The following is a 60,281-nucleotide window of genomic DNA, read 5'->3' on the forward strand; positions in this document are numbered from 1 at the left end:
CTGGCCGGTCGGGGAGAGCGGGGCCCCGGCCGGGCTCGCCGCCCTCCCCCCGGTGCTCCGGCCGGCTGGGGAGAGCTGGGCCGCGGCCGGGCTCGCCGCCCTCCCCTGCCGTGCTCCCCGCCGGAGCCGGCCCTGGATTTGTTCTGTCTGTAGTGTAGATATGCCCATAAACTTAAGTCAACCTATGTTAGATTTTAGCCACCACAGTAATTTAGTGCAATTTTTCATGGCCACCCTACGCTCCTTTGTCAGTGGTGTGCATCCTCACTGAGAATGCTTCCACTGACTCAAGAGGGGCAGTGTGGGAACTGAGAGCCCCCCTCTGGGAGCCCAGCTGCTGCCTGAGTGCCCACACTTACTCCTGCACCCCAACCCCCTGCCCCGGCCCTCCATACAATTTCCCCACACAGATGTGGCCCTCGGCCCAAAAAGTTTGCCCACCCCTGATCTGCACAGACACTGCCTCACCCTAACTACACTGACGTAAGTCCTATGCCTCTCGTGGAGGTGGAGTTACTATGTTGGTGTAGTAGGGCACTTACATTGATGGGCACAAGGCTATAGTGTAGACACAAGGTCAGCGTAAGCTGCCTTATATCGACCTAACTCTGTAGTGTAAACCAGGCCTATGACTTCAACCTTTGTAACACTGAAGTGAGTTAACATCTGGCTTTCAGGTTGGTTTAAAATAGGGGTTTGCTTAGGCTTACTAGTAGTCTGTCTTTTTTATTTGAGAGAATATAAAGTACAATATAGGAGTGATAATATAAACCAAAGTTCTCCATAAGAATTGCAGTCTAATATACTGTACTATGGTACTACCATTTGATCCTTGCTCAAAGCTCAGTGTCCTGCCAACTCCACTAGACACAAGTCCTGTGACAAGGATTCCAGAATTTGTCAGGGCCTCCTTGAGCCTTTTTACTGCTTCCCAAGTCCAGTCCATGAGTAAATCATGTCAGTAGATGCTCACTGATGTTGTTAGTAAAGGTTGCACGTTCTTCCTGTTACATTATAAGGTCTCTGGAGTAGGGATTTTCTCATCTTGTGTATGTCTGTGCAGCAGTCAACAAAACTGTATACACATAGTGCCATATATAGATATTCATACTATTTCCAAACCTACAGTAGACTTAGAGGGGCTATCTTCTCTGTCCTGGGAGAAAATTGCATTAGAGTGGCACATAGCTGTTTTGGGGAACATTAGTCCTCTAGATCTACAAAACGCCATTATTATTTGTCGTCTTTCTATCTAGGAGACCAATCATTCAGGTGTCAATATGTTCATCTCTATTGGGAAGATAGGCAGAGCTGAGTTTGGGGTATTGTGCTGGAAGATAGTAATAGGTTCCATCAACTGTTTTTTGAATCTATAGACAATTTCAGAGATGCTTGAAGCTGTGGCTCTGCTAAACAAAAGAAAGGGGCACTGTGTCCCTCATTTTTCCCCCTTTTGGTTTTCTGATATTCCTGAAAATCAATAGGGTTCTGCTCATTGATGCCTAGAACATTCCCTGACATTTTGGAAATGATTTGGTGTGGCATACAAAAGTTATCACATTACATACTGATTGAGAAATACCATCAAATATTGTGTGTGTGGCCGAGCTTACCAGAGGAGCTTTACTTAAATATTTGAACGCAGTTAATGCTTAAACAATGAAGTGGGGAATATGACTGTTAATTTACACTTTCACATGTATTTAGAAGATTGTATGAAGAACTGGATTATTTATTTACTTTTCTTATCTGTCTTACAAAATTTTACTTGACCGTTTGCCCAGGGCAAGAGTTTTTTTGTTGCTTTGGCTTTTTACAAGAGAATAAAAAAATCTTGTTTTTATCATCCATCATAATTAGGGCCCAGTTTAATTCATGATTTTATTTATTTATTTGAAAATTTGCAACAATAGAAATGTTAAAGTATTGAATTTAATGGAATTTGCATGGAATGAATTTAGCCAGTAAAGTTAATCAATTTCAAGGAGGATGCACAGAATAAATTTTACAACTAAATGTAATCAGTTTCAAGGACAGAATGAATTTAACCAGTAAAGTTAATCGATTTTATAATTAAAATAAGCAGCAAGTACAAACATATGCAGTCCATTAAATGTTCACTTATTTCTGTTTTGTATTTTTGAATTATAGTTAAGTATCACTAGTCAATTCACTTGTTCCTCTTTCATGAATTGTGTCTGCACAAGAACCCTCCAATATGCTGCTTCACTTAGCATCCATAGTATTAGGAATAACAGAAAAATATAACTTGGCCAGTTTTGCAATGTTGGGAAAGTATGGTTCTGCAGACCTCCACAAAGCAGTCAGTGAAAGGGTACTGCTCCATTTCTTTGCATAAAACCAGTAGCCTTGTAATTCATTTTTGCAAGCTCCTATTAAAGCTAGGTATGAAATCCAGTGGAAGAGCATCCAACCTTAATGTACATACTTGCATTGGATCAAACACCCTTACACCTTTAAGGAACTGGTATGCCCGCTGGGTTAAACACGGTTTTCTTTCATTGATATTGTAGTAATTTGAAAGTTTATCTAAAATTTCAATAGAAGTTTCAATATATGGGTTTTGAATCCCTGTGTCACTGCTGTGTTGCTCACATTTAAGTGCCCAATATGTGTTAATTAAGTCAACTTTTATTGTACGTTTGATGAACACGAATTTCACAGGATTACAGCCAATCTAACCCCTGATGTAGACATCACTGGGTTGATGGAAGAATTCTTTTGTTGACTTAGCTACCTCCTCTTGGGGAGGTGGATTAACTACAGTGACTGGAGAACCTCTTCCATCGCTGTATTGAGTGTCTATACTGACGTGCTACAGCAGTGCAACTGCAGCATTTCAGGTGTAGGCAAGCGCTCAGTTCATCTTACCTGCAATGCTCACATAATAGACCTTGCTAATAACATTGGGATGACCAATTTCCCACACCCTGATACACTAGCAGCAATAGTCAAAAAGATTTTTAAACATTGAGGGAAAAAATGCATTTTAAATCAACAAGCTCTTTGCCATGTCTTGTGATGAAGTCAAGTTTTATCTGTAAAATTTCTGATTTTTCCAGCAGATGTTTCAGCTCTTCAACGCTTCCATGTCTGGTGTAATTTTCTTTCCTCCTCCACAAAACTGGAGTAAAAAGTAGTAGACTGCATGATATTCAATAGCAACATACCAGCTTCCCCATCTCATCTTAACTGGTTCAGGGGGCAGTTTTACAGGAAAACTGGAACCCACAGCTTGGACTACACTTTAAAATGCAATTTTCTGCTCAGACAATGTTGAGAAGCCTTTTGACTATTACTGTTAGCTTGTCAGCATGTGGGAAATTGGTCATTCCAATGTCTTGAGAAAGGTCTGTTGTGTGAGCATTGCAGGTAAGATGAACTGTGCACTTGTCTACACTTGAAATGCTGCAGCTGCATTGCTGTAGCGCTTCAGTGTATATATTCAATACAGTGATGGAAGAAGTTCTCCCATCAGTTAATCCACCTCCCCAAGGTAGGTAGCTAATTCGACAGAAGAATTCTTCCATCAACCCTGTGCTGTCTACTCCAGGAGTTAGGTCGGCTTAACTATGTCGCTCAGGTGTGTCTTACATTTTGAGTGTAGACCTGGCCTGAGTTAGGCTGTAAGCCCTGAAGCACTTGCTTGTAAGCTTTTGACATGTAGGATGCGTTTTCAGATATAAATGCACTGATATAATCAAAATCCATTCCAAAGGTATTCAAATACTTAACTACAGTACCATTGCACAAGCTATTGCAAACAGCCTGTAGATAAATTACATCAGCAAGGACAGCTTACAGGTCCGAGTCAGGTGTGTCTTCACCATTTAGGCCTTGCAAAACAAATATTATGCGACACATACTCATCTTGGCCACCAGTTGATTCATCTGTGACCACAGACAACCAGATTTCTTCATGAGTTCCATAATCCTGCTTGTGACACTCATCAGCTTCAAGTAAATATTTATCAATCCAGCTAAGATGTGAAGAAATCTCTCCACCTTTTGCTATATTCCATCCAAAGAATTCCCTTACCTCGGGTTGTCCAGGTTTTCAAGAGGGATATTTGCGTAAACATTGATCTGGTGGATCAATATTTATAGTTAGATTCATGTTTTTTGGTGCAATTTTGAAACAAGGAAGTCACAGGTTTTGTTTCTTAGCAAGTAAAGCAGCTACCCATACTGCTTTGTATTCCTGACTTTCTCTTTTGGTGACTACGTGATTCAAGATGCGTATTAGACTCTCTTTTTCTTTAATGACAACAATAATATTGCAGAAGGTACATCACTATGTAAGACACTCTGATAAATACTGCTTTTGTGTGATCATCTGCAGATGCTGTTTTAGCTTTTGTAGATGCATCATTTGCTGTTGTCAGTGAGCAATGTTTCCCACCTAGATTGCATTTTCAGATTTCTGTCGTGCACCTCTGCTGCGCATGTACATAACACTGTTCTTCCACACATGGGTGCAGCAGTGTACGCTAAAGGTCATTTTTCATATTAAATACTTTATTACAGACATTTTTTCCTTTAAAAAAAAAAATGAAAATAGTCATGGTTTTGGGGTATCTTCGTGATTTCTGTGCCCTCCATGAAATTATGATTTACACAGGGACCTAATTGTAATAAATTTCAGATAAATAGATTTTGTACCTGGGCTGGCAAACTTATGACAATCTTTCAGTGCTGGCCAAACTCTTAATTGCCATCCCTCCAAATGTTTGTCCTTGTAATGTTACTTTCTTGGGTCTACATACATCTTAACTTTAATGTTAATAGCAGTTGTTAATAATAGGTACCTATGCCTTTTCTCAGTTACATTGAAGCTTATCAAATTAATTTGTAATGATTGTATGGACAACATTTATTCCAAAGTGTGTGTATGTTTGTATTGCAGTAACTGTGGGGAGAAAAGTTTGACTTTGTTTATCTTATACTGATATATACACAATCTGTTTTATGAAGACGTGTACTGAGTAATAGCCATACCATGTAGCAGCCTTTTCTATAATTAGTAGTACTGCATATGAGAGGGAGGTTTATGTAAAACATAGACACAGCCAAATATAGTTTAGCCAAGCAGTAGTGTAACTTATTCTTTCAAATAAAACCCCATATAGTTATATAACAGGCCCATAGCATATGTTTGAAAATTCCAATGGAACTGCAGCATTTTCTCCTAATTTTACTTTCTACATTATTGGTATCTGTTACGATGCAAGTAAAACCTTTAAAATGTAAGGTCTGTGTTCAGATATCTTATCTGTTTGAAACTCAGACCTGGAAGGTATATGGTAACCATTCTTCAGCAGTTTGTTGCTGATTCACATCTTTTCTTCATACAAGTGGAGTAGGACTAGAATGGGATCTGTTTGAGAGGAAGATAATTAAAGCACTATGAAAAATGTGTTTAAATGACTGAGTGATGAGTGCTCTTAGAAGTGCAGGAGAAATAGACTGTTTCATATTAAACTGTTTTAAAATCTGTCTGGCAGAAATTACCCCAAATTACTAAACAAGAATTAATGAAAACTGTAGCTGTTCTTAAATAGCGTTCTACTTACTGTATTTTATTATTAGAGCCCTCCCAAATTCATGGTCCATTTTGGTCAATTTCACAGTTGTAGGATTTTTAAAATAATAAATTTTATGATTTCAGCTATTTAAATCTGAAACTTCACAGTGTTGTAATTGTATCTTCTTTGCTTGTTGTAGGTATTAGTGATAGGTGTAAAAAAAGCTAAAGATATATAAAATAGAACCCTAAACATTCAAATCTTGTTTTCACATTTTTGGGGAGTATGGAGGTGTGTTTATTATGGAGTACTAGTACCTTCACAGCAACCAGTTTCGTATACCAATAATATATTTACAGTATATATTCCAAACCACTGCTCCTCTTTCCCCAGTTTCACAAAAACCAAGGCAATCCATCTCAAAATTCATATACACCTCTATCCCGATATAACGCTGTCCTCGGGAGCCAAAAAATCTTACCGCGTTATAGGTGAAACCGCGTTATATCGAACTTGCTTTGATCCGCCGGAGTGCGCAGCCCCGCCCCCCCGGAGCACTGCTTTACCGCGTTATATCCAAATTCGTGTTATATCGGGTCGCGTTATATCAGGGTAGAGGTGTATCAGATGTCATGCCAGGGTAGAATTTTTCTGGGAAGTATGGGGCAAATGGAAGATATAAGGGGGTTACAAATTATATTCTTTACTTTTAAAGAACATTTTCTATATCTCTTTTGGCTTGGAATATCTCCAACAGAGATGTGAATAGAAATTTCATCTTCATTTCTCCAAAATCCCTAACAAGTAGAATATCCTTGCATATGTTTTGAGTGCTTGCATATAAGAATTACAAAGACATTGTGTGAGAATCCAAAAACAGACATATATTCGCTTAAAAATGTGCAATACATGATTTATCTTTAGAAGTGTATACAAGGTGTTTCTTTTAAGATGTGTGTAATATAATTAATATACCAGTGTTATGCACGCGAAGCCCCTGGGTACTGTGTAAAGCTTAAATTGTCCAGATATGGATCGCTGTGGTAGGAAGAGTGGCCAGATTGGGACCTGTGGGGTGCGGATGAGTCTAGTCTGCCAAGAGTGTGAGGAAGAGTATTTGCCTTTTGATAAGAGGTGGTAGAGAGTCTAGTACATGAAATGGGTGGAGAGGAGGCAAGCACATATGAATGTGTGATCCTGTTTGGGAAAGAATTAGGGTCCGTTCCTGCAGTGTGTAACTCTGCAGGACTCCTGTCTGCAGGAAACTCTATCACTGAGCAATTCTCTTAATTTTTTTAAAAACAGACAAAACACTTGTAAGGGTTTTTAGGTTGGCTAATAAGATTTTTTTCTTTTCCGAAATATAGCTGTTAGCCTATAGTTCTAATTGTAGTTTCTATCTGAGACAAAAACCATAAATGGACCAAATGAAAGATTGCATTTGACCTGCAATATTCCATTCATATTACAACATGAAATACCCAGGTATAGAATATGTAGCCAGCTATATATTACCGTCAGATTATAATAACAGTTTTTGTTCCCCTTTCTGTTTTGTGTAGATGTACACAAAGAAAGCTATTCCAAACTAAAATTGGATATTGATGTGTTTCCTGCTCATACAGAAAATCTGAATATGCAGAGACAAATTAGATCTAGCTAGAAATTGGTCTTCACAGAAATTATGCCGTATTTTACACAGTATATGCAACATACAATGTTTGTTACTTTATGAATGTTTTTTAAAAAACAGTAAGTTTTTTTTCATTAAGTTAGATGGGCTATACAAAACTATAATTCAAAAGATAAAATAAATTTAGCCTAATGGGGAGCTCCTCCTAATTCAGAAATCTAACAATCTTTCACATAGAAATGTTTGGGAAAGTAGAACTGCTAAAGGTACAGTTCTTAAAATTGCATCATGCACAAAAATGTTTTTTGTCCTTGAAGCTAAGAGAATTATTTTCCTGATATTTATGTAAAGCTTGCTTTACTTCTGCCTCTCCCTCATAATGAGATGTGGTTCATGGACTGTAATATTTCAAAGTTGTAATTTTCCCCCTTAATTATTAGGCCTAAGGATTGCCTTCGGTCTATTATGAAGAGAGTGAACCATAAGGATCCTCATGTTGCTATGCAAGCTCTGACAGTAGGTGGCCTTTTCCTTCCTTCCTTCCTTCCTTTTTCCTCCTGCAAAGCTATGTTGTACAATGCGTGGCTGTCTTTTAATTTCTTTTTCTCTTCAGCTTCTAGGAGCATGCGTATCAAACTGTGGTAAAATCTTTCATTTAGAAGTATGTTCGAGAGATTTTGCTAGTGAAGTAAGCAACGTATTGAATAAGGTAATGTATTATGTTCCTTTGTAGGATTTCATGATAGAATCTGAATTAGATGGGGGAAATACCTTTCTGAGAGGTGGAATGGAATCTGTGCTATTGGGGATTGGAAATTGTGTGGGGATGTGAATTTTAACAGAGATGTGAGGGATGGCTGAGGCTATAGTGAGTGAGGGTTGGTAAGGAAATGGTTGCTTGTCAGGTTGTGGTGGGAACAGAGTGTATGCATCAGAACTCTTAAAAAAAAATTAAATTGACTTAATTTATGCATTTAGACTTCTGTAGTAGCTATGAGCATGATTCTCTTTCTCTAAATACTTAAGATGACGCATCTCATAGTAGCACATGTCTTTCTTGTGTATGTGAAACAGCAAATAGTAGGACTCCATTGCCTAGATCTCTTAAAATTTTGACACAGAACTGAAAAATTGGTGAAAGATGAGCTAGATTTGAATAAGTTCCTAAGGCTATGGCAGTCGTCGTCTTCTTCAACACTTAGTCAAACGGTCGGCCATAGCAATCGTTTACCATTTGGTCCGCTCTTGTGCGGCCGCAGGGGGCTTGATGGGCCAAAAGTCTAACGTTGAAACAGACTTGATGCACCCATATACTAGGGGGTCTGCCTCTGGGCTGTCACCGCCCCTCAGTTGGTGGAATTTTATCTTGGATGTGGGATATGGCAGTAAAAAAATTTAAATATTCTTAAAATACAATTTTAATGCTGATAGAGTCCTTACCAATTGTGATTACGTCACGGTTCTTCAGTCTGTTCTTGTTACACTGCTCTAGAGCCAAAATGCTTCTGAAATAAATGTAGTCAAACTTTACTAATTCTGGGTCACTGAGAACGAAAATGATGCTTAAAATTGTTGATTGGCTCTAGTTTTCAAGATATGCTATTGGGTCAGTATATACGACCCTTGACTTGGGAATGGCGGAGGATAAGTGAGTTATAAAGGGAAGGGATCTCAATTTAAACCAGAAATGACTAAAATACATCTTTGACTGGATCTATGAATAAATCTATGACTGGGTTTGGACAGTACTTGCTTTTTAGGCAAAACAATGAATGATGCAATCTGAAGCTGGTATTGCGTCATACATGATATGAATTGCATCATGTTATTCCTAGAAGTCATGGATGATGCAATCATAACGAAGCTTACATCACTCTGCTGAACAAATTGCCCTATATCAGCTCTAGAAATCATATAGTGTCGTGCTCTCTTATTTGTCAGTGTTTGATTGTGCAAAGGGACACATTTCTGTTTAGCCAAAGTGAACAGAGATGCCTCATACTTGTGTGAACAGTGCAGATAACTTCTGCTATGTTTGTGGTGAAGTGACTTTTGCATCACAAAAGCGCAGTATAACCACTATGGTTAAGAAAGCCTATCACCTTTATTTTGGCTGCAAAATTGGAGATCAGGACAAGAGGTGGGCCCCACACATATGCTGCAACACTTGTGCAACAAATCTTCGCCAGTGGTTGAACAGGAAAAGGAAATCTATGCCTTTTGCAGTGCCAATGATTTGAAGAGAGCCAACAGATCATATCAGCAATTGTTACTTCTGCATGGTGCCTCCAGTTGGGAAAGGTGTGTCAAAGAAGAAAAAGTGGACTGTGCATTATCCAAACATTCCATCAGCTATACGCCCAGTACCCCACGGAGAAGGACTGCCGGTTCCTGATGCACCAGAATCATTCTCACTTGAGTCAGACGAGGAAGAGGATGAAACTTCTGGTCCTGAACCATCAATGTCACAGGACCCACATTTTCTCCCATCCTCCTCCTCTGAACCACACCTCATAACACAAGGTGAACTGAATGACCTTGTCAGGGATTTGGAACTACCCAAGAGTAAGGCAGAGCTGTTGGGCTCCAGACTACAGCAGTGGAATCTCCTGGCAGGTGATGTTAGGGTTTCCATGTTCCGTGACCGTCAAAAGGATCTTGTCCCATTCTTCTTCATGGAAGGTGATCTTGTAGCCTGCAACATCGATGGTGTGATGGCAGCCCTCAACATCGTTCACGATCCAGATGAGTGGAGACTGTTCATTGATTCATCGAAGACGAGTCTTAAAGCTGTTTTACTGCATAATGGCAATGTTTTGCCATCAATTCCAGTTGGTCAAGCAGTCCATATGAAGGAAACCTATGACAACATGAAACAACTTTTGAGGTGCATAAACTATGACCAACATCAGTGGCAGCTTTGTGGCGATTTGAAGGTTGTTGCTCTCTTGCTTGGTCTGCAGACTGGATACACAAAGTACTGCTGTTTTCTCTGCGAATGGGATAGTCGTGCAAGAGATTCCCACTACATCAAGAAAGATTGGCCACTCTGACAGTCGTTGGAGCCTGGGAGGAAAAGTGTTCAGCATCCACCACTTGTTGAATCAAGGAAGATTTTGTTACCAGCCTTACACATCAAGCTGGGTCTGATGAAGAACTTTGTCAAGGCCATTGACAAAACACAAGCAGCTTTCAAGTACCTCCGTGGAAAATTTCCAAGGTTAAGTGAAGCTAAGATAAAGGAAGGTGTCTTTGTTGGTCCTCAGATTCGTGAACTTCTTCGAGATGATGCATTTGACCATGCACTGCGTGGCAAGGAAAAGACGGCATGGAAAGCCTTCCAGTTAGTGGCAATAAATTTTCTTGGAAACAACAAGGCAGACAACTACAGGTTGTTGGTGGAAAACCTCCTCAAGGCATACAAAAGCCTTGGTTGCAACATGTCACTAAAGATACATTTTTGGCACTCTCATCTAGATTTTTTTCCACCGAACTGCGGAGCAGTGAGCGACGAGCACGGCGAGCGATTTCACCAGGACATTGCAACAATGGAGAAACGCTATCAGGGCAAATGGAGCCCATCAATGCTTGCAGACTATTGCTGGACAGTGACAAGAGATGCTCCATTTAATGAATACAAGAGACAAGCCAAGAAGCGCCGAGTAGACACTGAATAGGACTAAACTAGGTACATAATAGTTTTTTGCCTTTTGTTTCATAATAAATTTTATGTATATAACCCTTTTGCTGATTTTTAAAGTGTTACATAAACAGGACAGGTGAAATATTATCATGTAAAGCAACCATAAACACATGAAAAGACCTAGGTTTACAATTTATGATTAAAACTCTACTATCTACACAATATACATAGACATAAAATGTAAAAACTTAAATATCTTAGAAACAGTAGCCAATCAGTTGTTTTAATTGTCATATTTGAATTCAGCACATCAAAATACATAATAAATAGCACATTTTATCTCTGAAGCAGACGACTTCTCAAAAATTGTAGACCAGTGTTATCAGACAACTTGTTATCGGACAATACTAATGGTTAAACATTTGAAGAAATTCTCCACCTTAATTTTTTCTGTATGCACCTTTGTTGGGATAGGAAATGAAGAGAATTAAGAGTGCATCAATTTGATTATTTTGTGTACTTCTTGAGATACTAAATTTAATTTAATAAGAAATTATTAGGAGCAGATTCCTAAATTATATAACTTAACTTCTGCCATTTTCAGGGTCATCCAAAAGTCTGTGAAAAGCTAAAAGCCCTCATGGTGGAATGGACAGATGAATTCAAGAACGACCCACAGCTTAGTCTAATATCTGCCATGATAAAAAATCTTAAGGAACAAGGAGTTACATTTCCAGCTGTTGGTTCACAGGTATAATAATATGCAAAAGCTTGTGACTTGAAGTGATGAATGAATTATTGGAATTTCATACAAATTCTGTTTATCTTCGATGTCTGCAGTTTTGTAGATTTACTTTTGAAAGTTATATAATGCTTTTTAGAAACAAGATGCCAACTTATAGAATCGTTAAGAATTCCTCTGTTTTAGACAAAAATTGAATGCTCCTTTAAAGAATGCATGCTGTGATTTACATTGGATTTTAAAATAAATGGCCTCATGAAATTTGGTTGAGACAATGACAGAACAAAATAGTGTGTTTAATGCACTGCCATAAAGTCCATTGTAATTAACTTTCACTTTTTTTGGTGTTGGCTAGGCTGCAGAACAAGCAAAAGCAAGCCCAGCTCTAGTAGCCAAAGATCCTGGTACGGCAGCTAACAAAAAGGAAGAGGAAGATTTAGCAAAAGGTGAGTATATTTATTTTCTGATCTATATGCTTTATGATATAGTTGTTAATATCTACTAAATACATATTGCTTAAGGGTCGGTTTTGTTTTGCCTCCTTTCCTGCGTGTAATAGTATATTTATGGACTGATTGTTTATTATTATGTAAACATAGTTATGATTATTTCCATTTTAAATATTTAAAAAACACGGAAAAGATTAAAAAAACACTTTGTTTTACTTATAGGTATTAAAAGTCATTTTCTCCTTTTTACTTATAGGTATTTAAAAAAAAATCATTCTCTGCTTTTTGAATTAGTGAAGTGAAAAAGTGAAGTGACATTGTAATAGCCTGCTAGTTAAATGTGATCTCAAGGAGAGCTTCACTTTGAAAGACTTAGTGGAAATCCTTTACTTGGTTTTCTCCCTCATTTGGGGGTAGATGAGGCACCTTAGTTGTCTGGAGTATCAAAACTTGATGGGATCAGCAATGCACACAGTGCAAGTGGTGTGCAAAGCTGGCTTAAATTTTTTGCTTGCACTACCCATCCAATGGGAGCTGTGGGGGTGGCACTTGGGGCAGGGGCAGCGTCCGGAGCCCCCTGGCTGCCCCTACATGTAGGAGCCAGTGGGGAGACATGCCGTGGCTTCCAGGAGTCACACGGAGCCGTGGAACGCGCAGAGTGGCACAAGCTCCAGACCCTGCTACCTGGCGGGAGTTCGAGGGCCAGATTAAAATGTTTGAAGGGCCGGATGCGGCCCCCGGGCCATAGTTTGCCCACCCCTGCTGTAGCAGGGTCTATTGACAAGTCACTATGGGTATATCTACACTGCATTGTAAGCCCAGGGTTAGTGGAACTCGAGTCAGCAGACCTGTGTTAGAGGACCTGTGCTTGAACATCTATACTGTTTCTTAACCCTATGCCAAGACTTTTCTGACCCAGGCTCAAACCTGGGGCTCTGGTGTCCACATTGCAGCACACAGACAAACCAACCATATCCCAGAGTCCCTAGCTTCCTTCTGGAATATGGTTGTTCTAGCCTTTTGACCATTATGTGCTGAGGGAAAACTTTAGTGCCCATCCGGCACATTACAGGAAGTTTGAACAGCTTGCCAACACAGCCTGCCGAGCAGCCTTTTTTATCTGTGCATTCCCAGTGCCAGCAACATGGAGCCAGCACCTTTTGAAGAACTTCTCTTGCTTTCGCTTTCACTCCTGTATCAGGAAACAGGCAGGGCACTAGTGGACATTTTGGCAGCATTTTCTGTCCCACTAAAGGAGGATGACGAGGAGGCGGCAGCAGAGGAGGAGTACACTGACATGGCAGACTTGCACTGGCAAATGCTGCTCCATAGAATTGGCATAGCCACTGGTGCCCCCTATATAGACTGGGCCTCAAGCAAAGATTGGTGGAACCACATTGTCATCCAGACCTGTGATGACCAGCAGTGGGTCCAAAACTTTCACCTGAAGAAAGCTGCATTTTGGAGCTTGGTGAGAAGCTTACTCCGACCCTCCAGCCTAAAGACAAATAACTGAGATCGCCCTTGCCAGTCCGGAAGCGCGTTGCTATGACAGTCTGGAAGCTGACTACCCCAGATTGCTATAGGTCGGTTAACAATAAATTTGGTGTTGGAAAGTCGACTGTTGGTAAAGTGGTGGTAGAGGTTTCTGAGGCAATCAGGCATGTGGTTTACTCCAGGGTGGCAGGCATTAAAGATATTCTGGAGGTAATTGCTGTCTTTGAGAGAATGGGATTTCCTAACTGCTCTGGGGCAATTGATGGGACTCATGTGCCATAGTTTGTCCTCCTCAAGGAGCACATGAGTACATAAATCATAAAGAGTGCTACTCCATTATTATGTAGGCCCTCACGTACCACAGAGGTCAATTTATCAATGTCAGCATGGGCTGTACTGGAAAAGGTCACAATGCCAGAGTTTTTCACTACTTGGGAGTCTACATTCATGGACAGACTGTGATGCTATTCCCACCAAATGACATTGACATAAGCGGAGTTACTGTCCCCACTGTTTTTCTGAAGGACCCCACGTGTCCCCTTTTGCCTTGGCTTATTAAACTCTTCTGATTTCAGAGGCCCTGGCAAAAGAAGGTTTAATTATACTCTCAGCAGGTGCAGAATGGTGGTTGAATGTGCTTTTGGCAGATTGAAATTCTGTTAGAGATTTTGACAAACCTGTTTGGATGCCAGTGTCATCAATGCTGTCAGCATGATTGTGGCTTGCAGTGCCCTTCACAATGTTTGTGAAGCCAGAGGTGAGCTATTTCCCTCTGAATGGACCTATGACAGCACGGGGCCACTGATTTGGTGCCTTCAGCCAAGAAGTGCCACCACCACTGCGTGAGCTGGTCGCACCTGGACAATAGAAGTCAGGGATGCTTTGTATTCTCACATTATGGACTTGCATGGCCCAGTGGAGTAGGGGGAATAGTACCTGTATGAATATGTTTGTGGGGGGAAAGTGGCTAATTTTTGCGGGAGTGGGGGGTTCAGTTCTTGGGAGGGGTTTTGGCTTGGTTGTTATGCATTATAATTATGAAAGACATGATGAATTGAAGGGGGGCAGCATGGGTTTATATATGAAATTTATTGTAATGTGAATTGCTGTACCTGGCTAAACAGAAGAATAGTGTTTGCTTACTAATATATAATTGCTCCTGAATGTTTTTTTATCTTTATCATCTCAAATCATGATTGTATCATGTGACGCAGTGATAGCAATAAAATTTCTTGATGACATAAAAGGCTTTATTTGTAAACATGTATTAAAACAGTACAACAGTCACCAGTTGCTCAGCAGGCCAGCTGACATTGCAACAACCCAAAACAAAGACCAGAAGAACTTTTTTTTTTAAAGTGCCAGAAACCATGCAAACCCAGCACAGACCCTCTACCATTACATGTTCCCTGTCCTCACATTCTCCTTTTCCTTTCTTTTCCTGTGTTCCATGTTGAAGGACATAACTTTTCTTATAGTGGTGCCCTATTGCTAAAGGAAGATATTATTCCAAGCAGTTGGTGGGAAACCTGCAGTGTATGCAGCAGAAGTATTAAAATGTATAGTGACTGAACAGCACATCTGTGAGTGGAGTGGGCTAGTCAGCTACTGAGGTGGCCCTTGGAAATATGCCCTTTCCTGCAATGTAACTGCATATCGAGAGTTCCTGCTTCAGGAAAGGTTTGCAGCTATCAATAATCAGGATTGGGTCAGAATCCATGAGAGAATTAACAGGATGCAGCATTAGTTCACACATAGCTTACCCTGTTGTTGCTGCATGCAGACCTCTACAGCCTTCCTCTTCCCCATCCCCAGCACAGTTCTGGACAAAAAATGTCATCCTACCTGTACTTGGGAGCAATAATTTTGTGACCCACAAACAGCATGGACTATCTCTAACTGAAATGGACTAGATTTGGAAATAGAAGACAGTTTCTGAAAAACACACACGCAGTTCACTGTTTCCAGGTGGCTCCATAGATGGTTCAGTGATTACAGAGTGGCAAATTTCAAGCTCTTACTACTGAAAGGAAAACATGAATGACCCTGGCAAACATCTGTGATGTTTAAAGCAGGTTTTTTTTACTGTTTTCAATTCCCGATTCCCATCTTGAACTCCGTGTGGTGGTGGGTGGGGGAGTGGAGGGAGGGAAGGGGATTTCAAAGTGCTCTGAAACAATCTGCCATTAGTAGATACATGCTGCCAGCCAGGGCTTCTCATAACTTCTGCATTGGTTCACAGAGCGGAAATCCCTTCCATTATTGTAGTAATAAACTTTTACTTGGAGTCAGAAACTTAACAGGCTCTGGGGCGGCTTCGGTCTTCACCACCTTTTCTGCAGGCTCGCAGTGGGATGTTCTTCGGGGTGGGAGAGGATGAAAAATCTGTTCCGAGCAGGGACCTAGAATTTGCTGTTAATTCTGTTCCACAGCCTTCTTTGTGATTGGTTTCATAAACAGAGTCCCCTGCTGCTGGCTCCCATCAGTCCCCATGCTGGATTCAGGGACCAGCAGGGCACCATTCTGGCTGACCAGATCGTCATGCACCATGGTTGACTCCTTGCTAGATGCAGTGCCCAGCACTCCGTCAAACTCCTGATAAAACAGCCATGACATTGGTGAATTGCCCAAGATGTGGTTCTTGTCTCTCGTCTTCTGGTACTCACTCTTCAATCTCTTAATACGCTCCCTGCACTGATCACATGTCCGGAAAATCTGCAGAGCTGCCAGCTTTTTAGCTCTTTGGTGGGACACATGGTCATTATTGGTACTTTTGCTGAAGTCCACAGTTTTAGTGGCCTTGCACAGAGAGTCACCAAAATCAGGCTGTGCTCCCGTGGCCATGAAGCAGCACAATTTACACAAGGCTTGTTCTGTTTGGTATACATTGCAAACTCAGGAGTCTGTCCGATAGTGTGCTTGCAGCTCAGTGATCAGAAGAGAATGGGTTAATGTTGACTTACGGAGCTGGTGCTGTATGCTAAAAGAGAGGGAGTGGGGTGGCTTCTGTTTTCATTTGAGTCAATTGGAGATTGTTGAGATAGAGAGGACAGAGGAAGTCGGCCCTTGGAATTGTGGGATACTTCTGGAGGACTCCCAGGACACTAGTCAAGCAAGGCTGCATCTACACTGCAAAGCAATAGGGTTCAAACTCTGAGTGTCCCATCTTCACTTGGGCTGGGACCCTGAGTCTGAGCCCTGGGTTAGCATAATTTCAGTGAAGACAGAAGGGGGGTTAGGCTTGAACCTGAATTTAAGCCTTGGCTTGTGTTGCAGTATAGACATATGCTATATGACTAAGCAGGTTAGCAATGGATATATAGATTCTTTGTATTCATTATATCTATAAAGTTTTTGCACTAGTAGTTGGTGGACATTTCTGACCTTTGACAGATGACAGCTTCAAGATTTTTGTATTACCAAATGTAACTTGTAACCATAAACTGTTAAAAGTGGATTTTTTAAAATAGCAATAATTTTTTTTTCTTTTTAACACTTCAAGCAGCTTTTAGTAAGAATTTAAATTAAATTTGCATGTGTCCAAAGAAAAATATTCATTGAGTTGCAAATGTTTGGATCAAACCCACAGGTACATAAACCTATGGGAAAAACTCCCCCTGACTTCTTTGGACTGAGGCCTTTATGTTTAAGTATTAAGTACTGATTCTGTTCCCATTGAATGCTATAGTAAAGCTCTTATTGACTTCACCTTGAGCAAGATTTTGCCCACTAGCTTTAAGATGATGAAAGTTAGTATTTTTGCTCAATGTAGTTATTTCTAAACAAAGGGAAGAAATTGTGTATTGTGCGACAAATGCAGAGTTATACTACAAAACTAGCATAGAGTAAAATTTACAAATTGTTACATCTGCCCCTTTTTGTATCTGTGAATTTTAAAGGAAATTATTTACTTTTTGTAGCCATTGAATTGTCCTTAAAAGAACAAAGGCCACAGCAAACAACACTTTCCAGTTTGTATCCGAGCACATCAAGCCTCGTAACGAATCACAAACATGAGGGCCGAAAGGTTCGCGCAATCTATGATTTTGAAGCTGCTGAAGATAATGAATTAACATTTAAAGCTGGAGAACTTATAACTGTACTTGATGACAGGTAACTTACATAAATGTTCACAAGTAATGCATGCTAAAGTACATTTCTCAGACATGTTAAATATTAAAATAAATACTAAATCCTCAAACTCTATAGTTACTATATTTTTGACAACACTAGTTAGTATAATCTACATTACTATCATGTATAATGTTGTGATCATATATTGCACTACTCCAATGCTGGTATGCTTTTATTCCTCTATTGGAGGTTTATTGTTTCTCAGGATTGGATTTTATTTTCCTTAATCAGTTTCTTGTACTCGGGTTGCTTTAATTATGATGTTTGTAGACCTGCTTCTGAGGAAGAAATAGATCCAGGATTTAGCTATTTCAAAGTTCTTGGATATCTTCCAGTTTGTTTAGCAAAAAGGTTTTTATTATACACAAATTTAAATTTTCCAAGAGCAGTGTCAGTGCTAATGAATAGTAATTATTAGAATTGTTTGACTACTTCATATTTATACTATGGTAGCATCTAGAGGCCCCAAGCAGGTTCAGTGCTCCATTGTGCTATGTGCATATTTTAACTCCTAGAGCAACAAGTAACTCTTCTTCTTCTCCAGGGAACATTTGCTTTCTAATCAGAGTGTCTGGTTTCTTTTTTTTTTTTTTATCCAAACACAAACACATACACATACACTTATCTTCAAAACTCTTTGGGTTACTGTCCTTCTGCTTCCCTTCTGTTTATTTGGCATTTCTACAACTGATCTAACTAGTAGGTTTTTCACAGTTTTCAGTTGTACTACAATTTCTTGCTTTCTAGGTTCACAAATTGCACAATTTGCATAATTCACAAATTATGATCACATTCCATTCTCCCTTAGACATCCTATCTGTTTTATATGGTGTGTTGTGTATACCATCACTGAAAAGTACAGGAGCATACAGGATTCCTAGGGAGAAGGTAAATCTGTTTCTGTTAAATATTGAGCTGTGTTCTAAGATTTTTCTTTTATTCTTGATATAGTAAGGCCTTACCTACACTTAAAAGTTTTTTTTGTTGATGTTGCTACACCAGCAAAACCCCTTTTAGTGCTGAGTAGCAAAAAAGTGCATTTGCAGGTAGAGCTTATTTTGCTCACCAATCCAGAATAAGATATACCAGCAAAAGTACTTTTTTGCTGATATAACTGCCTGTATAGTCAGACTTTTGCTGGTCTAGATACGTTGTGTGTGTTTAGGATTGTTTGGGGGTTTTGGGGTTCATTTATTTATTTATTTTGTAAACAACACTAATTCACATAGCTATGCTGCTAAATCTCTTAAATGTAGATTCGGCCTAAATTGAATGGGATGATGAGATTTTAAAATCTTGCTAGTTTTTCTAAAAATGCCATGTATATATCACTGAAATGGTGATTTAAAAAAAAAAAAAAAAGCATACACTTCACTCTCTAGACATTTATGTTAGTAACAATAAATAAGACACTAATCACTGTCTGTCTAATTCATATTTTAAAAAATTGTCTCATCTACATTCTCTAAGCACATGTACAGCTTTTAAACTGGTAACTAAACAAAAACATTTTACAGATTGGTTTAATGCCAACAAAGGACTCTGCCTCGAACTATCAAGATTTTCCAACCAGTTATTAATCACAGGAAATCCCCTGTGCCTCTGTTGGTATTATGTAAGTAGTAAAACTTAACTAACAGCTCAATATTAAATAAAAACAGACATAACTTTCTTTCTCAAGTGACTGTGCTGGAATCTCTCAGCAATGCAGGAAGTCTGTCATTGTGAGGATGCAATATGGAGAGTAAAAAAAACCTAATCAGGATGTTGGGATTCCCTCTGAGACTTTTCCACTCGGCTTATCCAGAACACCTTGTCCAGTTCTGGGAGAACACTTCATCCAGTTCTCTGGGATCCAAAACCCTCAGTTTGACTTTGGATTTCATCATTCAGGTTCCTTTATTTGTCATACAGCAAAGCTATGTCGAGTTGATCAGACTCAAGTGTAGGGCTGGGTATAGGGTATACCATACATCCGAAGTTACACAGACAACTTTTTCCTATACATACATTTATACATTACATTGTATTTGCTATACATTAAATCACACGTTTTTGGATTGGCTTTGTTACTTTGCGGGAACCATCCCCTGTACAGCATACTCTATCCATGTGCTGTTCACATGGAACCCTGATCTTTACATTCCAGGTTTATTTTGTCTATAGTTTATCTTGTCTAACATCAGGGTGTTGCTGCTTATCCTAGCTATCACAGACATCCTGATTTCAGCATACTGTTTGTCAAGCCCCTATTTACAACTTAATCTTCCATTCACCTTCCCTATTATGCCCATTAAGAAACGAGGCAAGTTACTTATGTCAAGCCAGGCCTACCCAGTAATACCAACTGAAAATTCCCTGTATTTATTTTACAATTTGGCTGTTTATATGAAGGCTGGAAAGTTCTGTTTTCTTTAAAATGTTGTTGATCAACGATATAAACATATCAGAGGGGTAGCCGTGTTAGTCTGGATCTGTAAAAAGCAACAGAGAGTCCTGTGGCACCTTTAAGACTAACAGATGTATTGGAGCATAAGCTTTCGTGGGTGAATGCCCACTTCGTCGGATGCATATATAAACGTAGCCTTTCCAGAAAGAAGAAATAGTGGAATGCACAAAGATTTAGCTAATTAACTAATATGAATATACAATGTGGACCAAAGATGACCTTTTTGGCTTCTGCAGTATTCAGCAAAATACCTGGCTTCCTGCCCATCTATTTAGGGTTTGATCCTGCAAGGTGCCAATTGCCTTCCGCTCCCATTGGTATTGTCTAGCACTTTGCAGGATCCAAGCCCTTAATGCAGAAGCTTAAAATCAGTACAGAAACATAAATGTTAGAATTGTCATACCAGGTTAGATCAGTGGCCCTTTCAGTCTAATATCCTGTCTCTGGCATTGTCCATTACCAGCTGATTCAGAGGAAGGTGCAAGAAATCCTGCATCGAGCAGTTAAGGAATGACCTGCCCATAGGAAAAGTTTCTTACTAATCCATGTCAGTTGGGGGTTGACTTCCATCTTTTAGAGGGAGAGAAACCTTCATATTCTTAAACTCTTCTAACCCTTTAATCCTTACTATAATTATGGATGTATCTATATAAATATTCAGTCCTTTTTGGATTCTTGTTAAGTTCTTATCTTAAAGTTTCTAACGGGATACTGTGAAAAAAGAGAGGCATGCGAAGTCCATAAAAAAACTTTTGGAAATATCGGGCTGCTCATATTCAATATTTGGACACATACGTTAGAACCCCATGTTTAAATTAACTTATTTGCATGTTGAATGTTTTTATTTAAATGTCTCACATTTTTACTTGAATTATGCTGTAATGTAGAGCATTTTATATAAAAACTATTTTTTTAATCTTCAGTGATCCAAACTGGTGGAAAGGTGAAACTCACCAAGGAATAGGATTATTTCCCTCTAATTTTGTAACAGCTGACCTTACTGCTGAACCAGAAATGAGTGAGTAACACTATGTTCATGCTGAAGAATATTTATACAACACAATGCACCCAATATTTGTTTTGATATTTTTGGTCTGCGCATACAGTGGTATAAGCACCATTAAAAATGAGAAATAAACCGTTCTGAATCTATTCCAAGCGAAATAATAATTATCTCAATAAAGTTCAACATACAGCCTCCAATCCTAATGTTCTTGTCTACATCTAGGTCAGTGTAGATACGACTCTTCATAATCTGTCACTTCACTAAGGGACTTGTAAGTTCTTGTCCACTGAGGACCCTGCCACCAGAGTGTTCTGCTCTGAGACACAAGTAGGCAATTCTAGCAGTTAGCGTGGAATGCCCAGCTGTCAAAGAGGGACTGCTAAGCTATAAGATGCAGATACTAGCACCAGGGGACCCTACAGATAGAAGAAGATAGGAGTCAGGATTCTACAGCCAATAATGTGGGCAACCCTTCCTTCCCAGATACTCTGCAGAGACGGGTACAGCTATACCTGGGCTTGGGGTTTATTCTTGTAAAAGGGATCTCCCATTCAAAGGACTTTGTCTGCCCGATCTGCTTATGAGCATGTGCATCACGCTTTGGACTTCAGAGTCACTCTAGAATCCACAAAAAGAGAGAGCATGAAAACATCATCGTCGGACCAACGGACTACGTGAAGAAGAAGGGTTCTCCCAGAAAGTCTATTTCCCTTCGGACGTTTTCATTAAAGTATACCCACGTTATTCTACTTTGTAGCTCATTTATAAGGTTAAGCGGAACCAAGGATCCTCCGCTGCATCCTTACAAACAGTAGTGGTATCTACCTGTCTTAGAGAACTATTCTGTAAATGATCCTTGATCCTACAAAAAAAAAATAAAAATAAAGCTTACCAGGGCAGTGACTGGGATGAAAGTAGAAAAGGCGAGAGCTCCAGCAGAAGAAATCTGTGAATTGGCCATTGCTTCCACCTTTCATAATTTCAAACATTTTACCTCCAAGAATCCTAAGGTGCAGCTTTCAACTGGAAACAATTCAATGCTGTGGCTGAAGTTAAAGTTAAAAACAAATCAGCTGTAACACTCTTATTTGTGAAGGTGCTTTTTTTGCCCTATTAGTTCTGCTCTGACTCCTTCACAAAAGTATAGGATTGGTGGACATGTACTGAATGAAAGGAACAGTTTGCTGTGTTAGTTTCTTTTAAAAGAAAATGTTCAGTCTGACCCTCTTTGAGCACTTAAGTAAAAAGAATAAATGTTAAATATTCAATAAGGCTTTCAGGGTGACAAATTATAAATTTAAATCTGATTTAATTTTTCATTAGACTTATTGGTGGGTTTGTAAGGTTGGGTACTTTTACCACCTTTGACAAATTTATGTTGAGATGGGAGTGGATGCAACCAAGAAATGTTTTTTTAAAGTATGCATGTGCGTGCACATGTTCACGCTCACACACACATCAACAATCCTAATAGGTGGTGCTACCATCTTATTTTATATATCTGTAGATCAATCTATATATAAAATTATAAAATATGGCTTACTTCTAAGTAGTTATTGATAAAGCAAGAATTTTCCTCTGCACTTTAACATCAGGGTATCTGTTTACTTACTTTCACTTGGAGGACATTCCAGCTCCTAAAAAAGGCCTTGGGTAAAATTTTCAGAAGCATCTAAGTCCTATCTTCAAAAGTGATCGACCCATGTCTTTAAGTGCTTAGTAATAAGATTACAAATATAAATATGTCAGGAGGTTCAGTTTTGTTTTTCAGAAAACAAATATTTCAATTCCTTAAACTTTGTTTCTTTTTTCAGTTTCAAGTTTACAATGTGTTTCAACCGCCAAATAATTTAAATGGCAGACAAAATGTTTTCAGCGTAACATTTTATTTTGCAGTTGGGATTTACTTTTTTTTAAAAAGTCCATGTGTTTTACAGTGAAAACGGAGAAGAAAACAGTACAGTTCAGTGATGAAGTTCAAGTAGAGACAATAGAACCTGAGCCTGAACCAGTTTATATTGATGAAGTACGTACAATTAAAAATATTGCTTTCAGCATTTAATACATCTAAACCAATGGTGTCCAATCTCCTCAGTCCAAGGGCCAAAAATATTCCGAAATATCAAGGGGACCACAATCTAGAAGGGGAGAGGCACTTCAGACTTGCAATTTTTTTTTTTTTTTTTTTTAACACTTCTTCTCTCATATGTTCTTATTAAATTGAATTAGGAGCAGCTTCCAACTTGGGTTCCTAGCACCAAACTGTAGGTTCAGACTGCAGATTCACTTTCAAATTGGGCTTCCTTTTCCCAATTCTACTTTTATTGGCCCATCTCTCAGAAACACCGTATCTTGGCCCTCTTCTCCAACATGTCTCCTGTGTAAACACTGCCTTCTGCCCCAGTCTCTGAAGGAACTTTTTCTTTCATTACCCAGGAATCTCAGCCTTGCCTCATCATAAATAGCCTCAAGGATTCAGGCCATCTTTTCTTCAGCATCTCCTCATTGTTCCCAAGAACACACACTAGCCCCAGATCTTTCCTTCCTTCTCTCTGTTCTTCAGGAATACCCTCGCTCTCCAAAATCCCTCCCTTCTACCCATGACCTGCCCCTTCCCCAAATTTAAGTTACTGAGGCCCTACAACTCTCCTAATATCAATTACATCTCTCCCTAATTCTGTGAGACCCCTACTTCTGCTGCCCCTTCGTAGTGTTTTCTTTTCTGGGAGCCCCCACTGCTATTGCATTTGTGCTGTGCTGCTGTTGAGCTGCGTGCTTGTTCCCTTTCCCTTCTGCTCTTGGGAAGACTGTGTGGTTCCAGCCTTCTGCTTTCTCACTATATGCTGCTTTCCTCTAAAAACATGCCTTGATGGGCAAAAGGGGTGTGTGTTTAAATTGAGTTAGCTTAACACAGTTAACATGGCTTCCAGCATGTTAAACTACATCTTAGTGTGGCTTTTCAACTGTACCGAGCTAACATGATTGAAAAGTACACCTTTTTGCCCATCAAGACGAGACTATGAAGGCCAAGCAGCTCAGCACCTGCTTTGCTCTTAGCTTTCTCCTTCCCTTCCTTTATTTAGGTGCTTATCGACCGCTAGTTATACTTTCAAAATATGGCTTATTTTTTAATACATATATAGTTGGAGCTATTTCTTTTAGCGTACTTACTACGTGCACTTTGTAGATACTTGCATATTCCACTAGGTGGTAGCATTGCTTATGTAATTGAAGTAGAATGAAAAGTAGAAGCTGCTTATAAAATAAAATTCTGAGGAATGACTTTTATATATGAGGGACATTCTGCATTTCACGTTATTAACCCATTTTTGTCATATTCATTGCTTATCCTTTTTAATTCTCTACTGACTTTCTTTAAAGTTACATTTGCTTTGTGTGCAGTTGAAACTTTCAGATGGATAACTGTCTCCTGGGAAGTAAGAAACTCAATGGAAACTTCTTAAAATAACACTTTTTCAGGAGAGTAAATGGAGCATTCTTGCTCCTTTTGTGCTGTTAGGATTTTTTTTATTTTTTTGGAGGGGATGTGTTTGGCCCTGTGATAATTACCATTATTAGCAATGAAAATCTTACATAAAGGCTCATACTGTTGTTCATATCTGCTGAAACTAAGTGTGTTGTTAATGCTGGTAGAGTCCCTATCTTAGAGGATCAGAAAGATCATTGTGTGTGTGGCGGGGGGACGGGACGGGACATAAAGGAATATTGCATTACAGTAATCTTATGGAATCCAATGTAAAACCCAGCTATTTTTTCCTATACTAATTCTCTTATTTTCATTATAGGATAAAATGGACCAACTGTTACAGATGTTACAAAGTGCAGATCCAACTGATGATCAGCCAGACCTCCCAGAGCTGCTTCATCTTGAAGGTAAGGAAACTTTTTTTTTTTTTTTTTTTTTTTTTTTGAATGATTGTCCACATGAATTCCACTGTGGTGCACTTTAAACTCATCCTCCTAAGGGCCAGAAGCCTGAAAAGGCCAGGCCACCTGAGGTTCCCTGCTACTGCTTGCCAATACCGCTCCCCTAAATTCTCAGATTGCATCTCTGTTGGCACCTGCACTCCTGGGTGCCCCAACACCCAAAGCAAACACTGCACTGAGTGACTTAACTGTGGGCCGGTACTGGAGTCACCTCTTCTTTGCAGGATTCAGGATGGTCATATCCATTCAACCAGCTTCTGAGATATTGGTACATCAAGTTAAGCTGGTATCCCCAGTACCACCATCTCCTCTCCAAATGCAGGCCACTCCCAATAGAATGGCTTTTGCGATACACTTCTTCCTTTTCTTTCTCATCTCCCACCCATTCACTTTCCCCTTCTTGGGTAGCACAATTGGAGTCAGAAAGGGATTCTAGAGATTTCATGAGGTAGCAGGAAGAGGCCTGGGACCCATAGGCTTACAGCCCTATTGGTAGCCCCCCTCCTCCATCCCTCAGTGTTCCAACTAGCGCAGCCTTAAGTCCTAGAAAGGCAGCAGGAGGAAAATGAGGAAGAGCATCAAATACCAAGGAGAAGAACACCTACTCCCCTATGTGACTTTCCTCCCCAGGTAAGGCAATAAACCCCTCTACATCTGCCTCAGTGGATGACTTCACAGTGTTCCAGAACCTCATTAGGCACAAAGCAGAGACCCAGGATTTTTTCTAGATAGATAGATATGTAGGTCAGGCAAAACCACACACTTTTTTGTATATCTTACACCCTTCCACACACGGCAGGGTCCCCATGCCAAAAAACTTGTGGCATGCAACAGCATCCATCCGAGCCTGGTTGCTGGCTAGATGACATTCATTGAAGGAAGCTGTTCAGCTGAAATTCAGAACATTGTGCTCCAAAGCAGGAAAGCATCAATCCAACCAATTTATAAAGCTAAGTAGAAGAGGTTTCCTATTTGTACATCTCAGCACCAGCTGTCTCCCTTGACAGCACCCATTTCAGCAATATTGGAATGCTTATTGGCCCTGAAACTATACAGGTTCATCTAGCAGAAATGTCTGCACATCACCCTTCCATCCAAGGGTTACACTATGTTTTACCTCCACTAGTAAGGTTCTTTAAGGACCCCATTCATATTTTTTCTCCCCGTTTGGGAGATCCCTCGCTCTAGGGACTTCAATATAGTTGATGGATGTCTCTCCCCCCACCCACATACACACAAACTTTGAACTCTTAGTAGTATGTGTCTGTTTCACTTATCTATTAAGACAGTCTTTTAGTGGCCATTACATCAGGTTAAAGGGTAGGTGAAATTCAGGCCCTCGTGGTAGGTATCCCTTACAGTATTTCATAAGAACAAGGTTTCTCTCCATCCTCATCCCAAGGTCCTGCCCAAGAATATTTCAGAATTCTATGTGAACCCACATACTTGTCTCCCAGTTTTCTTCCCCAAGCCTCATTCAATGTTAGGGGAAACTACACTTCTGGCACTTGGTATAGTAAGGTCATTGTCTTTTTACAGTGACAGGAAAAAATTATTCAGGAATGCACCTAGACTGTTTGTGGCCTTTGTAGAGAGGCTTATGAGTCAGACCAGTGGTGGGCAACCTGCGGGAGGTGGCAGCCAGCACGTCCCTGTGGCTCGCAATGCTTCCCGCAGCTCCCATTGGCCGGGAACGGCGAACCGCAGCCACTGGGAGCTGCGGGCAGCCGTGCCTGTGGATGGTCAATGTAAACAAGCTGTCTTGCGGCCCGCGAGCAGATTACCCTGATGGGCCGCAGGTTGCCCACCACTGAGTCAGACAGTATCCTCTGAGATTATCTATGTGGGGTCCCCAGCTGTATAAGGGCACATCATGAATTAGCCAGGTTAGATCCACCTAGCCAAGCAGCCTCTGCTGCCTTTTTGAAGAATGTCCCTGTTTCTGAAATCTATAGCCCAGCAACATGGAGCATAGTCCACACTTTTACAAGACATTGTTCTTTAATAGAGGTTTCCAGTTCAGATGCCCACTTTGTTTGGGCTGTCCTGCAGTCACGGTTGAAGTAGGACTCCTACTACCTACCTCCAAGCAAACAGATACCTGCTTGTTAGTCACCAAGAATGGACAATCACTTGAAGAAAGAACGATTACTTTCCTGACAGTGACTGTGGTTCTTTGAGACATGTTGTCCACTTAAATTCCATGACTCACCCTCCTTCCCCACTACTTATGGATTTGTACTCCTCTGGGATTCTGTATGGGTGGAGAAACTCAGGGGCTGGGCCTGCTCTGCTTTATGCCCTCGGTTGTGGGGGAGGAATAGGGCTTGAGCCATACAGGATGCAGGCCTGGCCCCAGTGGATGCTGCTAGCCAAGATCCCAATCTTGTGCATATAGGGCTCATTTGCACCAAGAGTGGAATCCATGCGTACAACACACCTTGAAGAAGCACAGTTACTGTAGGTAACCATTCTTTTTTAAACTTGCAAAAATAACTTGATATATTTATAGAAAGTCAGAGGCTAGAGGCTAATGACTATTTTTTTTCTGTCACTGGTCTGCTGGGTTACCTTGGGCAAGTGACTTCACCTCTGTTCCCAATTTTCTTCATCTGTAAAATGGTGATAATATTTGCCTCCTGTGTAAAGTGCTTTTGAGATCTAGTGAAAAATGATAAGAGCTAGGTGGTATTATTATTATTATTTTTTGCAACAGTCTATTAATATATCTTGACCATCATCAGAATTGCCTTCTTGATACAAATTCCAGGGTTGCAGTACTGTGAAGAAACAGTGAGAACTGCAAAAGCTTCTTGAGTTATTCCACTTCCTCAAAAATGTAAGGGGGAGAGGGGGATTTATGCTGGGTTTTGTTGCTTCCCAGTTTGCAAAATCTAACTTGGAGAAGCTAGGACTCAACCTTTAATAAAAAAGGTACATAACCAACTTTTACTCTAGCTTTTATGAATCACAAGTTAAATTGTATTTGTGATCTTAGAAATTTCTTTTGACGTCTAAATATTTTAAATACACCTCTACCTCAATATAACGCTGTCCTCGGGAGCCAAAAAATCTTACCGCGTTATAGGTGAAACCACGTTATATTGAACTTGCTTTGATCCACCGGAGTGCGCAGCCCCGCCCCTCCGGAGCACTGCTTTACCGTGTTATATCCGAATTCGTGTTCTATCGGGTCGCGTTATATCGAGATAGCTGTGTAGCTGTTTTTTTTTTAAAAGCACTTGCAACAATGTTTACTTTCTGATTTTCAGTACAAACAACTGAAATCTTCATGATTCTGATTATATATATTTAATTCTCTCCTAGCAATATGCCACCAAATGGGACCTCTCATTGATGAAAAGCTGGAAGATATTGACAGGTAAGAAAGTACATATATATGCTGATACTGATTATTAAGGCTCAGACTCTTTTGAAATAATAGCAAAAGTACCAATCGTTTACATTATGGCTTGCTATCAATAATTTCAGTATAATATGTGCCAGAGAAAGTACATGTAGTTAATAAAGTCCTGCTCCATGATTATGGCTCCTGGGCAGTATGGTAATATAAATAATAGCGGTGTCCCTCATGGGAAGATGACTGAGGGGATTTTCTCTCAAAGGAGTGCTAGTACTTTCAGTGTGAATGATTTCTTTTGCTAACTTTAGAATGCTGAAATATTGTATCTCCTGCCTATACTCAGGAGTAACTAATTAAAATGTCTTGCTTGTCTACGTGATGAAGAATTAATATTTCTGACTACTAGTCAGAGTTATAACACTTGATCAGTGTGTCTAGGCATCACTTCCCATGCAGTAAGAGTAGTTTGCTATGGTACCTCATCATGTACAGATCCACTGTATTACCCAGTTCAGTATAAATAGCTAAAATGTACAGTAAGCCATATGATAGATGATATATGAAGATATTTCTATAAAAGGGAACTTGAATTTACATTAAAATATTATTAATTATTCCAGGAAACATTCAGAACTTTCAGAGCTCAATGTTAAGGTCATGGAGGCTCTTTCATTATATAACAAGTTGATGAACGAAGATCCAATGTATTCCATGTATGCAAAACTACCAAACCAACATTATTATATGCAGTCTTCTGGTGTTTCTGGCTCTCAGGTATATATTTGATTTTAAAGACCTGGAAGATATTGAATATTTATTGAGCTGATTATGGCTAAGTTGCCTTGTAAGTTATCAGTGATGCACTACGACTAATCATTGTACAAAGTTAGCCACTATGAGAAAAAATGGTCTTACAGCAGTAAAATGAATATACAGTAACTTTTTAAAGCAGCAGATCACAGAAACTTGGAAGCCTTATTGTCTGAGTGTATATTCTATGCAAGCAAGTGACCCTTATCTATTTTCTTTGGTACCCTCTATGGACAGAATCTGCAGCCTCTCCCTTATTTCCCTAGTTACCGTTAGACCAGTTAACTTAATCTCATCTTTTTTTCCTGAGGTGAGGATGTTTTGTTGTCTCCAGAACTAAACTGTACTACGTTCCCAGCATTCGCAGTCAAATACAAATTATAGTTGTATTTAAACAAAACACTGTTTATGTAAGAGACAACACAAAAATAAAGAGAACCTTTAAACTTGTTCATGTTCAGTTGCAGGCTTTGAAAAGATTTTCTAGGACAGATTCTGACTTAATTTAGCTCTGTTTTGTTTATTTCAATTTATAAAATTTACAAAAAAAGTGCTTATCCTGTGCCCCTGGTGCCAGTGTGAAAATAAAATGAACAAAAGGAAAGCCAGCAGTTCCTTCAGACCAAGCCAAAAAATAACCAGCCACAGTAAAGTTTAAGTTCAACCATATGTTCTTTCCATCACAAACAACCTCTTCTATTATCTTCCTTGCCCAAAACCCTGTGTAGGAGTTGCTCTTAAATTACAGAATTACATGGGTAGCAGTACACTTAAGGTACATCTGCATGCTTCTTGGCAGTAGCATGTAGAGGCCGTAGCCACCCAGCATGGCTATAAATAGCAGTGTAGATGGTGAGGTACGGCTTAGGTGAGTAGAGTAAAGATACACCTGAAGGGCATCTGTATGTATGCAAGTACATACCCCATGTGCTCTCGACATGCCCAAGTTGTGCTTCCTTCTTTACACCACTAAAAATAGCGGTTTATAGTGTTCTGCTCCTGGAGTAGGAAAAGTCTCTGGCAGCAAGGGAAGTCTCAGGTGAGGGGAGGCAGCGGGGAAGCAGAGGGGAATGCTCTGCCAGCACCCTGATGCTGGAGCCCTTCCTCGCCTCAAGGGAAAGATTCTGGCAGCACGAAAAGACTCTGGCAGCTCCCAACTGCTGAAGCCTTTCCTCATCGCAGTGAAAGGCTCCGGTAGCAGGGAGCAGGTGAAGCTTTTCCCCGCTCTCCCCCCCCCCCCCCCCCCACCAGAGCTTTTCACCCACACATGAAACTACACACTGCAGTGTGGACACAGCCTGCTTTTTGCTGTGGCCTGTAGCTACATGTACACTACATACCACCTTATATGTCAACACCAGTTCATCATTCAGTTTTTTGGTTCTCAAATGTAGAAGGCTCTATTCATTCTCCTAACTTAACAGTCTTGTAGCTCTTTTAGTTCATACTTCCATTCAGTTCATATACTATGGAGATTTCTAAAGTCCTTATAAACATGTTAGCCATTGTAATTCTTCTAATACACAATTACCATTTTATTTTCTAGTTTATGAAATATCAGAGGTGTCAAGTATTTCAAGCTGTGCAATGTCTTAATTGCCTTTTATGTATTTGGTCACTTCTAAGGACTTTCCTAAACATCAGAGAGAAGGGTTGGTTCATTTTTTTTAATGAAGTCCAAAAATATGAGCCAGCTAATGAACTTCTGTATTTCCCACCACTGTGGTTTTGGGTAAACATTACTGGAAGAATTGGTTCTTTTACTTTCATAATTAAACCCATCCATTTATCTGTGATGTCTTCTGACAACTGCCTTTTCTTTGCATAATGACATCGGAACAAATCATTAGAAATCCTGAGTCTCTGCACCTACACGTAATCAGGTTCAGCAGACACCCATAGCAAATGATTTAGCTGCCTTACAAACAGGCATATATCTAACCTCAGAAGAAATACAAGACTTTTGGGATGGAGAGGAGTCACTATAAAGGCCTAAAGAAGCTAGGAAAACGTCTTCCTTCATTCCTGGAATGAGGAGTTCTTATACTCTTTCATTGTGTGGTCTGTGTCAATAGAGTGAGTGCCTCAGATTCATAGATCTTAAGACCATTATAGTCAACTACCCTGATCTTGTACATAACACAGACTATAGAGTTTCACCTAGTTATCCCTGCAGTAGGCCCAATAATTTGTTAGAACTAAAACGTGTTTTTTTGAAACTCATCTAGTCTTGATATAAGGACATCAAGAGATGGAGAACCTAATATTTGGTAAACTGGTCTGTTGGCTAATTCTACTCAGTAAAGTTATGCCTTATTTCAGACCACCTCCCCTCCCATTCACATAACATCCCAATGACTGACTCAGCAATTACTTACATGAAAATGTTAGCTAAAAATAAGAAAATATTACCTTTGAATTTTCATTTAGCAACTGCATACAAAGGAAAGCCAGCACCATATTGCTAGACCACAATTGCCCTACACTGACAGTTCTCTGATAAACAGTTGAAATTTTTAACTTTTATTCAGAAGGAAAAAACTACAGTAATATTTTGAATTACCACAATTAAACATATATATATTTTTAAATTTAATGACTGACTCCTATTTGGTATGTAGTGTCTCAAATAAATTCCTGGAGTACTGGAGTCTTTTTCCTTTTGAGAAAGAGCAGATTTATGGTACAATCATAATACTCTCCACTGTTTATTAGAACATTATGGCACAGTGCAAATTAGTCAAGTTGCTTTTAAATACACAGCTTTTTGTGGGCAAAGGCTTGAGAGACTTTTCTTTAGATTCTGAACTTAGCAATTAACTAAGTAGCAATAATATGTTCCTGTATTTTATCTATGACCATCTTTTGTTTATTTTTTTAAGGTTTACCCAGGGCAGCCTCAAAGTAGTACATATTTGGTGGCAGGGAGTGCGCAAATGGGCCATATTCAAGGCTATAATCTTCCCCAAGAGCAACTTCCTTCTCTCAACCAAGGCACGGTTCCTCAATCGGCAAGCTCAGGACTGCCTAGTCAGCCAGCTCAGACATCTTATGCTAAGTAATTTTAATATTTACCTATTCTAAATAAACTTAAATTTCATTCTGAATAACTAGAACTGACTTTTAAGGGGAAATTTGTTTTTGGACAACCTTTACTTTAGTCATAATTGACTGATGTTTAGATAACAAAAGTATTTTTAGCAATTGTATGAACTTTGTACACAAAACAGTGTTGTACACAAGAACAATGTGAAGAAACCATGGGCATGGCTGGGTTCCAAATAACCATGTTCACTGAATATATACAACACGCAAGGCAGCTTCATGCACATGTACTGCTGCTCTGACTGGTTTCTAGTACGTTCTAAAACACGAAGTATGGTGAGTGCCATTAGGGATGATTGCCCTTCCTTTGCTTCAGACACCTCACCATGTTGGCAGGTACTGATCATATTGGGAAAGGGTTAAGTAGATTTTGCAGACTCAGCGAGGCTTGTACATTTATCCAGATACAAGGGGATTGGGAGTGGGTCTCTGTAGAGGAAGTATCTAGGGAGCAGCCTATACAGGGTCAAAAGTTTGAGCTGGACTTAAATTAACCTCAAGAAAAGGATGAATTTTTGGTTTTCTGCAGTAACGTTGTTTTAAAGTAGGTTGGGAAAGATGTCTGCTGTGAATTATTTTTAAAGTATTCATTTTTCCGTACTTAAATTACTTATTATTAGAAGATGTGATGTGACAAATATACGTGTTATGCAAAGAATGCACAAGCTTTACTAATGTGTATTACCAGTTATAATATGTAACTTTTTGTTAACAGAATAGAAATAGGACTTGAGTCGTATGTTATATACAATAGAAAATAAAAGCATAGATTTATAATCCAGAGTTAAATTTATGAATATGAAGCTTGGGAGGGAGGGGGGACATCGTCAAGATTTTCTTTGAAATTGAGCCCAGGAGAGGTGCTTTTCATGCACATATAATACATCTAAAAAAACTTGCATTAATTTTGCTGTCCTATTGACTTGTTTCCTACCTTCTTTCTTATACAACTTTTCATTTCCCTTTCTCTCAGTGCAATGGTCAGCTCTGTTCCTGGAAGCACATATTCCAACCAGGCTTCAATGTACAGTCCACCTCCTGCTGCTGTTGATGTTGCTGCTTACCAGAATGCTGGAACTAATGTGTCCCAGGTGCCAAACTATAACGTAGCATCTTCATCTCTGCCTCCACCAGCAGGCAGTCAACAACCGCCGCCGCCACAACCACATACTTACTCCCAGAAGGCACTACTATAGGACCCAGGACTTCTGATTCCTAATCTTCTCTAACCTCTGCTAAATGCAGTTGACAATGTTATAAGCTTCTTCCTTTAATCTCTTAAACATTGTTTATCCTCAGTTTAATAGGAATCTACCCTGGTGAACAGGTTCAATGATTCAATTTGCACTGACTTTTTAGGATTTTTTTTAATTTTGCAGCGGAACAAAAATATTTAGGACACTTAATTCCTTTTAAAAGGCCTAAAATTGGTACAAGATTATTTATGTCTGGTAAAATTGGCTAATCTGTGAAAACTCAACTTGCAAACTTTTGTGGCATAAATGTTATGTACATAATAGTGTGTGATTGCAATAGTGGCCATTTGAAATAGCTATGGTGATCATGTGAATATATTTAACACCCTGTTAAAATATCTTACATTACTATTTTATTTTAATCATGAACAGATGACCATGTTTCATAGTTGTACCTCGTTTTGTAAAGGATTTGATATCCTTTTGCAATGCAGGAAAAGGCTTAAATCTGCATATCATGGTTAATATTTACATGCTAAGGTCTATGTTAATTTCCAGACTTAACTACGTGTAGGTTTTATTCATTGTGAATTGAACTTAAGTATATCATGACTTCCTGTAATCTGCAGTACTATTAGCTGGCATTATCTACCAAAGTAAACTAGTTAACATTTTAAATGGTCTGGCGAGGTCACAGCAAATGATGATTCTGTTTTAGAATAATAATTATTTAAAACACCTATTTACAGGCTGCTAAACATATCATGGGACCATGAAACTGATCAGAATCTTACAACTTATTGTTTAAAGCATATAATGATGTACCTTTCCATACTAGCGTTGTATAACTGGGGTTCTGAACTGTATTGTGTGTGTATTGGTGAAGAGTACACCAAAGACAGAGAAACTGAGTTTGGATGGGAATGAATGGAATTTTTAAACTGGAACAAAAACATGAATACACTACATTATTCATGACTCTTGTAATTATTTAGATCACGCATGAAGAACTGTGGACAGATATAGTCACTTGGCTGAGCAAACCTTTACATTTTTATTTTAACTCTTGTGGCCCTGCTTAGCAAAATTGTTCTGTTTACTGTTATTACACAAAACAGTTCAGCCTTAATCCAACATCTCTTCTTAATTTCCTAATTTTTAGTTGTCTGATGCTTTGTTGTTTTTTTAATACCTTCCCTAGTATGAATAGCTTCTCATTTCACTTTCTCAAAACTCTTCATAATTTGGTTAAAATTTTAGATCATTTTACATTCTGTTCTGCAGTGATGTAAACTTACACAGGTTGTCCTGTCTCTCACTCTTTGGGGCATGAAACTCTCTGTATGCCACTCCATAAACTCAGTGAAAGGGTAACAATAACCGAATGAATCATTTTAGAGGGGTCTAATCAATGCATCTTGTACAAAAGAATGTTTGTTTTGATTTGTATTCTATTTCTGTTGCTGTATCCTAGCATCCTGTTTGCCTTTTTTTTAATGCAGCCCATTTTGAGTAGGTAGCTTTATAGATCTCTCAATATAAAACCCACATTCTGGTTTTGGTTACCATACATGCCATAACTGGTTAATTTAATATTTATTTTCCATTTTAATGTATTACTACTTATGTTTCATTCTTGTACATATGTTACTGCTCAGTTACCTTGACTATCCAGTACTTTCTGAATCTGTTTGCAGTGTTCATAGTTATTTGCCATGTATTTAGGTTTGCTATCATTAGCAAACATTGGTCTATATCTTGCCTGTGAATGCTGTCAACCAAATAGATTGCATAAATACTAAACAAGATGGTTGCAAACCCCAACCTACTGCATTGCAGCTTAATGGTATTCTTTTAGTGAAACTACTATATTTAGCTATTTCTTATATTTTCTCTCCAACAATCTAATTATCCCCATAAGTCATGACGACTTAGTATAGCCAGGTATGTTTGTGGGATTTAAGGGGGAACATAAAACAATATCTTGGAATCTTTTCTACCTTACAGTGGTTTATTTCTTGATGAACGCCTGCAACTAGGATTATGGGCTATCCTCTGTGTGTATTGGACAATTTATTCCAAAAGGAGAGAAATGATTTGGATGGAGAGGAGTAGAATTTCTACACAAATAAAAAAAACCCTTCTAATTCATGTTTCCTTAGGCCCTGATTCAAGAACATATTTAAGTAAGCCTATGCCTAATTTTAACCCTGAAGGTAGTTCCACTGAAGTCGGTGGAACTGCTCATATGCTTAAAGTTAGGCAAATGCTTAAGTACATTCCTAAATAAAGGCCTAAGGCTTTTGTAACTACTAAGCATCAGTGGAATTCTGTACGGCCCAACAAAACTAGATTTTTATTATGGCTCTTGCTGATAACTGATACTATTCTTTTTTCATAAAATCTGTAGCACATCTGGCATCTTTTGTCTTTTTTTTTCCCTTCTCAATTTAATTTTGTCCATTTTTCTCTAAGATTGTCTATTTTGCATTAGAATTTTCATACACTGGAAAATCTAGACAGATCTATTCTGAAAACTTTTAATGCAAGTCTGTGTTTGTGTTTGTTCTTCGTATTTACTGAGCATTTAAAATCTATTATATGCATCTTAGATGCTCCCAACTTCCACCTTATGTATCATGCATATTTATTCACTTTTAAGGTTTAAATCTAAAATAGCTTCTGGCCAAGTGTGCACTTCATCCCCTCCATAGTTTTGCAAAACTGTTTTCCAAAATGGGATCTGTCACTCTAAACTCTACCAGTGTCTCCTCCTTGCCTAAGTTCTTATCTTTCTCATTTCTTTTACTGTTAACATCATTGTCCTTATCTAAGTTTTGTAATAACAAGTTTTGTGAACAACTCAGAATCATATATTTTGTCCTAAATTGCTGCACAGATTGTGGTGTAAAACTGCGGTACGTTAGATCAGTGGTTCTCAAACTTGGGCCGTTGCTTGCTCAGGGAAAGCCCCTGGCGGGCTGGGCTGGTTTGTTTGCCTGCTGTGTCCGCAGGTTCGGGCGACTGCGGCTCCCACTGGCCGTGGTTTGCCACTCCAGGCCAATGGGGGCTGCAGGAAGGGCGGCCAGCACATCCCTCATCCTGCGCCGCTTCCTGCAGCCCCCATTGGCCTGGAGCAGCGAACCGCAACCAGTGGGAGCCGCGATCGGCCAAACCTGCGGACGCGGCAGGTAAACAAACCGGCCTGGCCCGCCAGGGGCTTTCCCTGAGCAAGCAGCGGCCCAAGTTTGAGAACCACTGCATTAGATGACTGATTCAGCAGGATCAGTGTCATTCTTTACCAACATTCCTATTGCCTCAGCTCCCTTTTCATGTCACTTGCAATATTCTTACGTAGAATTCTAAGCTTTTGACTTGCCTGTCAAACTTAGTAATATCCTTAAACATTTCCTATAAGAATAACTGGTACACTTCCAAGTTCACATCACACTTCTTATGTTTACCATTACCTCTTGCTTCTCTCCACAGTGTCCTAAATTGGTTATGTTTTCTCTTCTTCAGGATAGACTTTTCAGTGATAGCTAATATCTGTAACATGCTGGACACCTTTATTACACTAACTCTCTTATTCAACCTCCTTTCCTTCCCCTACAAATTACTTGGCTACTGCCCTTCAGTTCAAACTAGTTCCCACTAGTTATTTTTAATATATTCCACCTGTGAATCCCACTATTGATACTTTGTTGCTGTCACCCCTTCAGAGTCCTAAATCTGCCATGTACTATATGCAGAGCAGTTTCACATTTCTTGGTTTGTCTTCCTGTGTGAAATGTGAATGAAAAGAATGTGTCTCTCTACAGTTTCTCTAACAAAAAGTTAAAGCTGAGATTTTAAATGCCAACAAGTCAGGCTGTTCAAAAGTTTGTTTCCCTCAAAAATACTATCTACCATATTACACATTACACTATAGAAAGCTGATTTCTTTGCATGAAAATTCTGAATGTAATACTAAAGTGTTTTTAAAAAAATCTTTCTGTATCCATGAAGGACTAGAAAAACTGTTATCTGACTTTAGGTAGGGTGTTGTTGTGCTTTGCTTTCTGTGACCAACAGGAGCAAGTTCTCCTAAATGATTTCTATTCACTTCATTTTATAGACATTTTGTCCCTGTCTATCAGTTCAATGCACATAGGCACAACCAAAATACATCCCAAGGAAATAGTTTTCTTCCCTGGAAAAATCAAAGGCGTAGTCCAAACTGAAAAGATTGCTACATTGATGTTATGGAGGAGACTGCTACCAGAGTTTGCCACCGTCTAGCTTCAGGATTGGATCAATGTGTGCCCTGACCATACTAGCTATTGGTGCCTCTGTATATAAGTGTTTAGTGTTACCAGTTGGAATACACCTACTGTAGCAATATACAGTATTAATATAGTGTAATTAAGCCCAAATAAAGTAGAAAGGAGGCTTAAAAGACAATAATATAAGGATCATTGAATTTTTTTCGAAAGTCTTACAGCAGTGCACTGTCCTCCACAATATAGTTTCTTTGTGGATATTACCTTTGATTTCTGAAACGAAGGTGAGTTTGGGTCACCAGAACTTCAGAGAATTCTATCTGTAATTGCAAATATTTCAAGTTATGTGCAAAATAGAGCTCTCTGCTTATAATGAGAGCTATCTTTGATTATCTGACTGAGATTGACCCATGGTTCTCAGATTTCATCCAGGTGGTAGGAACGTTAATTTTAGGCTGGAGAGCTAATATCTTATTCTTCAGCCTAAAATGTTTTAGGCTGAAGAATAAGAAATCAGCTCTTCAGCCTAAAATCAACATTCCTACCACAATGTTTAAAGAAAAACTGGGTTTCTTTAAGTTCATTCACTTGACTCTTAACTATTTTCACTTGGCTTTCAAAGATTTCTGTCTAATCTTCATTTATATCGGTTTTAACCTCCTTCCCCAGTCTGCTGGGTTTTACAGGCAGATGGGCAATAACCATACGTGTTACAGGAGCTACCTGGCTTCAGTTTGGTACTTACTTCCAGAGAAAGCAGCATGTATCCATTTTTAGGAGCAGAGAAGGAAAATGTCTCCTTTAAGTTTTTTTCTTGAGTTTTATTTCACTTTTAGTTTCTTTTTTCCACCTCATGCTAATTTTGCTATGAATAGCAGTAGGCAGACTCATTTTTACTGTTGTTCAGTCTTAATACAACTGACCAACTTCACAATAGAGTTGTCCCTATTGCCCCTGTTGCAACTATTAAAAATACTGATCACTTCAATGTGTATATTATAAAGTATAATGTCCACGACACAAAAAAAGGCCTTGATATTTGAGCTTTTCACTTTAATATATGAAAAACACAAGAAAATTGTTTTAAAAAGTTCATTGATATCTTATATTAGGCTCTCTTTGTGTCTGAGAAACATTCAACTGGCTGGTTTAGGAATATATATAGCTGCAGGTCCAAAGCTCATTTTCTTCCTGCTGCCTCAGCCTGAAGGTGGCAGGAGATTTCTTTTCTATTCCTCTCTCCTGCATGTACTTCTGGAAAGCTGAATAATTTGTCTCTCATAGAAAAGAGAATGTTAAAGTCTGTCTTGGTTTTAATAGAGTATATGCAGTAGTCAAGTACTCTTATTTTTGAAATTCCATTTAATGTTGGCATATGTACATGGTTGCACTGTTGTAGAAGAGTGTAATTTAGTAAATAACACTATTTGTAAAAACTGTTAATTGGTTTTGGTATGAATGTAGAATATTAAATTCAAAGCATTTAGTACATTATGTTGCAAAGTTATTTTATGCATTTCATAGTTTAAAATGATCAAGAAAGGAAATACTTTGAAATGAACTAGAGATCTTGTGGACACACACTAACTTAAATTTCCAAACTCAATTTTTTGCATATTGGGTATAGGGGAAAATAGTATTGTTACACTACGTTTTTCAGCTGTGATCAAATTCCCTGAGTTAAAATCCAAGTAACTCATTGTATGGTGTTACCATATTTCAAGTATGTTGCATATCGTTTGTTTTCTGTAAGGCATACAGTATAAATATTTTATGGTGATAAAGTGCAAATGAAAGCGACTGTATTTCTGGACATTCTGTTCATACACCGCACATCAGTTTACAAGTAAATAACCAATACTACTTACAGCTTAACAACCATAAATGTTTTCTTGCCTTTATTCATTTGAAACTGTTTTTTAAAAGGAAGAAAATGTCTGGGAATACAGGAGTGATTGTTTGGTAACAATGTTCATAGCAAGCAAAATGTGATAGGAATATGATTTTATGCTTTTTGCCTCTAGGTCACTGGAGGGTGTGTGTACTCTACACTATGCTTCCTTGTCAAACATTTCTCACTGTTAGTATTCTCAAGTCAGCTTCACCTGTGGTAGCAGTGGTCAGAGCTTGTATAGATATGGCTTCAGGCAGTACTGGTGTTTTCTCAGCATAATCTAATGCTGCTCAAAGCAGGTCCACATAATGCAATACTTAAAATGCTTCAGGGGGCCAGTGCATTGTCTACGCTAGCACTCCCACCGCTGCTGCCAAAGTAATAAATTATTATTAGAGAAATGCCTATTGTAGAAAAGGCTATTTTGATTCCAGCCTAGGATGGCAGTGACCCACAGTAATTCACAATTTAGAGGCTGTGCGTTCTATGTTAAATAAGTTTGTCAGTCTAATACCTAGTGGACAAGTGTCTACATTGTCACATAAAACACTGTTAGTTGATGTTAATTGGGACCCTTCTTGGAAGTCTCAGCAGAGAGACTAAATTTTGGAAGGGATACTAAACTTCATGCTTTCAGGACTTAAGCCAATCTAACTGTTGGAGATCAGGGTGAGACCTAATGTGGGAAACATCCTGCATTTGCCTACTCCAGGTCTCTTACAGATGTTTCAGAGGAAAGGTGTAAGTGGTCACTGTTGGAGACGGGATGGGCTAGATGGACCTCGGGTCTGATCCAGTCTGGTGATTCCTTTGTTCCTATGAATTTAATTGACATGAAGAGTGAATACAAGTCCACTCAGTTTAGGGATGAAACATGTTGGAAGGTCTGTGGAGAAGGAGATTTTTTTTATACAGCAAAACCATGTGATAGCAATATTTTGTTAGTTGAAATGTTCTCTTATATATTTTGTATATAAAAACAAAGTTCTATGTAGGAAACATGGTTTGAATAGTATTAAATGAAAGTGTATTCCACATCTTTTAGGGTCTAAAGAAGATCGGCCAGTGAGAGTGCATGTTTTGGGTAAAATCAACATCAATCTCTGCTTTAAAGAAAAAAAGCAGCAAATTATAAAATAACAAAAATCATAGTAAAGTCAGTTGCTTTCTCATTTGAAAGGGGCAATGTCTGATCTAAAAGAATGAGTGAAGTCTGGCGTGTCAGGAACTCTAGTTCTAACTGTGGTTGTGCTACTGACATACTTATTGGCCTTATGCATGTCATTTAATCTCTCTGAGCTCTGGATGGAGGATATTGTTCCTCCAACAACTATTGTCTTCAGTGTTTGATGAACTGGCTTGTAGGCAACTCCTTCCTCAACTGCGTCTTCACTGGTCACCTTTGTTTCTTCTTCAAGTGATATCCCTCTGGGAGCTCCTCTTGTAGGTGCGGCAGCGCCTCCTGCACATGGGATCAGAGATCTTCATCAGCGGTGCCCGTTGGACTGCACATGTACACCTCCCCCATCTCATGCTGTGAGCAGAACATATATATATATATATAGTGTTGTGCAGGGTCCTTCTCTGCCACCTTTGGTCTGGGACAGAATCTGCAGCAGAGTCTGCTTCTCCTGTTCCCTCAGTAGATAGTGCGTTACCTGTTAGTTGTAGTATAGTTAGTATTTTCTTCTTCTCCTTTCCTCTATTTAAAAACATTTTTTGTTTTGTTTTTAACTTTACCTTTAAAGTTATTCATAGCTGAGGTTTCGGTTCTTCTGCTTCCCGCTGTTCCTAACTGGGAAGCTTTTTTCCTCACCCTTATGCACAGATCCCCTGGGTTTAAGAGGTGCATCTCTTGCAGGGCTGCCTTCCCAGTAACTGCCAGCCAGCTGCAGTGTATTCGCTCTCTAGGAGAGGGACACATCCCATAAGTGTTCCCACTGCCACAGCCTGATGGACAGAGTCAAAAAGGATTGGGACATTTGATTAAAACTTCTCATGGAGAAATGACTGCAACCTGCATCGGACCCAGGCTCAGACTCTCCCCGTGAGGCCCTCATGCACTGCAGGTCAACTGCCGATCCTCACTCTCTCTGTCCCTTGAAGAGAAATTAGTCTCTCTTTCACTCGGATGAAAAGAAATGGGCTCCCTCCTCACACTTTGAGGCACAGCCCACCAGAATGCCATCCCCTGTGAGGTCAGTTGCCTCAACATCATCTGACGGGACAGAGCTCCAGGGCCCGTCCGAGTACCTCCAATACCAAGATGAAGAAATGGTCTAAAGACCCTAGGCAGGCAGACCCACAGCCCTCGGCACCATCTCTCAGCTCTGGAGATTGAAACAGGCTGACTTCAGGAGCTACAGCACCAGCAAAACTGCCAGCACCATTGTCCTTTTTGACACCGAGCAAGCCCTTGGCATCATTGAAAGCGTTGGCACTGGCCAAGTCATCAGCACCAGCCAAGTCTCTGGCTCCATCTACTGACTCTGCAGAGAAAACACATCCCTCCTTCGGCACTGAGTTGTATGCTGGCACCGATGATGTGTTTTCCCCCTCTGCAAGACTTCAGATACCCTAAAGACCTGCTGGTATCTGATGCTGCTGAGTCACCTCTACTTCAACCTGACCTCTTCCCCTCTCCTCCCTCCCCCCCGATTCCACTCTCTTCTCCAAACTCACGACACTCCTCCCTTTGTCTCCTGAAGACGGCACCTCCCTTCCCCAATGATGAGGAGGAGGGCTTCATCACACCCTCGTGTCCCAGACAACTTTCGGTTACTGATCCTCACTATGCACAATCTATATCTGGTCTAGAGTCTTGATAACAGACCACCACAGATGCAACCACATGTTCCGCTCCTTCCATACTGGCCATATTAGGACCCTTGAGCCAGGTACAGGGCACAATTCGGGAAACCTTCCATGGAGCAAAGCCAAAGACCTACACTTCTCCCTTCTCCATTGGTCTCTCACCCTCTGGGCTGAACCTCCACTGGTACCAACTGAGGAGGAGGAAGCTGCACCAGCATTACATTTTTCCTCCTCCTCCCCGACGAGGCTATAATGCTTCCACCCCCTACAACTGTCGACGACTTCAGACATTTTCAAGATTTATTCTGCAGGATAGCAGACTTCCTGCAGATTCCTTTGGAGGAAATCAAGGACCAGAAGCATAAGATGCTTGATATCCTCCATACATCCTCTTCTTCCAAGATCACACTACCGATCAGTGAAGCAAAAATGCTCTGGCAGACCCCAGCATCCATTCCTCGGACTTGAAAATGCGCCAACAAAAATATTATGGTGCAGCGAAGGATGCAGAATTTCTATTCTTGCACCCCAAATTCTCTGGTGATCAGTGCAGTGCAAGGGGGGGGGCTATCAATACAATCCCATTCTAGTCATCCAGACAGAGATTGGAAACACCTGGATTTATTTGGACCTGCATGTTCATCAGCCATGCTCCAATTTCAAATTTCTAACTGCCAGGCTCTACAGCCCTACAAGCCTCGTTAGACTTGACAGATACCACCACCCGATGCATTGCAACTGCTGTAATTATGAGACAGGCATCATGGCTCTACCTCTCGGGTTTTCCTAAGGAGGTTCGACTCATGGTGGAAGACTTACCTTTTGAGGGCGAAAAATATTCTCGGAGCACACAGATGATTCACTGAATTCCTTTAAAGACTCCTGAGCTGCCCTCTGATCTCTCTGCATCTACATAACAGTGCCAAAAAGATGTCCTGGAAAGTATCATCTCTCCCCTGCGATCCTGACCACTGCAGTATAATCCTGAATGGCACTATGACATCCAGCACTGAAAACAAAGGCCTCCCTCCAAACATAGACAACCGACTTCTCGGGCTACCTCTCAGGCACCCCGACCAAAACAATTTTGAAGGTGTGATCGAGGCCCTGAGAAGCCTCCCCACTCTTTTTCAGTCATTTCCACCAACTTTGACATCCCACCAATTTGGCAACCAACTAGCTCAGTTTTTCCCAGCATGTAGACTAATCACCTTGTACAAGTGGGTTCTAGAGATAATCAAAGAAGGATGCTCCATCCCCTTCCTATCCACCCCACCCCGCCAGCCCCCAGCCCCATCCCTCTTTAGAGACCCCTCACACAAACCTATTCTACGGGGAGAAATAAATCATCTTCTGCAACTAGGAGCCATAGAACCAGTCCCTTTCCAACACAGGGTTTTTACTCCCATTATTTCCTGATCCAGAAAAAATCCAGCGGCTGGCAACCTATCTTGGACCTTCACAATCTAAACAAGTTTGTCAACCTATAGCACTTCAAGATGGTTACCCTCTCCACTACTATCCCAGTACTGGTACAGGGGGACTGGTTCTCAGCCCTCGACGTCCAAGATGCATACTTTCATATCACAGTACACCTTGCCCACAGGTGATTTCTCTGACTCATCATGGGCGACGACCACTACCAGTACAAGGTACTGCCTTTTGGACTGTCAACAGCCCGTTGGGTGTTCTCCAAGGTCCTTGTGGTAGTCACTGCCTACCTAATGAAATAAGGTGGTGTCCTCTTTCCATACTTGGATACCTGTCTCCTCAAGGCCCCATCTGACATCAACACTCTCTGAGCTGTCCACATAACAATGGACCTGTTTATGAAGGTAGGCCTTCTCGTGAACCTAGAAAAGTCCTCTTTTCCATTGGTACAACACCTGGAATTCATCAGTGTGCATTTGGATACCATACAAGCCAGAATCTTCCTACCACCTCACAGATTCTTGGCCATACTAGATCTGGTATCCAGCATAGGGATCTGCCCCCAGATATCGGCCAGAACGTGTCTCCAATCTTAGGCCACAAGGCAGCGACCATTTTCATGGCCAGACACGCAGGGCTACATATGCGACGTCTTCAGACATGGATCCATACTGTATGTCTCCTCCACAAACTCTTGTCCATGCCAACAAGAGTCAAAAGACTCACTGCTTTGAAAGACGCAGCCCAACAATGTCAGTGTCGGAGTTCCTTTCCTCCAACCACCACCAACCATGATTAAATCTAAGATTTTGTCATGGTTATTTTTCGTAAAAGTCATGGACAGGTCACGGGCAATAAACAGGTCACGGCTTCCATTTTTATCTGAGACATTTGCTGCTGCGGCTCCATGGTTTCCCCCACCACCATGGTGGCTGGGAGCTGTGGGGTTCCCCCTCTGCCCATGGAGGCTGGGAGCTACAGGGGTGACCATATTTCCCAAAGAGAGAACGGGACACCCCAGCTGCTCACTCAAGGTGTCCCCCTCTTCCTGTTTAAGGCTGTCGCTGGAACCCTGAGGAGGGCCCCCTCCGGAGTCTGTCACCTGTCCCTGGAACTTTACAGGGGGCCCCCTGTTGCTGCTGTCGCCTATTGCTGGAACCCTGCCAGGGGCCCACTGGCTGTCAGCTCCAGAGTCTTGCAGCTCCGGGGCTGAAGCAGAGAATGTCACGGAAGTCTCTGGAAGTCACGGATTCCATGACTTCCATGACCTCCGTGACATAAACGTAGCCTTAACCTTGATCCTAACAACTGATGCCTCCCTAATTGGTTGGGGAGTGCATCTCCATGATCACACAGTTTAGCGTAGATTGTCATTAACCAAATCCACCCAACACATTAACCTCCTAAAACAATGGGCGGTCCGCAGTGCCTGCTGATATTTCTTCCCTCCACTTGAACATCATACTATCAGAGTCATGACGGAAATCTTTCCTGCATGTTTTACATCAATAGGCAAAGCGGAGCGAGGTACCACTCTTTATGCTCTGAAGCCCTCAAATTGTGGAACTGTTGTATCTAACACATTAGCATTTCAGCCACATACCTCCCTGGACATTAGAACACCACTGCAAATGCATTGAGCAGGAGACTCTCCCATGATCACGAGTGGGAACTGGATATGTGAGCCCTTCAGCCCATCTTCAACTGATGGGGATGACTCACCATATATCATTTTGCCACACCGCAAAATGTCTGCTGCCCTCATTCTGCTCCAGAGTGGGACTGGGACACAGATCTCTGGGATACGCATTCCTCATCACATGTGATGTACCACTTTTTCTATGCCTTTCCTCCCTTTCCCCTCCTATTCTGAGTACTTCACAAGACACAGGAGGACCGAGATCATGTCATACTTATAGCTCCAATATGGCCACAATAGGTCTGGTATACTTACCTCCTTCACAGAATGGTATGCCAACCGATCTCTCTCCGTCCAACACTGTGGCTCCTTTCCCAGGACACATCCTCCATCTCAATCCACAGATGTTCCACCTCAAAGCCTGGCTCCTTGTGGTTCTGGGATTCGGAAATAACCTGTTCGGACGCAGTCAAACAGATACATTTGAATAGCAGGCATGACACAACTAGACGCACTTCTAGTCCATTTGTGAACATATTTCAATGCTTGTGTGCCTGCCACCAAGACAATGCAACATGTGCTCCGCTACCACTTATTCTGGACTACTTGTTACACCTTAAACAATCAGGATTATCCACCAGCTCCATTTGGGTACATTTGGTGGCAATCACTACTTTTCATTGCCACATCGACGGCAGTTTTGTTTTCACACACCCACTCATGAAATGTTTTCCAAAGGGTCTCCAAAATCTTTATCCCCACATATGAGATCTGACCCAGGCCTGCGACCTTGGCCTCATCCTAAGTTCTCTGACTTAGACTCCCTTTTGAACCAATGGCAACCTGCTCTTACGTGCATTTTTCAAGGAAAATGGCATTTCTTGTTGCTATCCCCTGTACATTCTTTTTCCCAAAGACAGAGTTATGCTATACCCACATCCAAGGTTCCATCATTTTTCCATCTCAATCAACTGATGCACCTTGTTTGCTTCTTCCCGAAGCATCACAGTAACCAATAAGAGGTAGCCTTACACACCCTAGACATGAGACGAGTATTACCTTTTTACTTGAACAGGACTAAAACTTTCTGAAAATCACCACAATTATTTCTCTCAACCACCAAAAGATCCATAGGCACAATCACCTCTAAATAGTGCCTTTCAAAGTGGATCGTCTAGTGTATACATTTATCTTACGAACTCCACAATAAACAACCTCCTATTACAATTAAAGCACATTCCACACATTCATTATCCACCTTGATCGCTTTTCTCAATAATGTCCCCATAGCTGACATTTGCAAAGCTGCCATCATATCAACAGACACCTTTGCCCATCACTACGCTATTACGCATGATGACACAGCAGATGCTCTTCTAGGACATACTGTCCTATCATAGGCAGTAAATGTCACTTCAGAGCCCCAGCCTTCCAATTAGGGGCACTGCTTTCTAGTCACCTACAAGTTAAGCACCCAAATAGACATCACTCAAAGAAGAGAAGGTTACTCACCTTGTGCAGTAACTGAGGTTCTTCGAGATGTGTCCCCTTATGGGTGCTCCACTACCCGCTGTCCTCCCCTCTGTTTCAGAGCCAAAAACATATGCTCTGTGACAAAGAAGGAACTGGGGGGTGGTGGTTGATCCGCACAATGCTATATGTGTCCCGCTCACAGCACAGGTTGGGGGAGGTGCGCATGTATAGTCCGATGGGCACTGCTGATGAAGATTTCCGATCCCAGGCACGGAGGTGCTGCCACATCTACAAGTGGAGCACCTATAGGGGAACATATCTCGAAGAACCTCAGTTACTGCACAGGGTGAGTAACCTCTTACAGACTGACAACTGAAACGGAAGGGACAACTACAGCATCGGTGGCCGAAGTCTTGTCCCAAATCTGACATACGATGACTTTTTAAAATCTTACACCATCGATTTGCACGAGAAAAACATTTCTTTGCCGTCACCAGAGCATTTGTTAAATTTCAGTCAACAGTTATTCCAATTAGTGTCCATTATGGCAAATCCCAATTATCTGTGATTTGTGGTTGACGTGGGTCCCCTCCCCGTGTGAGAAAAATGTGTTATTTTATGGAGATTCAAGCTGAAATGTCTGCTTCTGTTGATACAGAGCAATTTCTAGGTGGTACAAATGCTAAGTTTTGAGTTGGCCAATGATATACTTCCTGAGATACTAGAGGTGAAAGGAATAAGATTGAAACTGTTAATTTTAAATAAATAAATTGGAATAAGACTTAAAAATTTGGTAAGCAGGTTTAAATACATTTTTAGATGTGGGGTCAAAAATGACACCTTTTAGAGTAAAAATACCATATTTTGAATTGCTTTAAAATCGGTGGGAAAACTTTTTGGCCTGAAGGCCACATTGGGGAATAGAAATTGTATGGCAGGCCATGAATGCTCACAAAATTGGGGTTGGGTGTGGGAAGGGGTGCGGGCTCTGGGGTGGGCCTGGGGATGAGGCATTTGGGGTGTAGGAGGGTGCTTTGGGCTGGGACTGAGGGGGTCAGAGGGTGGGAGGGAGATCAGGGGTGCGGGAAGGGGTGCAGGCCCTGACCCAGCGCCTCGGTTGGAGTGCTAAAGCGGGGCCAAGCTGCGTGGTGTGGCCCCGACCCAGCACCCCAACCAGAGCGGGGCCGAGCCACGTGGTGTGGCCCCAACCCAGCGCCCAGGCCGGAGCGGGGACAAGCCGCGAGGTGCGGCTCGCGGGACGGCTTAAAACGGCTCGCAGGCTGGATCCGTCCCGCGGGCCGTAGTTTTCCCACCCCTGCTTTAAAACATGAGAACTTCCACACCACAGCTAGTATAATTCTTTATGCCTTGACTTTTTAAAAAGACAATAAGCATGAGTTACTGTGGACAAGTATTTCCAGAAAACCATAGGTTACCTTTCAAATAAAATATATGCTTTATTATGCTATACAGTAATGCATTAAAATGAGCACACAAGTTTAAAAAGCTAAAACAGAATTATTGGTAGTAAATACATTAAATTATTGAATAGTTACATTTTTACTGTGCAATTAGACTAAAGCTCAGATTTTTAAAGATATTTAGGTATCGTTTTGCTTTGCAACACCTAAGTCTCATCAAAAGTCAATAGAACATAGGCTAAGTCACTTTTGAAAATGAGACTTAGGCATTGCAATGCTAAAAAAAGCAATGCCTAAAAACCTTTAAAAATCTGGGCTTAAATTTCTCACTACACTTTTCCAATAGTGAGGCCTTATTTATTATCACTGCTATTTGGACTAACCTCTTTTACACTTACTGGAAACCATACTACTAGAGAAATGTTCTGTTGCATTATGGAAGTTGTACAGATATAAACCACAATTTCAGTCCTCTCATCAGGTTTGTTACTTCATATTTATGCTACACTCAATATAAGACTCTTTCAGTTATTTTGATTGTTTCTGTATCACAGCTATCCTGTACAATACATAAATTACATTGTTACGTTTACAGGAATTAAGCATTTAAAAAGTGAATCTTTTTACAGTATTTGGAAGAGGGCATGCTAGGGTAGTGGTTCTCAGACGTATTTGATCATACCCCCTTCTTTTTGTCTGTAGTAGTTTACACACGCACACACACACACACACGGCCCATCACACAAGTATATATACCGATTATATGCGGCGACAGTGCTTCACTTGAATCACGTTTGGTTTTTCACTTGAGGTTTTTTTTTTGTTTTGTTCTGTTGCATGAATGAGCCAACGATCCATTGTAATAAGAGCAAAAGCAAAGCTGATATTGTGGTCTATGCTTACAATTAAATGTGCACACCGTGTCATAGCAAATGGACTAACGTGCAGATGGCAATGACATTGTATAATACTATGCAAGCTTAACTGAAATCTGTCTCAATGCACAGCACCATCTGAGGACCTGATAGGTCTGTAGGAATCAGCTTTGTTAGCTGTTCATTACTGTGGGTAAAATGTATGCAGTAAGTTTGAGGGGTTTTTTCCCCTAAAGCTTCTCATACCGCCACAGAATACATTCTGTCTCTCCTCCCCCCTCACCCCCAAGGGGGCCTGTCCCCCAGTTTGAGAACCTCTGTGTTAGGGTGTGGTGTGATGGTAAAGGCATTCTCAATATCAACTTCAATCTTCCTAATATATTAGCCCAGGCTTGCTGATAGCCAAACTCTGTGGTAGGTCCCGTAAAGCAACAGCTTCCATTGAAGTATAATTTGATGAATGTGTTTTTAATTGTTCTACTTCAATCTCTGCATTTTTGTAAAATAAGCTCTGTTTCCATTTAATTTTGCCGTCTTTTTCAATATGGTACACTAGTGGGCTAAGACGGTCAACTATGGAATAGGGACCTGTCCATTTAAAATCCAGGGTGTGATCCTTTTTCCCTAGCTTTAAATACATAACCTGGTCACCAGCTTCCCGTAGATCAGAATCGGTGGCTTTTTGCTTGTACAATTTTGTATTCATTTGTCCAATGGCTTGATTCACCCTGTATTGTAAGGTAATTTTGTCTTCTTGCAATTGTTTAAACCACTGAAAGTAGTCATGCTGGGTTACCGTAGGGTGTTCTTCAGTGAGGCATTCAGGATTAATCATTAACCGCATTGGCTGCCCAAACAGGATTTGGTATGGCTGGATTTTTGTCCTCAGCCTATCACTGCTGTGGATGGCAGCTAGGATTAAGGTCCGCTTTTCAGGCCCGTTCTTACTGGTGCGATCCACCACCTTTCGCAGTGCCTCTTTAATGGTGCGATTCATTCTTTCCACCTGTCCTGAGGATTGGGTTCAGTATGGGATACAAAACTTTTGTTTAATTCCCAGAGCATGCATCATCATGGTAAATATTTCCCCCACAAATGCACTCCCATTGTCTGCATCTATAACCTCGGGGGTCCCATACCTACATACCACATCTGTATCCTTTCCATCAGCTGCTTTCCATGCATTTCTTTGCCAATCATACATCCAGTACTGTATCCCCTTCACACACAAATCACTATTGGCATAGATATACACAGGGGAGCCTTCATACTGTTTTAAAACTTGGTTATCAGCATGCTGTGCGGACACGTGGTCCTAATGTCCCTGAATAACCTCCTTCTCTAGGTTAATAGCAGCATATTTAACCCATCTTTCCCCTTTAATCACCACGGAACTCCCATCAGTAAACCAAACATATTCTTCCTGGCCTACAGTATCCAATTCCTCAAGAGGGGGTGCTTGCACTAAAGCAATCCTCTGATCCAGAGTGATCTCTAGGCACTCATGTTTATTTCCTTTTTCAATTAAAGCATGCATCAGCATGTCTGGTTTAGACACTGTTTCAGTAGTAAATCCTCTGTTAACTGAGGAGCGTCCACTGGGCCATGCAGGTATTAGAAACCTTACCTCCCATCAGTTTGCCTGACAAAGTATATTTAAGGGGAGTGCAGGTACTTTGAATAGTAATGGGAGCTGTGCCTGTGAGTAATTCAAAGGACTGTACTGCCCAAACAGCTGCTAGGCATTCATGTTCACAAGGATCAAAATTTAATTCTGCGCCTTGTAAATCCTTGATTCAGAGGCTACTGGCACCAGCTTCCTTCTTTATTATTTTGCAGTAAAGTAGCTGCTAGTGCTACTTCATTAGCAGCCAGACGGATAACAAATGGCCTTGACCTGTTGGGAAAGCATAAAGCTGGAGCTGCGGCTGCTTTTTGTTTTAAAGTACTTAGGGCGGAATCCTGTTCCAGCCCTCATTCCCACTGAGTCTTTTTCTTTAACAGTTTCCATAAAGGAAGTGTAATCTCCGCATACTTGTAAATATGTGGCTGCAGGAAATTGAATCCACCCAACCAGACTCATAAGGAGAGTACATCTGTGGGGGCTGGCATTTCTACCCCCTTGGGGGTGAGTGTGTGGCAGATTATTGCTTAAAACACTTGTGTAAAAAAAAAAAAAAATTCCTTGCTGATTTGCAGGCAAAACAGATTACCCCCATACTTTCCTGTGTTTTTGTTCTACGGGTAGGCCATGTTTCAATGGATTCCACCTTTTAAGGGTTTAGGGTGAATTATCCCACTGTGCAGTTATTCAATTTATGAGGTGATGTACCTCAGTTTTCCTTTTTATACAGCAGACCAGGTTTGTAATAGTTTTTCTGCTGTGCTAAGCTTTAAGTTTACAGGTAATAGCTGAGAAGCATTGTAGTAATTTTTTTTTTGTGCTCAGAGTTTTCATGTACTTTTATTAAAGTGACAGTCTGATTACTAAGAGCCACCTTAAGTCTCAGTGTTTCTAACCTTGATTCTTTGTGCACCTTAACCTACTGGTGCTCCAGAGGGCACTGTCATTTTCCTTTTTTCAATTTTTTTATTTTTACTACAGCGCTTGGCTGCCCCTTATTATATCCATGACTTTTGTCTTTATTGAAAAACATATTAAACTTTATAAAGCATTGTGATACCTTAAGGGTTAAATGCTAACTACCAAAGCCAAACAACACTAATTACCTGTGTCTGGCAAAAAGTATCTGTCAGTTTTGCAACTTTCAATGAAAAATTCAAATGGATTTTTAGTGGCACTATTTAAAAAAAAAACCCAATTAATCTTAAACCTACAAAGCAGGGTTTTACAAAACAGGAGTGTTGGTTTAGGTTCTTATAATTTTACATTTTTTTTTAACATCACTTGCACCGCTTTAATTATTTTACACATTATTTACTGTACATAAATTACATTCCCTTTTATACATTTTGGGGCCGTTAAATTCCAATAACACCCCCCCCTTATGTTCTTTAGTAAATTTGATTAAATTGTTTAGTCAAATGATTTAAATCAGATTATTTCTCTGCCTCTAACATTTTTACAACATTCAACTACTTAATTCCTTCCAGCCTCTGCAGAGTTAACTTCTCACTCTCTTACTTAAATCACTTGCTTATCTCCCAAAATGACACCTCCATCAGCCCAGATATCACCATATCAAGTACTGTCCCAGGGATTTGAATTCCCCATGCCTGTACTACTTCCCTTACTCCTGCCACTATGCCCCTCAGGCTCCCAGCAAGCTTTCCAATCTCTTTATCTGTTGCCTGCCTGCTTGTCTGGGCCCGATCCTGCTTTCCTTGCTGAACTGTCCCTTTTCATGGACACAGGCTTTGTTCCATTACCAATTTAGTAAGGAGGGTGGGCTCCTCAACTAGCCCCCACACCTCCTGGTCCCTTTTCTTAAATATTTCTCCCCTCAAAATTGTAAAATCACAACAATATCACTCTCCAAAAAAAAAAAAAAAACTACTACATTGCCCAAACTCCTATATAGTTTGGTTTAACACAGAAAATACCGCCTAAAACTCTTGTATCCTTCAGAGTTTATTCCGGTTCAACAGAGAGCAAGAAACTCCAAGTTCTTCTCTGACACAAAATAGTATTTGCCCAAAACGATAGCCTTCAGAGTTGGGTCTCACATAGAAAATACCGCCTGAAACTCCTATATCCTTCAGAGTTTACTACGGTGCTCGGGTTAGAGTGAGAAACTCTAAGTTCTCCTCTTCTTTTACTTGGCTCGCTACGACCGAGGGTGTGCACACCAAATTCCATAATGATCGATTAGTTTATTTTATGCAGACTGTTATACTCTTACAACAAGCACGGCATCTCTCTTTGTTCCCCGCACTGCAATTCTCCACCAAAAATGTTATGCTTATAAGAAGCACACAGAATCTTTTTAAAGGGGATAAGGCAATACGCTGAGTTTATTAACAGTACAATTTAAGCATTAAAATCAGCGTGCACCCACGCGCGCACACACACACACACACAGACACAGAGTTCTGCAGCTGGATCTTATAGTTGCCAGTTCTTAGTTTTGCTCGGTCAGTTTCAGTGGCCAGCTGAAACTGCACAGGAGGGAGGGGAGCTGGGCCTCTGTCGAACGCATTCGAAGCTCCGATGTTGATGCAGAATGAACCCAAAATCCCATGGCAATACACCCTTCTTTTATAGTAATAAGTTCCCATACAAGTCTATGGCACACCAGAGCTGTTAGTCAGGGTTGCTCCCAATCAGGTTGTTACTGGGAGTATCCACAGCTATTTCTTATCTTGTTCCTCTGGTTCCACTCTTTATCTTGTCCTTGGGGCGTATGCCTTTGCTTTAGGGTCATCAGTCTGCCATCTGGGTGATTCCTCTCTATTTCTCCACTCCCCTCCCGACCATCCGGCCCATCAGTACTGGTCTCTGTTAGCATGCCATACATTGTTCACTCACACACAAAACAGTAAATAATTTCAAAAGCAAGAATTGCAGCCATAACACTTCTATCCTTCTAAAAACAATCAATAACACTTAAAGCAAAGAATAAAACCGAAACAATTTCTTCTTATTAATTCAAGGCTAACAAAATAAGCAAAATGGAGTACAATTTACTCGAGCCAATTTCTCCCCATTAGGCTTTGGGCCTACACCTGTGCATCACAGAACTCTGCAAAACACTGCTAGCAGAAACTAAATTATCAGTTAAGAATTTTTCCATTCTCTACCACATATATTGTCACTGCTAACATGAGACTAACAATGGGATTTCTCAAAATGATCTCCAATAATAAACAATGATAATACTTTGCCCTTACTAGCTCCTAATGAAGTCAGGGGAAGCCTTGCATTGACATCAGTGGGAGTTGATCGGACACTGTATAGAAAAACAGAAGGAAGGATGGGGCCTGAAAGCCTTCCATAATGGAGAGGATGAAGGGAAGATGCAAGTTAAGTGGTTGAAGGGGAAGGGAAGGGAGATGGAGGGCTTCTTCAAAATGATGGTCTTTCTGTTAAAAAGCATTGCTCCTAGATATGCACAGATGCTTGATATACAAGGGTATGATCCAGATAAACAAGCAATTCTCAGGAAATCAAAGTCCATTTTACGGTTAATGAAATAGGTTGCAAATTCTTTTGCAGAAATTATTACACTGGATACACAAATAAACCTGGTCCTGAATGAGTTCAGAATTATGAAATATTCTGTAGCGTTAAGAGATTGTCTTTGTATCTAATAATTGTCCCCTCTTAAGCAATGTTTTCAATGAGAATCTTTTAAAAGGTACAGGCCAACAATTCAAACAGAATTCTAAACTATATTGCAAGTAATATAATTCTGAACACTTAGAGGTTCCATTCAGCAGTTTACAATATCACTGCCTTTACACCAGGCTAACTGATGGTCAATAAAAAGTCAGTATTTTTTTATTGACTGTTGACATTATTTGAGATGAAATGCAGGAAGTAAGTCTGGATTATGGGAAATTTCTTTAAAGAAAACACAAATATCAAACCTGCTGTGAATTGTTGGAGTTGGCAAACTATTCTACAGGAAAATGGTATTTATACAAACAACAAATATGTTTGTGAAAGAAAAATATCCTTGTTACTATTTTACTCTAGAATGCTAAAATCATTCTCTTTTTTTAATCTGAACTTTCCTGATTAATTTGTGTGGAAAGCTTACTAATGACCTCATGAGATTTATAAATGTGGGACTTCAAATTTCTGATAAAACTACTCAGTAAGTGTGGGTGGGCCACCAGAGGTTCCTTTGCAGCCAAACAAAACAAAGAACCTTTCCTACACTGAGAGGCCTCGTCGGTAGCTTTAAGTATTGCCAAAACAAAGGATATGGGACTCATAAGAACGGCCATACTGGCTCAGACCAAGGGTCCATCTAGCCTAGTACCCTGTCTTCTGACAGTGGCCAATGCCGGATGCTTCAGAGGGAATGAACAGAACAGATAATTATTGAATGATCCATCCCCTGTTGTCCACTGCCAGTATCTGGCACAGAGAGGCTAGGAACACTCAGAGCATGGGGTTGCATCCCTGACCATCTTGGCTAATAGCCATTGCTGGATCTATCCTCCATGAGCTTATCTAGTTTAGTTATAGTTTTGGCCTTCACAACATCCTCTGGTAATGAGTTCCACAAGTTGACTGTGCAGTGTGTGAAGAAATACTTCCTTTTGTTTGTTTTAAACCTGCTGCCTATTAATTTCATTGGGTGACCCCTGGTTCTTATGTTATGTGAAGGAGTAAATAACACTTCCTTATGCACTTTCTCCACATCAGTCACAATTTTATAGACCTCTATCATACCCCCTCTTAGTTGTCTCTTTTCCAAGCTGAAAAGTCCCAGTCTTTTAAATCTCTCCTTGTATGGAAGCTATTCTGTACCTTTAATCATTTTTGTTGTCCCTCTCTGTACCTTTTCCAACTCTAAACTCAAATGATCTGCCTACTGCCTCTGAGATGGCCACTTGGATACAAGCTCAGTAAACACCAATAACGCCATATACAGTGTAGGACCTGATTCCCAGGTCTCCCTAAGTAGATTCTTCAAGATAGATTCTTTTTGGCAGCCCTCTTTGACCTCAATCAAACTGCCATGGAAAGATTATAATTCACTTAAGTGGGAATTGGATCATACATTGAGTCCTTCCATTAGGAACTTGGGATGGGGTGCATAAGGATAATGAGTAGGGCCCCAAGAAAATGGCAGCTATTTTTTAGAAAATTCACAGCAGTGTCACAGATAAAGTAACAACTTTCACAGGATATGCACGGAATGCAGTCAGCAAAAGCTCACTCGCCACTGAGTGCCCCCTGAACTGCTGCCATTTATTCCAGCAGCTGCAGACTTTTTCCTCCCTCTCTTCCTTTCTCCCACACAGTGCCTGTCTGCCAAGCTGACTTACCTGCTGCGGACTCAGCAGATGGTTTTAGAGAGGCATCACCACAGCCACTTGGAATGTGAGCAGTCATGGCCTCACCGGGGAGGTGGAATGGCACAGCTGCTGAGTCCTTCACAAACTGCTGCAAATTTTCCAGCAGCAAGGAGGAGGAAGCAGGCAGCCATGTGCATCTGATCTTGTGCTCAGTGAGCCTCTTAACGTGTGGCAGTATCATGTCGAAGCAGCAGTTTGCGGGGACTTAGCAGCCGGTTTTAATGTTAGGCAGCACCAGCACTGCTTGGAACTGCAGCTCTGACGTGATGTTACTGCGCACTAAAAACTGCACCGAGCAGGGGCTCAGCACACGCGGATGCCAGCTTCCATCTCCCTTCTGTTGGAAAATTCGCAATATTGGGCTGATTTCTGTGAAATTGTGCTTTTTCTTGGGGCCTCAATCACGAGGGCCCTTTGAGACACACAAAGTGTTACAGCACATCTTTAAAAACAGTGCAACTCAATATTTCATTTAAAGAGTATCTATCTCCATTGCTTAAAAAAGCAAATAAAACTATAGAATTCAATAATAATGGTCCAAAAAACTAGTAGAGTGTATTACTACAATGTTTGGGACCAGGACTGTTAAGGGGGGGGGGAAGCTAATATACAAGTTTTACACTTTAGTGAGTCCAGACAGCAAAGGTTGGGACCACAGAGAAGTCTTTTAATTATGGTACTGCTGTCACGGCTTGCATTCCCTGCATGTGCTCATTTGTAGTACCATGTAAGATGCCCAGTTCAGGGGCTGTTGAGTTTCTGAGCTGATTGCATTAATCTCTGCATTTCGCAGCATTATTCAGATCCCTCCCTCACTTCGGCTTGCTGTCCACACTTTTGTGTTTCAAACAACTTGGCATTTTGGGGAATACACTACTTGGTGTTATGGGTAGAATTATGGTGGTAATTATGTACTACTTGGGATTATGGTAGTTTATTCAACATATCAGGTAAAGAGGAAGGTTGTAAGGGGGTGATGATTCAATTTTTTGTCGCACAGATTAATGATTGTACAGTAATTTAAGCAGGGTGGTATAGCTAAGGCACCAGTCTGGGAATCAGGCAGTCTGGGCTCAGTTTCAGGCTCTGCCATACGTTTCCATCAAGCAAGTCATATACCTCCTTTTGTCATATATAAAGGGGGGAAATAATATTTGCCTCCATGTCTGACATGAGTGGTTTAAGTTCTTTGTTATCCTCTGAGGAAAGACAAGCTAAATAAGTGCAAAGCAGAAATATTTTATTTTTATTCTCTAGGAGCCTTACCATGCCAATGGATACAGTACTGAAACCATTGCAAGTTTTGGAACTTTGAAAACAGCAGTTGAGGTAGGAAATACATGTTGTTTTTTATTAATCAGTGTTTGGGTCATTTACAAAAGGGAGGCGGGAGATAAAGGCCAAGGTAAAAAGGTCCTGAGAGATGCCCCAGGAAATATTAATGTGACTATATTATAAATTGGAAACTATAATTTCTGTTGGAATTGTTCTTTTATAGCCTAGAGTGGAATTTGCTCCTTAATCATCATTGGTTACTCTCACCTAAGTTAAACTTTGATTATATTTTTAGAAAAGGATAGCCACATATTGTTCTTTAATAGCTGGCTTGCACAAAAAAATGGCTTTCCTGCCTGTGGAAAAAATACTTACAAAATTCCAAATGCAGGGTTATTCCAGAAAGCTGCATCCTTATGAAAACAGGGTCTGGAGGCTCCCTTCATAGTGGAACCATTGCTACTGAGCCATGTCAGTGGGGTGGGGAAGAGCTTAGGGGGCATGCAAGGCTACTCACCTCCACAGGATGTGTCTGTGTCCAGGCTTGCAGCGGGCTGGCCCCAGGAGGTGGTGCCAGAGGATACACTGCTATGTGGATACTACTGCAGCACTCTGTGTTCTGGAAGGAAAAACTCCTCCCGCTCCTGCTGTGGAGCAGGACAGTGCTCAGGTTGTGTTCTGCTGCCCAGTATTTGGGCCTTCATGAGGTTTCCAGCATTTCTAATTTGGATATACCCCCTCTCCCCCCTTCAGGGTCTGATAAGTCTTGATCTGGTTTTCTGCAAGTACTACACTTGAATCTCTCATCACAGTACTTTGCATGTGAGTTTTTATAGTTAGGAGTATTTCATAAGTGCCATATATGAATCACCATGGTCCGTACAAATATCAATTACCCCAAATAATACCCTTCTGCGTGTTTGTTATAGTGGTAAACTGAGGCACGAAGAGATTGTGATTTGCCCAAGGACATTCAACAAATTAGTGACAGAGGCAAGAGTAAATCCTAGGAGTCCTGAATTCCACCCCTATGTATGTGCACACATTGGACCACGCTTCTTCCCAGCAAGTGATTGTTGCATAAATGCTTTTAAAATCTCTTGGCTTAGATCCTAGGCATCTAAACTATTTTCTTTTCAGATTTTATGCATGTTCTGAATGTTACCTTTATAATTATTCCCAAGGAAATTCCTCTTGTGTCTGTTACATAGTGGTACTAGTTCTGTTTTGACATCTTGCTTTTAAAAAATGTTTTAAGTATTACAGTTTAGTTCTAGTGATGGAAAAATAGCTCAACAAATAGCAATGGTGAGGGCTACGTTCTCCTTATGTGCAGATCAGGTACAGCCTGGACTGGGACTGTATCCATTTCACTACCCCCACGAAAGTGCCAGTACCCTAAAGTGGTTCAGTCTTTGTTTATTCAAGCCATGGCATTTCAGTTGAAACTGTAAACCAGACAGACATGCCAAACCCGTGAAAAAAATGCAGAAATTGGGCTTGCTTTGGCTTAATTGGCTTGTGAGTTGCTTTTTGGCTAGTTTTGCCTGGTATCTTATTGCTTGTTGCTTCTTTTTTTTGATTGGCTCCTGGCAAGCAGCGGCAAAGGGGGAGCAGTCAGGGGCAAGGGGGAGAGAGTCAGGGGTGCAAGTGGCCCCACCACAGTCCCCGACTGCATGCCGGGGGATCTAGTCACATAGAGTGTTGGGGTTCTTAGGGATTGGCTTGTTTTGGCCTTGTTTTGAAATGGGATTAGCTTGATTTTTGGCTTATTGTGAAAGTCGGGGTGCTTATTTACCGCGTGAAAGTTGGCAACTGTGAAACCAGAGAGTCAGTTGTGGGGATGGCTTCTGTGAGGTGGGCATCTGGTTGCCTGAGGTCACAATTCATTTCATGCAGGCCACTGACAAGCTGTCAGATGGCAGGCTCCTTGGCAACATAGAGGTGGTTTTGTATTTAATGTGTTCCCACCTTTCTTACTAATTTTTGCTCTTTCTGCCAATTTTTGTAAATTTCTGGAAAAGGATGGTGAATTCCCCAGAGCTGCTGTTTAATGGATTCTGGCCCAATCCAAAAAGACTGTGCAGGAGCCAAGGCAGGTGAGTGAAGGAGCAGCTCACTGCCATCACTCCTCATGCCCACCACCTCATCCTCATTTCTCTCCAGATTGGAGTTTTAGGGTCAGGGGCAGGAGAGCAAGTTCAAGGGACTATGAAGATGGGTTTGCAGCCTCTTGGAGCAGTGCTGTCCTGAAGCTGAGTTGTGGGCAGGTGGAGGAGGAAAGAATAAGCCCACCACACTTACCTCACCTTACGAGCAGCCTCCCTCACTCCAGGTCCACCACCTCCTCATCCCAGCCCAAGGCCACCCCCAAAAGCACCCCTCACTCCAGCAGCTTCCTTCATCCTACCAGGCCCAGCCTCCCACCCCAGTACCACCTTTCTCACACCAGCAACCAACATCATCCCAATCTTTGCTCTACCCCAACCCTAGGAGCAGCAACCCCTCATCCCACAAATCACCCTCATTCATGCACATTTTTTTAGTCCATAACACATAAAATTGGTTTCTGATCCTCATTCCACAATTATCTTTACTTGCTAAAGAGTGTTGGTTGTGGTGGGTTGTGGAATGGGTTTTCCGCCATTTTGTGGGTCACAGACCTAAAAGGATTGAGAAAAA

At 40.6% G+C, this 60,281-nt stretch overlaps 1 protein-coding gene across 1 annotated transcript; it reads left to right on the top strand.

Annotated features, from left to right (window-relative positions):
* The first annotated feature begins 7,624 nt into the window (after nt 1-7,624).
* Nucleotides 7,625-35,956, top strand: STAM (signal transducing adaptor molecule). Its single transcript, XM_026649472.2, has 12 exons — nt 7,625-7,695; nt 7,793-7,888; nt 11,427-11,573; nt 11,920-12,010; nt 17,431-17,623; nt 21,017-21,111; nt 23,037-23,125; nt 24,906-24,993; nt 28,375-28,429; nt 29,032-29,185; nt 32,104-32,279; nt 33,300-35,956. Exons 1-12 carry the CDS (start codon nt 7,645-7,647, stop codon nt 33,520-33,522), a joined length of 1,458 nt encoding a protein of 485 aa, XP_026505257.1. The 5' UTR covers nt 7,625-7,644; the 3' UTR covers nt 33,523-35,956.
* The last annotated feature ends 24,325 nt before the right edge of the window (nt 35,957-60,281 follow it).

The sequence above is a fragment of the Terrapene carolina genome, unplaced genomic scaffold (assembly GCF_002925995.2).
Source record: "Terrapene carolina triunguis isolate 2854851 unplaced genomic scaffold, T_m_triunguis-2.0 Scaffold84, whole genome shotgun sequence".
NCBI lineage: Eukaryota > Metazoa > Chordata > Testudines > Emydidae > Terrapene > Terrapene triunguis.

What these genes read in the sequence shown, in the direction of transcription:
- STAM (XM_026649472.2), top strand. Translation starts at nt 7,645, where the DNA reads ATGAAGAGAGTGAACCATAAGGATCCTCATGTTGCTATGCAAGCTCTG. An exon ending in TAAGCAACGTATTGAATAAG is followed by an intron (nt 7,889 to 11,426) that starts GTAATGTATTAT and finishes TGCCATTTTCAG; the next exon opens with GGTCATCCAAAAGTCTGTGA. An exon ending in CTGGTGTTTCTGGCTCTCAG is followed by an intron (nt 29,186 to 32,103) that starts GTATATATTTGA and finishes TATTTTTTTAAG; the next exon opens with GTTTACCCAGGGCAGCCTCA.